This window comes from Furipterus horrens, unplaced genomic scaffold (genome assembly GCF_987537825.1).
Source record: "Furipterus horrens unplaced genomic scaffold, mFurHor1.1.pri manual_scaffold_1, whole genome shotgun sequence".
NCBI classification, from domain to species: domain Eukaryota; kingdom Metazoa; phylum Chordata; class Mammalia; order Chiroptera; family Furipteridae; genus Furipterus; species Furipterus horrens.
The window spans coordinates 189,484,931-189,557,019 of record NW_028327171.1 but is presented as its reverse complement, the minus strand read 5'-3'; the positions used below and the strand labels follow the sequence as shown (position 1 = coordinate 189,557,019).

General features: G+C 37.9%; 1 protein-coding gene across 1 annotated transcript; it reads left to right on the top strand.

Moving 5' to 3' along the window:
- The first annotated feature begins 32,918 nt into the window (after positions 1-32,918).
- On the top strand, positions 32,919-65,320 carry FTCDNL1 (formiminotransferase cyclodeaminase N-terminal like). Its single transcript, XM_090288031.1, is given in 11 exon segments — positions 32,919-33,047; positions 33,049-33,073; positions 35,717-35,812; positions 37,039-37,107; positions 37,110-37,190; positions 55,251-55,307; positions 55,310-55,417; positions 64,918-64,972; positions 64,974-65,053; positions 65,056-65,193; positions 65,196-65,320. Coding segments are annotated over 11 exon segments (963 nt in total).
- The last annotated feature ends 6,769 nt before the right edge of the window (positions 65,321-72,089 follow it).

Genomic DNA, 72,089 nt, shown 5'->3' with positions numbered 1-72,089 from the left:
AAGGCATTAAAGGATGGTTATCAAAATGGGTCTTGAAATATGAGTAAAATTTATTACTACTTGGCAAACAGAGAAAGGATAATGCAGAAGAAAACGAGTATAAAGATGCAGTTTGAGAAAGCATGGTGTGGATAGAAAAGGCCATGTAAATGGACATGGTGGGAAAACAAAGGGCTCAGTGGGTGTGAGTATAGCTAGCAGTGACCTTGGTTTCTGCAAAAGCCCAGGGAAAAGAAAATGAGATCCTCAACTAAGGATCTCAGTGACAGTGGGGAGAAGGGAGAGGGGAATAACTAGAGGAATATTTAGAAAGTAAGAGTCAGGATTTAGTACTTCCTGGGAAACCAAGTGAACACTTGCCTCAAAGCTTTATTATCACAAACTAAGACACTGGTACCTTAAAGTTAGAATCAAAGTCCCAACCCTCCTTTAAGAGAGAATAAGAAATAGTTCTATTATGTTTCACATCTCTGTTTACCTCTGTTTATTTCTATTTAGGCCAAGCTTCCCTAATATGCCCATCCTCTTATTGCTCTAATTACTACCTCCAGGGCCTCTGTGTTGCAAAACTCAGGGAATATTATTCACACTGCATTCTATGTAATAGTACACAGAGTACCAGGTGAATGATAATGCCCTGCTTATACCTTCCTTAACTGTGACCTCCAAAATGCGCCCTTACTGTGTGATCAGCAAACTGCCCTACAGCCTCAACATCTTACCAAAAGGTTCTTTGCGTTAACTGAAAGCTGCCTCTGCTCCCATGTTGTTCGCTGACACTGGAGGGATGAATGCATATGGACATAGTAAAGTTTGCCAGACAGTTGGAGAGGAAATTGAGAGCTCTTTGAGAAGAAGGAAGTAAGGCCATCAGTTGCGAATGTGAGAGTAGAGACTTTGAGGATACGGTAGAAGTATGTTAAAGGCTACTTGGAATGATAGGTGGGGTGAGAGTGGGAGTTTTCACCAAAGGGCAGTAAGAAGTTTGGCAAATAGTATTAAAGCTCTAGCTGAGACCAGGGTGAATCTTTGTCCAAAACTCAACTCTGGAGAAAATACTACATTATTTTTTAAAGGGAATTTAAATTTAACTCTGAGCCTTATGATAATAAAGCTGGATACTAAATTATTATTGGGGCTCCCTAACCTCCTTCTCTCCCAACTGTGTGGCCACTACTGCAGAGGCCTCTCAAGACACCTCAATTTAAGTTATTGGCTCATTCTGCTTACACTAAAATAACTACTGCCCCAGCTCATGGCCAGTCCTTTAGATCGGGTAACTCTGCTGTCAGCTTGGGGCATAGGCATTTTTTGCTAGTTAGTAGTTCCTGTGCCTTCAATCCAGTCTACTTGCATACCCTCTGATATCTTACATACCTGGTGCTGACACTCTGGGATCTGGCAACCTCTGACTTTTCCCAATAAAGGATATAATATGATGATTGTAAAATTATGACTGGAGAGGCAGATAAAAAGCAAAATTTAAATAAAGTATTACAAGCCAGATTGGGGATAGTGATGGAAAATAAAATTAAACTAACCCATCATTTACTCAGAGAAGAGCTTCAACCTGGGTGGGAAGTTTAGAATCTGATTTTCCCAAATCAGGTGATTAAATTTTGAAAACACAGTGAAAAGTTGGAAAATATGAAACTTGAAAGATGCCTAGGAACATAAGATTGGGAAAGTAAATTTTAGAGGATCCTCGTGAATAGCCTTGTCCGTTGACATAGCAAACGGAACTCAATTGTGGTGGGTTAAAGATGGATGCAAATTTTTTGATATTCCACTCATTGAGAAGTAGAGTCTAATTCCTCACTTCTTGAATCTAGACTGCACTTAGTGACTTGCCTGATTAATAGAATATGGTGGAAGTGACACTCTGGAACTTCTGAGACTAAGTCATTAAAAGCCTAGGGGCTTCTGTCTGGGCCTCTTGAAACATTCCTTTTGGAGCCCTGAGCAGCCATGTAAGAAGTTTGATTACTCTGCAGGACTGCATGGAGAGGGGCCCACCTAAGCCCAGCCTTCTAGACATCCACATTAAGACACAGATGAAGGAGTTACACTGTCTTTAACCCTCTAGCTCAGCTCAGCCATCAGCTGAGTACCACCAAATGGCTGCCTAGTTCAAGCCATATGGAGCAGAAGAATGTGCTAGCCATGAATTTATGACTTATAAAAATCATCAGATACAATAAAGTTATAGTTGTTTTAAGCCACTAACTTTTGGGAGAATTTGTATGCAGCAAATAGATAACCTGAACATCAACAGAGCAAGCAGAAGTCCCATAGTAACGTCTTGAGTATGGTCTTAAATCTTCAACAAGAGCCATATAGCAGTTTGGAATCTCTAATCTAGCCTGCCTGTGATTATAAATATATGCCCCCAAGTTAGGTAAGTCAATTGTAATGATGAATTGAGTCAAGTTTATAGCAATAATGAGTTATTGCTTTGTATTTGTAATTACTTTGTAATTATTACTGTTGTATTTGTTATTTTAAGTATTTGAGAAGGTAGAGAATTTGCTATATTAGTTTGTGATTTAAATTAGACAAGTTAAGATAATTTGGTGTTAGACTTAAGGTTTTCATTTGAAATGTATAAAAGAACCAGTAAATTTGTAAATAGTGCTTGAATGTTTAAGAGAACCCTGATTTAGCACATGGATGAGTTTGATTTATTAGACTTATAATAGTTATGAAGCTTAGATTTTGCTTGTTGAATTATTAGTCTGCCTTGTTACTCATGTAAAGTGGCTCAGATAATTAGACATCTTAAATAGTTTAAAAGGTTTTATTTTTTGTTAATAGGGAAGATAACTTCTTAAGGAATTTTAATCTCTTGAACTTATGAATTAGTTGGACATTCATCAAAGAATAAATGTAAATGATTTATAAAGGATTTTTATTCCCAAACACTTCGGTGATGTTACAAAAGCCAGATTACAGCAAGTGTTGGGGAGGAGGAAGACCACTTTACTTGAGGAAATATAAAGTGATGGAGCCTCTGGAACACAGTATGGCATACCTTACAACCCAGTGATTCAACTCCCAGGTGAATTTATCTCCCAGGGACTTATCCTAGAGAGTCCTGTATGTATACACTAAGAGATATGTTCAAGAACGTTCACATAAGCCTTGCTTGTAATAGTAAAAGGAAAGAAAATGCAAACTAAAAACAACCCAAATGTCGATCGATGGAAGGATGGATATATAAATTATTGTTTATTCAAATTATAAATTATTATACAGCAGAAAAAAAATGAGTGAACTATAACCAGATAGAATAACTTAGGTGAACATCAGAAATACAATGTTGAGTAAAAAAGCAAGTTGCAGACAAACCAACATGATATAAGTTCAAAGACATATAAAACTAAACAATATAATTTAGGAATATACACATTCATTTGTAAATAAAACTATTTTGGGAAGCAAGGGAACTGTAAATACAATAGTAGGTAGTTATTTCTGGAAAAGGTGGTGGGGAAGAGGATGTGATCAGGTAGAGGCTCGAAGGGCTTAAAAGGTAACATTCTTTTTTCTTAGTCTTATTTATTGGTTTTACAGAGAGTGAGGGAGAGAGAGGTAGAGAGAGAGAAACATTAATTTATTGTTCCACATATTTATGTATTCATTGGTTGATTCTTGTATGTGCCCTGACTGGGGATTCAACACACAACCTTGGTGTATCAGAAGGACACTCTAATCAACTGAGCTACCTGGCCAGGGCTTATGTTTGTTTTCTTAAGCTGGATGGTGACTCCATAAATGTTCACTTTATTATTCTTTGAACCATGCATATTATTTTTATGTATCATGCTATATGTATGTATGTATATATACACATACATATACATAATTCTTTTGTAAGCTTGAAATATTTCATAATTTTTAAAAATCCACAGTAAAATAAAATACAGTGGATTTATTAGATTTCCAAGTTGTTTCAAGGCTTAAGAAAAACCAGTTTCAGATATACAACTTGAATAAATGGGTGCTATTAAAAGCACAACTGTTGTTAAGCACTGCTGTACTTTTCACCCATGAAAGTCCTTTAGAACAGCCCCTTAAAACTCAGCTGGCATGGATGATACCTCTCTCTTTCTCTCTCTCTTCTTAAGGTTTTGTTTATTTATTTTTAGAGAGACGGGAAAGGAGGGAGAAAGAGAAGGAAAGCAACACTGATCATTGTCTCTCGAATGTGCCCCAACAGAACCCACTCCCCAGGCGTGTCCCCTGACAGGGAATCAAAGGGCTGACCTTCTGCTTTGGGGGACAACACCCACCCAGCTGAGCCACACTGGTGGTCAGGATGATGCCTGTCTTTCTGTTTTCCCTTTTTGCCCTTCCTAATTTGGTTCTTATATTATATCTTTGGAGAATTTTGGCTTTTACAAAAGGTAGAAATAGCTTGAATATATACAACTTGTGCTTTTGAACTAAACCAGCTACTAAACTTCCCTGACAAAGGGAATCCAGACCATGGCTCTGCTTGAAATGGAGAGAGAGAAAAAGGAGGAAAAGCACAAACTATTAACTTGAATTACCCTGCTATAGATGTTTTATTACACTTACATAATATTTCTTTCCATATTTAATATTTTCAGGACTTTTACCACCTCTATGGTATTTTCCTATTAGTTTACTATAAATAGCATGTTCATTTAAAAATCATAAAATGCCTTTGTATTCTATTTTAATAATATTAATAGCCAGATCTTTTTCTCTCCTCAAAAATGTTTTTTCAATGTATTTTATTTTAAGTTGGTCTGTTCCTGAAAGTCAGTCTTTCCTCTTGTCACCTGTCAACGAGAGAGCCTTAAATCATCCCTAGGCACTTTATAATCAAATTTCCATCAATAAAATCTTCATGTGGGTATTTGCTGGGTTAGCAGAAAAATATTCCAAACTTCAAATTGCTCTTTAGGTTCTGGGTTCTGTGCTCTTCCTTCAGAAATATGCTCAGTTCTTTTCCATCAGCAGAATTTTCTTTTTTCATAGATCTTAAGGGAATTAGGCAAGATACACATTCCGGAACCCCTTTGCCTTCCTTTTCTGTCAATTTTCCTTACCTGTGTTATCATTCCTTGTCTCCATGTACCTCTTGCTACTATTCCTTATAACTCCTTCCCTTTCCTGAGTGTGTAACTGTTCATTCCTGAATTCACAAAATAAACATGTGAGATTTAGTATTTGGTTGCTAATCAGACCTTTGTTTTGCACCTTTGCTTTGGGGGCCTTCAGTCCCTTTCAGTTTGTTTATTCATATCCCGCCTCATTCCAAACATAATTTATGCCTGTTACTGAACACATTTTCTCTTGGGTTTACTCCCTTTTCAATTTTAACCCTCTTTTTCTTGGTTATTATTTACAAAAGTTTCACCGGGACAAAAGCAGTATATTTGATCTTTAAATTCTCATTTAGCATTTTATGATAAAGAAGAAGTAGTTATTTTCCACATTTACAGTTGGCTAAAGGTGGTGTAGAAAGGAAACTGTCTTGCCTTAAACCATGTTAAATCTGTTAGAAAGGCAAACTAATCAGGGAAAAACTGCTCCCGCCATCTGGAGGCCTTATCACCTGCAACAGTTTTTCTCAGAAGGGGATCTAAGGACCATTCAAACAAAAGTCATTCTTGGTGCTTTTCTGCTCCAAACCCAAGGATTTACAGATTCAGAAGACAGTCTCCATTTTTAACAACTCCCAAGGTAATTCTCAGGCACAGTGAAGTTAGAAGGAAAAAAAAAAAAAGCTTGGGGTGTGGCCAGGGTGGTAGAGAGCAATGGGATAAAAATTGGGGCAACTGTAATAGAAGTTCAGTTAACATTCATCACCATATATAGTTACAAATTTTTTCTTGTGGTTAGAACTTTTAAGATCTACTCTCTCAGCATCCTTCAAATATACAGTACAGTGTTAACTATTGTCACAATGCTGTACATTGCATACCCAGGACTTATTTATTTTATAACTGGCAGTTTCTACCTTTTGACTACCTTCACCCACTTCACCCAACCCAATCCTTCATCTCTGTTAACCATGAATTTGTTCTCTGTATCTATGAGCTTGATTTAAAAAAATTTTTAAGGTTCCACATATAAGTGAGATATTTATCTTTCTCTGACTTATTTCACTTAGCATAATGCCCTCAAGGTCTATCCATGTTGTTGCAAATGGCAGGAGTTCCTTCTTTTCTTTTTGCTGGATAATATTCCTCTGTGTGTGTGTGTGTGTGTGTGTGTGTGTGTGTGTGTGTGTGTGTGTACATTTTGTTTATTCATCTATCAGTGGATACTTGGGTAGCTTCCATATCTTGGCTACTCTAAATAGTGCTGCATTGAACATGGGGGTGCAAATATTTTTTCAAGTTAATGTTTTCATTTCCTTTGGGTAAATACCAAGAAGTGTGGAATTACTGGATCATACAATAGTTTTAGTTTTAGTTCTCTCAGGAATCTCCATATTGTTTTCCATAGTTGCTGCACTAATTTACATTCCCACCAACAGTGCACAACAGTTCTCTTTTCTCCACAACCTCACCAGAACTTGCTATTTCTTATTTTTTTTTGATAATAGATGTAAGGTGACATTTCATTATGGTTTTGATTTACATTTTTCTTATAATTAGTGATGTTAATCCCTTTTCATGTATCCTTTGACCATCTGTGTCTTTCTTTTTGAAAAATGTCTATGCAGGTCTTCTGCCCATTTAAAAATTGGATTGTTTGCCCATTTTACAGTCCTTTGCAAAGCACACGAATAGACACTTCTCCAAGGAGAACATACAAATATGGCCAATAAACATATGAAAAAAATGCTCAACATCACTCACCATCAGAGAGATGTAAATTAAAACCACAATAAGATACTACCTCACATCAGTCAGAATGGCCATTATTAACAAATCAACAATCAACAAGTGCTGGTGAAGATGTGGAGAAAAGAGAATCCTAGTGCACTATTGGTGGGAATGCAGACTGGTGCAGCCACTGTGGAAAAGAGCATGGAGTGTCCTCAAAAAATTAAAAATGAAACTGCCTTATGACCCCATGATTCCACTGCTGGGAATATACCCTAAGAACCTAGAAACACCAATTCAAAATAACTTATGTACCCCTAAGTTCATAGCAGCACTATTTACAATAGTGAAGTGCTGGAAATAGCCTAAGCGCCCATCAGTAGATGAGTGCATAAAAAAGCTCTGGTACATTCACACAATGGAATACTATGCAGCAGGAAAAAAAAGAAGGAATTCTTACCTTTTGCAACAGTATGGATGGAACTGGACACTGTTATGCTAAGGGAAATAAGCCAGGCAATGAAAGACAAATACCATATGATCTCCCTTATAACTGGAATCTAAGGAGCAAAATACCCTAACGAGCAAAGTAGAATCAGAGAAATAGAAACAAGGAGCGGACTGACAGCTGTAAGAGGAGAGTGGGGAGGTTGGGACTGGTTGAAAGGTGAAGGGATTATACAAAGAACATATATGCATCATCCATGAACATGAACAATAATGTGGGGATTGACTATGGGAATGGGGAGCAGACTTGGGAGGAAGGGAGCAGAAGGGGAAAATTAGGACAATTGTAATAGCATAAACAACAGCAACAGTAATAATAAAATAAAATTGGATTGTTGGGGGGGTATAGCATAAACAACAGCAACAGTAATAATAAAATAAAATTGGATTGTTGGGGGGGTTGTTACTGAGATTTGTGAGTTATTTTTATATATTTGGATATTAACCCCTTATTATATATATGATTTGTTATTTTCTCTCATTTAGTAGGATACCTTTTCATTTTGTTGATTTTCTTGGCTATTCAGAAGCTTATAAGTTAGATATAGTCCCATTTGTTTACTTTTGCTTTTGTTTCCTTTGCTTGGGGTGTCAAGTCTAAAAAAAATCACTGTCAAGACTGATGTCAAGGAGCTTACTGCCTATGTTTTCTTCTAGGAGTTTTGTGGTTCACGTCTTACATTAAAGTTTTTAATCCATTTCGAGTTGATTTTTGTGTTTGGTGTAAGATAGTAGTTAAGTTTTATTCTTTTGTATGTGATGCGGCTGTCCAGTTTTCCAAGCACTGTTTATTGAAAAGACATTTATTTCCCTATTGTATATTCTTAGTTTCTTTGTCTTAAATTAATTAACCATATATCCATGGGTTAATTTCTGGGCTCTCTATTCTGTTCCATTTATCTATGTGTCTGTTTTTTTATGCCAGTGCCATACTGTTTTGATTACTATAGTTTTGTAATATAGTTAGAAATTAGAAAACATGCCTCCAGCTTTGTTCTTCTTTCCCAAGATTGCTTTGGCATGAGAGTCATGATTTTATCTTTTCCTGATACTATCTTTTAACATAGATAATGTATAATCAAACATTATGTTAGAAGATAATACAATAAAAGGATTGAAAATTATGAAGATGCTAACTATATCATAGAACCATGATCATATGCTGGTTGTAAAAATTACAATGAGGTGTTCTGAGTAGGATGTACCCCCGCCCCTCCCCCCTTTTTTTAACCTAGACTATGAATTCAAAAAGTTGGAGGTAGAGTAGCCACCGTGAATCATGAATTGGGACTCGTATATTAAGGATCGTGAGAAGAGCATGATCTGACTGTGAACCCATAATGCCAGTCCTGACCCACTTTCTGGATTTTATATGAGAAAAAAACAACTTTCTTATTTAAACACTGCTATTTGGGGTTTTCTACCACTCACAGTTGAACCTAATCATAACAGTAATTATTCTGGTTATATAATATTTTGACATAATAAACATTAATGATTGTGAGAGTTAATAAAGCCATATTTGTGTCGCTGGTTCGATCTTCCAGTCAGGGCACATCAGAGAAGGAAAACTCTGACTCCAAAAAACCTCCGCTGCCTTGCGGCATCCCTCTTCAGGGGAAAGGCTAAGGGAGTAAACCCCGACAGAAAATCCGGAGCCGGAGTCCCTAAGGCGGTTTGACGTTGTAGTCAACACCGGCAACTCCTGCGGCGCACCTGAAGCCAAGCTGTATTGACTCCGTCTTTCCCTTGGACCCTTCAGCTGCGAAGAGAGGGGGGGTCTGCTGCATGGGCAACAGCAGACCCTCCATATCACCCTGCCCAGGCTCTGTAGTTTCAGCTCCACTGGAGAGGACACTCCAGCGTCATCGCAAGATGTCGATTCAACACGGGAGGAGACAGATACCGTGTCACTCCCGAGTCGGACTGCACAGCCATTCTTGGCGGTGCAGATAGACTCTTAAGAAGCTACACCATCGTCTCTCGAGACGGACGGCTGCCAATATAGTAAAGAGAGTGTCATATTTTAATGCAATTAATACATGTGTTGCCATTTTTACAGCTTCTAAGTTACAATCATTGAAAGATTTTTTTTGGTGGGCAGGCCAACATAAAAGTTGTTTGTAGCACACTTCAAATTTAAAATAAACTCAAAATTAAAGTTACAGAAATCCATTGTTAAAAGAATTATTTCTGATATCATGTAACCTATTGAAGACAGCCTTGCTATCTCAAAAAAAAAAACAAAAAAACTGAGTTTTATTGGATGAGAAATACATTGAAGCAACAGGGGGACTCTCCTTTCCCAAAGTTTCCAACCAGGTTTCTTGCTCTATTGCACCAAGCTGAAAGTCCCATATCAGTGTAAAGAACTCTAGCAGGTTTAGGACTGGAATGCAAAATTTACATTGCAATCTTGATAAAACTGAGGCTAATGTTAAGAAATAAGATTTTTGGAGAAAGTTCAAGTATCAAGTAAATAAGTCAAGGAATTACAGTTTATCATTATGGTTAGTACTTAGAAAAATGTCTTCCAGTGAATGACGGTGAAAATCCTGCATTTTTTATTCTAAAAGTTGATCCAATGTTCCTAATTCTGCTATAGCAGAATTTATTCCCACGTCTTTTGTTTGTTTGTTTGTTTGTTTCACCTTGTCCTTCTCAGAAGGACAGCATCACATGTGTAGGAGGTGCTGTAGTTTTTTAAATATTTCTATAGTGTGTTTAGGAGGTAGGGAGGTAAAGTAGATTTGGATTTGGGAACCTATACAGAACATGAAGGATCTGAGTTTGATTTCAAAAGAGAAACTTTAATGTTTTATGACCAAGGTGACAAATTTTAGAAAATTCCTCTTTCTTGTTATTATTTTTGAATGCATGATGCATTGAACAGGCCTAAGCAGGAAATTGAGATGAACCTAATGCAGGATTAAATTCTCCATTTAGAATAGATGCTATTACTATTTTTCTAAATGTTCAGGTTTTAAAGAAAAATAACTTTAATTTTATGAACTTAATATTGTAAGTTGGATTTCCTCCTTTTTTATTTAACATAAATTCTTGGGAATCTGGAGACACTCTGAAGCTATTAAAGTTACTGCAAACCGTCCCACAAAGATTCCATTCTCTCCTCTAGAGCCCTGGTCACGTGGTTGGTTCAGTTGGTTGGAGCATTATCCCTTACACCAAAAGGCTGCAGGTTTGATTCCCAGTCAGGGCATGTACCTAGGTTGCTGGTTCAATCCTCTGTTGGGGAGCCTACGAAAGGCAACCAATCCATGTTCTCTTTCACTTTGGTATTTCTCCCCTTCCCCTTGCTTTCCTGTCTAAAAAGCAATAAAAAAAATGTCCCCAGGTGAGGATTAAAAATATATATTTATATATCTTCCCTAGAGGACAAATTTAATGAAAGCTCAATTCTAATTTTCCTCCTATCTAATCCTGAAAGACCAAACTGACCCTGTAGGGATTTGATCCTTTAACTCAGTGACTTCTCATGTGATATTTGGGCCATTTAATAGTGCTTGATGTACTTTTTCTTACAGTGCATTCCTAATCAGGGAAACATAAAACAAGACCTCTTCTTAAGCTGTTTTACTTTACCTTATAATGACCTCCATTTCCTTTCATGAGGCATTGTCTTGATTAATTGCTGTTTTTAAAGATCACTTTTTGCCTGGAAACTGTGCAATAGACCATGCACTAAAGTTTCTTGTTGTGGTTGAGATTTTGGCCACATGTATATCACCTCCTGCATGCTGTATTGATAGCCCCCCAATATTCCTGATTTTTCTCTTTGTTTCTAATTTGTATACTGACTATTTTAGCAAATTAGACTGGCTGGGTTCTCCCAACAACAAAGCACAGGAGCTAAATTAAGGACTAAAAAAGCATACAAAAATATTACCATACATAGAAAATCCATAGAGTACTGAAGCAGTTTAAGAATAAAGAAATAGAACAATCCTATAACTCAGGTCACATTTCTTGAATTCAAATGTTAATTATTCCCAGTGAAAATTACCTTGGTAATTGATTTATAGAGGTGCATTAGAATTTGAATCACTTACCTACATTCATCCCTAGAAATCTAGCAGTAGTTCAAAGAAAACTTACATGGTAATTTGTCTGTACTTATTACACTTGGAGGAACACTTAGAAAGCATTACACATAAACAAAATACAAAGCAGGCACATCACTGTGGAGCACAAGTTCCTTAGAGTGACAATAACAATTAGTATAAAAAGAGCAACGTCGGCTCCACTGAGGACTACCATTTCCTCAAAAGCAAAGGAGCAATTTAGAGGAAAGCTATTGGAATTAGTCACCATATCAGTGAGTTAATTGTTAAATGGTGCCCTGAACTGATTTTGAAATAACACATGGGTATAGTTTTGCTACTGGCTAATGTTACAAAAATATTTTGTAAATTCATTTACATTTATCTGATTTTTTTTTTTATCAAGTTGTTTTTTTTTTTTTTTTTACCGCCAAGAAGTCAAGAAAGCACCTGTCTTCTGTTAATTTTTATCGTATTAGATTTCTACTTCTAATAGAGGATTAAAAAGCTACTTTGTAATTATCAAGCACAAATCTCAAATTCATATTTAAAAATAAAGTTAATGTCATACTCAAAGTCATGGAAAAATTTAGAAGTGGTGTTTAAAATAGAAATTTAGACTACTGACTTGAAATCCCATGCTCTGACCACCAGACCACATGCCTGCCCAAGGATACTTACATTTTTTACTGAGTTATTCTTCTTTGTAATTAGATGCAATGATTAGAGTGTCTTTTGCATTACTCTGCATTTTTCTTTTAAGTCAGGGCTGTAAGCCACATAGGGCACTGTCCCTTACAAACTAAACAAGGATTTTCAGTCTTGCAATACAATCTCTTGATATTTGTTTATAGGTTTCACACATCAAAAAAACAATGAAATCTGTAATTTTTCAAATTACAATCTTTTCATTCTCTAAGTTATGTGTCTATGAGAATTTGCAAATCTTTTGAAGAGAATGTAATCTTTATGCTTACAAAATGTAGGCTTTCATATTTGGGTACAATTACAAATCAAGGCTTTTTTACCCCATAATAATCAGTTTCTCAAAGTTGTGGGTTTTCCTCATTTGAAAATAAATTAATGGGAATTTTAAAATATAATTCATCCAGCTATTAAATCTTTCAATCTTTAAAATTAAAAACCATTTCTATTCTCAATCTCCAAAGAAGCAATGGCAGAAAATGCCTTATAGCATATTACAATTATTTTTTTTGATTGAGAAAATAAAAATAAACAACTAAAATCAGTTTAAATTTTAAAAAGGATAAAACCTTTATGTGACTGCTTATTGTTATACTTTTTTCATGACATGTATATTTTCTGTGCTTAAATATTGAGTTTTTCTCTATCAAGTACCTTTCAAGAGAGAAGGTCAACTTTGGAACAGGAAAAAAAAAAATCAAATCAAAGTACTACAGATGGTTCTCTAAAGAAATTCGAATTAGATAGTATTTAATGTTGCAAAAAACAATGGTAATCTTTATAGATCTAAACATCAGTTTTTTAAATTAGAGATTGATATATAAAGAACTAATTTTGCATAATTATTCTTTTTAAAATAAAACAGCATAGTTACTAAATTATACAGTAATTTTGTGTAGAGACAAATATTTTCTGAATGCTATCATGTAATTAGAAATTTTATTCTCAAAACCATGAGTTTTGGACACAGGTTACTTTTCTTAAAATTAATACTTTATTTTAAGATGAAAATATGGTCATTCACATTTTTTCCAAACCTTCCTGGAGCAATCTGCTGGACAGGGAGTGGGAGGTGGGGGAATGAAGTGGCAGTAGACACATGTAAAACTTGTTAACCCTTATAGAAGAGGGAAAATAAAGTGGAATCAGAAACATACAAAGAGGTAGTCTTCCAAGTAGTGGTCGCTCTTTGTCAAAATTCTAGAAGAAAAGCTTGGAGAGCAGAGTCTTTGTCTAATTTACTTAATATACTTAATACTGTACCTGTGTTGTCTAGAACAGCAATTATTTGTCAAATGAATGAATGAATGAGTGAATGAATGAGTGATTATTTTGGATACCTTTTAAATCAAGTTCCAACATTAACACTAATAGTCATAGGTAAACTGAAGGTAATCTCACTGATCAGTGAGTGGTACAGGAAGTATACACATGGAAGATATTTGAGAGAACAGAACCATGGTTGGGTTCGGGCATTCCTGAGGGCAATGGCCGCTTGGTTAACCTGAACTTTTGCAAGGCAGATGAAAGTCCTGGAGAGACCAGTGATCTGTTAACATCAAAAACTTCCTCTTAAGTATATGGATGGACTTTCCTTTAAAATTATACTTTCAGGGGTAGGGTGGAGGAAACAGAAAAAACAGATAGGGTACCGATGGGGTATAAATGAAATAAAACTGGCTACATGTTGGTAGTTGTTGAAGCTAGGTACGTGGGATCCATTATACTCTTCTCTACATTTGTGTTTGAATTTTATATAAAAGTCAGCAAACACATACCTGTCCTCTTAAGAGTGTGACATGTTAAATATTTATACTGCCTGATATTTAAATATCAGTCTAATCTTAGATAGCCCTTCTTACAATATATAGATAAGGAAATTTTAAAAAATATATTTGTTTTCATGTTAAAAATTACTTTTAGCATTGGATGCAACAAATTATGGTAGAAGTCAGTACCATATCACTGATATCAGGTTTTTTATAATCTTAGAGAAACGCTAAGAAGGTATGACTAGACTTATCTTTACCTAAAGCCCAAGTTGTCCTCAGCATATCTTCACACTCACTTGGATGAGGGTTGAGGAAGTCAAGGAGATTATTGGAAAGGTAACCAAATAACCAAGGTAACCTTGATAACTCACCTACTGCTGGACATCAGCAGAAAAAACTTGGGGCAGCCCTTTCATCAAGGGCTGGAATTTACTACTTTATAGTGCTTTTATATGATTTTTATTCCTTGATCATGAACCAGATTTACTTATCAAATGAAATTAATGTTATATTCTGGCCTAAGAACAATCTTAGTCCAAATAGCTGGTGTAAAAGAATACCATAGACCAGGTAGCTTATAAACAACAGAAGGCTGGGAGCCTAAGATCCGAGTGCCAGTATGATTGGATTCTGGTGAAGGCTCTCTTCCAGGTTACAGATTGCAGACTTCTTTCTCTATGCCTTTATGAGGGCATTAATCTCATTTATGAAGGTTCCACCCTCATGACCTAATCACCTCCAGAGGCCCCACCATCTAATCACCTTGAGCATTGAGTTTCAACATATGAATTTGGAGGGGACTCAGACATTTGACCATAGCAAGCCCTTTAATGATTTTCCATTTCTCCTGAAGTCTAATTCCATAACAAGGCTGCATGTGTTCTCCTGCCTCTTGAGAGGACTTTTTCAGGTCTTTTTCAGCTCAGTGACTTGTGACTTCATAAATAAGCAGTCTAATATAAAGTGATTAAAGTACAATAAGTTTGATTTCTCAATTTATCTGTAGGAACCATCATGAGTGATATGATGCATTTAATTAAGAGTTGATGAGAGGTGATTATTCTAGCCCAGTCCGCATGCTTTCCTACTCAAAAGATATTTTCACTAACTTTGATTTGTGAATGTTTGGCATTGAAGCTTAAATTTTAAAAATCTATGTTACAGGGTCCTATCGATCAGAAATTATCTCTCTACAATACCTTTTTAATTTTCTCATAGCACCTAATAAACAATTCTGCTGTGTAGTAGAATTATTTACCAATACCTTTCTTTGCAACTATTACAATCACTGTCACCATGCAGCCTGTCATGAGAATAAATGACTCCAATCTTTAATAGTTTTAATCTCAAATTTTTAAAGGAAACCTTGTTACTGAATTAAGAAATTATACAATGGCATCAGTACTAAGACTGAAAATCATTACTGTAAAAGAACAAGGTCAAAATTAAGTGAGCTGTTCACTTCAAATTGTACCTGAAATCTAGCATTCATACATTATATTACAGTTTCCAGCTGACCTCTCAAATCTACTTACATAAAGAGAAGTTTATAATTCAAATATTATAGGAAGAGGAAATCTAATTTTGACCCTGAGTCAAATTGATGCTAAATAGAGTTTATGGTTTTCTTTACTTTATAAGCTGTAATTGCAAATACAGTTTTCTTCATCTAAAAAGCTACTCCACCCTGAAATTTTCAAACAAAAATAGTTTGCAGAAACATTGGCAGAAGACATGTTCAGAAGAAACAGGTTTCAATTAGAAGGAGATGGTGGATATTTTTAAAGGGATTATGTGTTCAATATTTTGGGCATTTGATGTCTAATTCCTGTTGCTTTTTAAAAAATGTATTTTTCATTTAAGATTTTAAAGTATATTAGTAATTTAAATGTGCTTAATCTGTAAATAAGATAAAAATAACATGAATGTTTATAAGATAACTCTTAAGAGAAAAACACAATGTCAATATTATTAAATATAAACAAAATTATCAGCAGCAAATACCATAAATTTCTAAAATATGTGGGTCCATATTATGACATTAAAATATAGAAATTAATTAAATTAATTTAACAAAAATATTTTGAATGCTTTTTTTTAGGAGAATATTTGATAATATAACTTTGTTTAATGCCAATAAATAAATTATATTGGTTTCCCCAAACACTGTTTGTTATGGTGTGTCTGTAGGTTAAATTTAAAACCATGCTTAACTTTGAGATTAACTGACTCATCACCTTTGCCACAACAATTGCCTCGTGTTCAACATAAGACACTTCGTGATTCTGGTTTTACAAAGTTACTATATTATTTCAGTAAATGAGAGGCTGGTATAGAGTAAAAAGTTCACATTAAGTAGAAACGTTATCCCTTCTTACTTCTTACTGATGCAGGTTCCGGGTCCTTACATTGATCTTCTCAGTTCTTGTAAATAGATGACTCTTGTGTATATGTATATACATGTGTGTGTGTGTGTGTGTGTGTGTGTGTGTATTCTCACACTCAAGTTCTTTTGATTCCAGTGAATATTGAACATGGTCTTTCATTACCATGTTTGACCATGTTTTGTCTTTTTTTTCTGAGGTGTCACTGTATTAGAAAATTTCCAAATTATTAATGAGAACCTACAAAGGCTTGTTTGGAGATGTGGGAGGTGAGGACAGTATCATACTGTGGCCATAGCACTTCAAAGGACAATGGCTGTGATGTCTCAGTAGCTGAGTTCAAGAGTTCACAGATTTTAAGGAGCCAACAATCAATCCCACGACTTCATACATTCACCAGAAATAAAACCAGAGCAGTATCAACTGACAGGAGATTGGAATCACACTGATGTTTCTTTGTCAAAGTATTTCAAATACCATCAATATATGTTATATATTCTGAGTAATTATACACATCCATACATGCATCCCTTTGACATTGTGAAGCACACTAAAAAGTACTGAACTATGTTTTAAATTTTGGATGATTTTCTATAGTAAGTATTCTAATTTAGAGCAATATTTGAAAACTATTCTTAACATTTCACCAAATTCTTTGTAATTTTGAAATTGTTTCAATTACATAAATTCCTAAATTTTTTATATTTCTAATGCCAATTTCAGGCATAAATTCTTTGAAGTCTGTGAACTTATATTTTGGACAAAAGTGGATCATTCTTTAATATGAACATAGAATTCCACCCCAGTTCTGTATCCCATGATATATAATTCAACTGTAGGACCAGCTATACGATTTCCTACAATCTCCTTCTTTTAGTTTTTTTGTCTACTACAAATGATCACATGTGAAACAATCTGTGAACATTGAAAAAGCAGTTTTCAACATTCTTCATTAGTATTGTTTCTCTTTAAAATAAATTCTAATGTTGAGTAAGGTTTGCAAATGGGTAGAGCTTCACCTTTTTAAAAATTTACTTCGTTCACTCCAGTATCAATTACGACATTTCTTTTAAAAAAAAATTATTTATTTGTTTTGTTTATTTATTTATTTATTTATTTTTAGAGAGAGGGGAAAGGAGAAAGAGAGGGAGAGAAATATCACTGTGTGGTTGCCTCTCACTTGCGCCCCCAAATGGGGACCTGACGTGCAACCTAGTCATGTACCCTGACTGGGAATCGAACCAGCAACACTTGGCTAATTACAACATTTCTATAGAGAAATGAATGAGGATTGAAAACTTTACCAAATTGGTTAAATTTCAAGACTTCTCTTGAATATAAATGGTCTGATGTTGAATGGGGATTGAAAATGTTTATAGATTTTGTTCAATTCTTCACATTTTTTGTTCCCCTCTAGCATGAATAATACAATGTTGATGAAATTTTGAGCACAGATTAAAAGCTTTGCCACATTCTTTACATTTGAACTGTTTACCTCCAGAGTGAATACTCTCATGATGGATATGACAATATTGCTGACTCAAAGATTGTGTATTTACAATATATTTATATGAATTGTCACCAGTATGACTTGATGTGGCCTAAGTTTTGTGGAGAAAATAAAGGCTTTGCAACATAGTCCACATTTATAAGACTTCTCTAAAGTAAGATGACTCTGATGTTAAAGGCTGAGGACTGCATAAAGGCTTTGCCACACTCCCAACATTTACATGGCTTTTTACCATCTCAATGACTTCTCCAAAATTGAGTAAGGTTTCAGGAATCCCTAAAGGATTTGCCACATTCTATACACTATGAAGCTTATCTCCAGTGTGAATTTTTTTCTTTTTTCTCACCTTTTTTTCATCACTGTGGGGTTACCTCTCACTCGTGCCCCCAACTGGGGGCCTGACGTGCAACCTAGTCATGTGCCCCTGACTGGGAATCGAACCAGCAACACTTGGCTTGCAGGCCGACGCTCAATCCACTGAGCCACAGCAGCCAGGGCTTCCACTGTGAATTTTTTTATGTTAATAAAAGGTTCTGGACTGGCAAAAAGCTTTACCACATTCACCACATTTATAAGGATTCTCTCTAATGTGAATATTCTGATGATCACTAAGTGTTTTGTACTGGCGAAAGGCTTTGCCACATTCTCTACATTTATAAGGCTTCTCCCTAGTATGAATTTTCTGGTGTTGCATAAGGTTTGAAGACTGGCTAAAAGCTTTACCACATTCCCTACATTCATAAGGTTTCTCTCCAGTATGAATTTTCTGATGTTCAGTAAGCTTTGAGGAGTCCCTAAAGGCTTTACCACATTCTCTATATTCATAAGGCTTCTCTCCAGTCTCAAATGTTTTTAGTTTACCTTTGAATTAAACTTACCAAATATTGAAGTGATAGTTGCAGCAATGAAAACAGGAGATAACTAAATCACTGAAAGTAGCTACATATTGGACTAAGGTAGTTCATTTATCCGTTAAGTGGCCATCCCCATGTTAAAGAGAAAGGTCAGAGGTTATTATTTGTTTTAGGAAGAAATTAAATACAAAAAACATAGGAACGTGAAAAGATCCAGAGAAGCATTACACCTTCCCAGAATGGTTTCTGTGTCTGGTCAGGTTAAAATAATAGGTTTAGAAAGGTAAAGCCATATCCCAAAGTGATATCCCCCCATCCCTCCAAAGACCCTGCCAGAGTGACAAAACCAGAATCAAGTGAACTAAAAAAAATCAGAAAATAAGATAAAAATGAATTTTATAATCATTAAAATTATAACAGCCATTGTAAGTCTCCAAGAAGACAATATACCTAGTGGGGGACCCAAATTTATTTTGATTGTGGAAAACTTAGCACCTCAAGGAGTGAATGTCCCACAGGCCCTCTTCAGAAAAAGTCTTTAAAGGATATATGATCTGGTCTGTAAAATATGAAAGATTCAGAGAATTGCAACCCAGATTTTAGAATTAGGAGCTATCTTCTGAAATTTGAGGGAAATATTTACAAGTAAAAATCTTCCTGCAGAGGTGGCATATATAGAAAATGAATGGGATCAAGAAAAGTTAAAACACTTAACATATAGTACTTCTACTTTTGATCACTAGGAAAAATTAGAGATGATCTTGTTAGATCCCTAGACTGTGCAGAGTGACCCGTAGTCAAATCATCTCTTGGAATATGAAAAGTGAACATGGAAGTTGGATAGTGCTCCTACCCAAGAGGACAATTCATAGACTCTTAACCTAGTAAGCTGAAAAGGACATTATAGAATACCTTGTCCAGCTCCCTCATATTACAGACACAGGAACTGAGGCACAGAGAGCCTGAGTCATTTATCTGAATATTATCCACTTGGTGACAGGCTGGAGTAAAAATATGGCTTCTTGATCTCTGAAACAAAGTTCTTTCCAGGGACATCTTTAGATCCACTCAAAGCCAAAAATGTGTTATTCATAGCATTGATTGCCTCCTTACAGAGATGAGGTAGATTAAAGAGAGTTAAATGCTTTACAGTTATTGTCGTCATGGTTATTAGATTTGACTGCTCTGACCCACCTGCTGGGGGTCTATTTTAAGCCACACAGGCTGCAAAAGTACTCCACTGTCCTGTAACATAAAATAGTTACTTTGGGGTCAAAACAATCACATGATAGTTCCTGCATGAAAATTCTCTTTTTAACAATCTTGCCTTCTCCCATTTCCCAAAGTAAAGGTACCTTTATCTTAGAGAAGAATGGAGCTTGGATACCCAGCTGCCCTAGGTAATTCAATTCTTGGTGTTTTCATTTGAAGAAATGAACAAAGGGGGTGATTGAGAAACAAAATCTTTTAATATATGTTTATGCAAAGTTTATCTCATGGAGAAGGAGATTGTGTACTGGGATGGGAAAAACAAAAAAATATGTAGCCAATGAAACATTTTGTCTATAAATTTAATTTTAATTACCTTTGTTAGTAGAAATGCTTTTTCCATATCTGTAATCCCATGTAAGCCTCTCGTACTGCCCTTAGCATTTGATGCTCTTGGTAGTTTGTGCTGAATATCTTCTTTCAAGTAAAAAGCAAAAACAAACAAACCCTCACATGGTTAAAAAAGAGAAAGAAACTTCAAACTTATTATATTTTACATTATTTCCTTTCCATTTTACCGTCCTTTTAGATTTAGAATAGAGGTATATAAATACACATTTCAGCTGAATGCCAAACAGTATAGTACTATATGAACAATTTTCAGAGGCTGGAGCTACATATCATCACAGAATGAACTTCTTGGATGTAAGAAATATGAAATATAATTGCAATTACACTTTTACAATAAAAAATCTCAGTACTTAAAATTTTAAAAGTTTGATATCGTGGTACAGAAACAAATATTCAACTTATTATCAATTTCCCTATTTCTCAATTTAACAACCTAAAGATTCTTATTTGTTTTTTTTTTTTTTTTTATATAAGATTATCAGCTTTCATAGTCTTCCCTACGCAACGAAGAACACCGTAACAGACACTGCTCTTAACGCCATCCCAGACCTACCAGTCATGGAGGAGCTAGACACCCCACCTACTGCGGCAGAGCTCAGCAAAGCCATCGACCGCCTCGCTTGCGGGAAAGCACCAGGAAGCGACGGAATCCCTCCAGAAATCCTAAAGAGCGGGAAACCAGTCCTGCTACAGCCGCTCCACCATCTACTCTGTCTCTGCTGGAAGGAGGGTTACATCCCCCAGGATATGAGAGACGCGAACATTATCACCATGTACAAGAACAAAGGAGACCGCAGCGACTGCAACAACTACCGGGGCATCTCTCTCCTCAGCGTCGTCGGCAAAGTATTCGCCCGGGTCGCTCTTGCCCGCCTGCAGACCCTTGCTTCCCGCGTCTACCCAGAGTCCCAGTGTGGCTTCAGAGCTGGCTGCTCAACAGTGGACATGATCTTCTCCCTACGCCAGCTGCAGGAGAAGTGTCACGAGCAGCATAAACCACTCTACCTCGCCTTTATTGACCTCACGAAGGCGTTTGATCTGGTCAGTCGAAGCGGACTCTTCAGCTTGCTACGGAAGATTGGCTGTCCACCACATCTGCTTGCCGTGGTCATGTCCTTTCACGACAACATGCACAGCACGGTGTCCTACAACGGCGCAACCTCTGAGGCCTTCCCAGTCAGCAGTGGAGTAAAGCAGGGCTGCGTCCTCGCGCCTACGCTGTTCGGAATCTTCTTCTCCATGCTCCTCCAATACGCCTTTAAGGACTGCAGCGAGGGTGTCTTCATTCACACCAGATCCGATGGCAAGCTCTACAACCTGGCCCGTCTACGAGCCAAGACCAAAGTCAAAGAGGTGCTCATCCGTGAGATGCTCTTCGCCGACGACGCAGCTTTGACATCACACTCCGAAGAGGGACTCCAGCAGCTAGTCACTTGTCTTTCCCACGCATGCAAGGAGTTCGGACTAGCCATCAGCCTGACGAAGACGAATGTTATGGCTCAAGGCACGGGGACTCCCCCATGCATCACCATCGACGGATACACCCTGGAGGTTGTCAACGACTTCACTTACCTCGGGTCCACCATCTCGAGCTCTCTGTCAGTCGACTTGGAGGTCAACCGGAGAATCGCCAGGGCAGCCACAGTTATGGCCAGACTGAACCGGCGAGCGTGGAACAATTCCAGCCTCACTGAGAAAACCAGACTGCGCATCTACCAAGCCTGCGTACTCAGCACTCTCCTCTATGGCAGCGAGACGTGGACCACCTACGCAAGGCACGAAAGGAAACTCAACAGCTTCCACATGAGGTGCCTGCGACGCGTCCTGCATGTCGCCTGGCAGGATAAGGTCCCCAACACCGAGGTGCTGAAGCGAGCCAATATGAGCAGTTTGCATGCAGTTCTTAGCGAGAGACGCCTCAGGTGGCTCGGCCATGTCAAAAGAATGGATGCAGGCCGTATCCCCAAAGACCTCCTCTACGGCGAGCTAGCAGAAGGCAAGAGGATGACAGGGCGCCCAAAACTGCGGTTCAAAGACATCTGCAAAAAGGACATGACACAATGCTCCATCAATCTCAACACATGGGAAGTTCAAGCAGACGACCGCCTAGCCTGGAGGCTCGCGGTCAGGCAAGGTACGTCACGCGCAGAGGCTGCGCGCAACGAGGAGGCGGCCCAGAAAAGATCGAGGCGGAAGCAGCGTCAGCAGCAGCAACAACAGCCATCTGCCTTCACCTGTACCAAGTGCGGCAGGGATTGTCACTCCCGAATCGGACTGCACAGCCATTCTCGGCGGTGCAGATAGACTCTCAAGAAGCTACGCCATCGTCTCTCGAGACGGACGGCTGCCGACGACGATAGTCTTCCCTAATTTTGCTACACTTTGCTCTTCCAATACCTTTAGTACATAAGGAAATTTTCATTCCAAGTTATATCTGTACAAAGTGAATACTCAAGTGTTAAGCAATTCATTGAGATGGCCTTCTTTGTTGACATTATGTCCCTACTTTGCTGACTGTACATGATGCAGAAATTATGACAACCAAGTAGGTGTGTGACTATTTGATTTTCTAAAGGCTGAAGAGGAGTTTGTAGTTGAAGCCAGATAGAAATCTTGACCACATACTAAAATCAAAGTCAAACTTCACTAAGTTCGAATTCGGAGTGTGATAGGACATTTAAATGAGTGAAGAATGTCCTAAATTTTAATAGTTTCTATATTTTCATTTCATCGTTTTCTGGAGACATAACTAGAGATTTTAAACTGAAATCAATGAATTCCTCTAAAATCCACAAGATGGTGCTATGAAGTGGTGTTTAAATTTTTTTAAAGACAATATGCCTTCTAGGACCTATTTTAGGCAGGACCAAGTAAATACCATTTAATAACATTGACTGCAGAATAATGTTATTAAAAAAAAAAAAAAAAGAAAGCAATGTAAACCAGATTAGTTGAGTAAGGAAGGTTTCCCTTTACTTCTAATGTTTTTTAATACTTTATCCCATAAATTATACTTCTGTTAACTGTGTTACTGATCTCAGGTTTTAAGACTATTTTCTGAGAAGACTAAGAATTGAACTCGGATCTCAGCAGGGCTAAGTCATAATGTAAAAAGTATTGAACTGAAACAGAGATCAGAGTTCTAATCTCTAAACTCCACCCACACTGCTACATCCAGCTGTTCTCAACCAAGGGAGATTTTGCCCCTGGAGGACATTTAGCAATGTCTGAAGACATTTTGATTGTCATGCCTGGGAGTGTGGTAGGGGAGACTGTTAATGGCATCTCATGGGGAGAGGTCAGGGGTCAGGGATGCTGCTAATGCACAGGACAGCCTCCACAACAAAGAATTATCCTGCCCAAGATATCAATAATGCTGAGGTTGAAAAACTTGACCTATTTATTCTCTCCTTTTTTGGTTTGTCTGTTCATTTACTAATTAGTTCGCACAATCATTTATTTATACACTATCCACCCAATAGTCTATCAATTTATTCCTTCAATAGATTTTTGCAAAGTGTCTGCTATGACTCAAGACTTGACTAAGGTCTAGAGATTGCATAGACAAAAATTATCCTATTCTTATTCAGTCTAACTGGGGAGAGAGACACTTATGAAATAATATCACAATCATTTGTGATCAGTGTTTCAGTGGTAAGTGTAAGATGTTATGAGAACACAAGAGTATGATGAATTCTGAATAATGTGACAGTATTCAGGAAGGCTTCAGAGAGGTGGCGTTTGTTTATTGAATGGGTGAGCGGTAGGGATAGAATGAAATCTTGAGCAAAGCACAAAGCCAGAGACATGGAGTAGTCCAAAGTGTGTTTGGCTGAGCAGTATACTGTTGTGTCATAAGACTAGAGTGAGGATGAAGGTTGGGAAAAGAAGAAGAGAAAATCTTTAAAAAGTAGAGTGGGGCCACCCACTATAGTTAGGGACTTGGGACTTTATCCTTCAGGCAATTAAAATTTAAAATAGAAGCATTATGTTAGACATATGGCAATCCCTTAACCTCTTTAAGCCTGAGTTTCACACCCTTAAAGTATTTGGTGAGCTATATTTTAGGTTTCCTTTTAAAACTTCTAAAACTATATTTTGTCATTATAAAGTCAATCTATTAGATATGTTAAATACTGTATATTCCTAGATTTATATTACAACTATCAATAAAGATCACAATATATATAAAGAAAATAACTTTTTATACACAAAAATTGTGTTGTCACAGAGATTTATTTTCATTATAATGAATAAAATGTATATTCCTATTAACATATTTGGTGTTTGTTTTAAAGCTAGAAATACTTAGGAAGATCAAGTTATTCTGCAGAATATACAATCTTTCTGTTGGTTTATTCCTCTGTCAATAATTACTTTAAGTTACACTCAGGATACAGTTTTGAAATATTTTTTCAACTTTCTCTACTATTTGTACTTTTATCAATAAATTTTAGACAATATAATTAGATCTAAGTAGTTTAACATGTTTATAATTTTAATAATTACTTCATAAATATTAGATTTAAGAGAAATAAAACAATGGAGTCTTTTATGTCTTGCATTAATAAATGAAGAAAACCCAAAGATTAACAACTGTTTGGATTTTATTTGAATAAAATTAGTAACTATCAAGTGAATATTTGATATAATTTGATTATGATTTACAAAATATATTCGTGCTATATATTTTTCATTTAGTATGTTTATACTTATAATTTAAATTCACTTTAAAATATAGGTAGCTGAAACCACTGTGGCAGACCAGTTCATTTGTTATTCATAGTTTAAGCCCAGAGATAAAATAGCATAACATGAAATTTTTTTAAAAAATTGGACAGCGAGGGTGCATAAAAGAAAAATGGGCTCCATATCTAAATTAAAGAACTGAAATGTCCTATGAGGGAAACTGCCATTCTTTTGCCCCAAATAGAGAAGTGAAAATACTGATGTTAAAAGTGACAGAGGCCCTGGGAAGCGCAGGGCCGTCTTACAGTCTTCTGAACTGGTTCATGACACTGTGACTAAGCCACTTTCATCCTTGCCTGTTGTCTGACTATAATTGTCTACTCTATTTGATTGCATCTTTTTGAATCTTTTTTTCTCCTTCCCCCAAATTTTTATCCTTATGGTTTCTGTGCTACATTTCCTCAGGTATTAATTAAAGCCTTTGGTGGATTGTTTCAGATATGAATACCCATTTATATTTATTTTTCCTTTACAAAAATTGTTATTAAAACCCACCTCATAACTTAAAAAGTAGTATGGATTTTCCACAGTGCTTACATTTTGAGACAGAGTCATGGACTCATTTCAAGATAGAGGGTTAACCTTTAAAAGATGATGACTTTGTACAATGCTATAAAAAGTTTCAAGGCCTGGAAGAGTGGTTGAGCTAGTTGGTGGTTTAAAGATTCACAGAGGGGCCACAGAAGAAGCAGAAGCAGGGGTTAAAGTATAGGATGCAGGACATGGCCACCACCCCTGCCCACCCCTGCCCACCCCTCCCCAGCTTTATCACAAACCCTGCTTCCACTTGTTGCTTATCTATTCCAGCTCAGACATGGTTTGAGCAAAGGTTCCAAGGAGGTGCCAGATGATTGCTAAGGTCCCTTCTGACCTGAGCTTCTATACACTTTTACTTCCAAATTCTTTCCAAAAATAAAGAACTTTAAGCTAAAAAAGGTTGCATAATAACTGAAAGGCACAAGGTAGGGTAAAGAAAATGTTAAAAACAACAGCACCAAAAAATTAATCTTTTCCCACCTCTTCATAAGCAATTAGACATTTTCTTTTTAAAGAAATAATATTCATATTATTTATTAATAGCTACAATTTATTGGTGCCTACAGTATGCTGAATATATTATAGTTCTGGATACTTAAAAAGATACTTCATTTATTTATTTTTAGAGAGAAGGGAAAGAAGGGGGAAAGAGAGGGAGAGGAACATTGATCTGTGGTTGCTTCTCATGGGCCCCCAACGGGCGACCTGGCCTGCAACCCAGGCACGTGCCCTGACTGGGAATTGTACCAGTGACCCTTTGATTTGCAGGCCGGCGTACAATCCACTGAGCCACACCAGCCAGGGCAGACACTTTCTATTTAAATGTCACTAAAGTACATTTTAAACGTTAAATCTTTTCAAACACTGAGATCTACAGTAAAAGATAAAGAAATCAACAGGAAAACCTTCACCCAAACCTACAATTTGAATGTCCTGCAGTGATAGCTTGGAGATCTGCCCAAGAGCAGAAGAAGTGGTTCTCTTTAGAAGGGCTCCTTTTCAAAGGAAGGGATAGCTCTCAACACATGAGTGACTTAGGACATGTTGATGTCACAGGAATGCTTCTGTTCAGGGTCTCTGATAACTGCTCCCACGAAATTACCCTCTGGTGTCAATAAGAATTCCCATTCACTTGCACATACATAGGACATTAGATAACAATACAGAAGTTCCCACAAGTGCACTGAGCGCACTGAGCATGACTGGATATTATTGCACCATCACAATGTGTCATTTTTCTTGCAACTTTGCAGGTATTACTCACTGGTTAAAATTTGCAATTATTTATTGATAAGAACCTTATAGCCCAACAAAAATTCATGTTACTTAGGGGAAAATGTTTCCAAACATTCCATTCCCAATATTCTTTCTGGATATAACAAGATATATTTTGTGAATTATAATAGTTTTAGAAATAATCTTAATATAATCCTGTAAGTTAAAACAAATTTTCAGCAAAGAGTCAAACTCTGCTTTAGGAATTGCTTTTCATCTGCAATATAATTAGTAGCTATAAAAAATCAGCTTTGGAGAGCTCTAGGACACACTTCATTCCATTCCGTGCTGAGGTCCAATAATAAGGGAATGCACACTGTATGACCACATGGAAGGCATAAAAAAAAACAAGGAATGAAATAAGGGGTGGGTAAGTCGTAGACTTTTAACTTTTGGCTAGTTACATGAGATATTTCAAGTGTGAATGAATAGAATGCATGGCAAATGATCTCAATTTAAGCTAACAACTATGCTTATATTCTAGACAACTGGTATTTCATGATAAAGAGATCACTGACTACAGAGGAAGAATCCAGTCTATGTCGTGTAAAGGAAAAGACATTTTCCAAATTTTAAGGTGAGGAAAAGTTAATTCTGTGGAAATTTTGTGGGTGTTTTTCCTTCTTCATTTAGACAAAAATTGCTTAGAGTTCATTTCCCATAGTTAAGGCGGAGATAAATGGAGAGTGGAGGTATTTCTGTTAGTTGCTATAACTTTTTTTCTGGACATCAAGCTGCTTTTCTTCATTTAAAATAAATGAATACCATTTCCCAGTTCCAAACTAAAAATGACAGCAGTGAAACTCATTTCCTATTTTAGAAAATGACTAATAAAACACATATTTCATAGTATCATGTGATTCAAATAACTTAATAGAAGTAATTTAAATCAATTCTGTACTTAGCTTATCCTAAAAAGACAGCCAAAGTCACTTTTAAAAATCTTTCATTTATCAGGCCACTTTTACATGAAAGAAATAAAATATTTTCATTTTTCACAAGGAGGGAATAAGGCAGAATTAAATCTGACAGTGCAAAAATATGGTGAAAATGGAATTTTCAATGGAAAAAAAATGCATTAAGAATTGGAATTCTGTCTTTCTAAGGGAAATTCTCTACTCGTGTTTTCCAGAACACAAGTAGACGCTAGAATATGAAAATAGCAAATAGCCATAGCATTAATTAAAATGTTCTTTAAAATATTATTTCAAAATTGAAATGTACCAAATACATAGGTAATGAAATGTATTAGGTTAGTAAGAATTGATTGTTTTGCTTGTTTTAATAAGGGTTTGCCTTCTTGTAAGATAAGTTGGCCAAATCACATATATATGGAAGTCTAAGAAACTCTTGAACGTACTATAAATTATATGTATCCACTGGCCTGGAAATTTCCGCCCTTGACATTTCTGGTTTTGTTGCCCATTTGGGGGCCCGAAGGGAGGATGCAGGCAGAGCCTGGAGGAGCAGTTTTCTCTCTACCCTCTAATCAGAAACAGGCTGGCACAAAGTGGACTGCCACCACCAGGCAGGGATCAGAGTGAGGCGAGTGAGAATAAGTCAGCAAATGCAGGGTAGGAGCCTGTCTTTATTTAAAATTTTGCTATTACATTCACCATGGATTTCTAATTTTCCATTAATTTTGATATTTTAAGGTATTGTGTTATTGAGTTCTTTTGGTACCCGAGTAAATTTTGCTCCGAAGGTGAGTATCTCACTCACTCATCCTAGTCTCCGCTCTACTCAAGCAGCACCTGGGCTCTGGGTTCCAGCAGATCCTTGGAGCCACACGGGAACACAACCTTTCCCTTCTACCGCCTCAGCTCTGATGGGCCATAGCAGGCCCCTGCAAGAACAATGTTCTCCTTGCTTGCAAAAATAAAATGAACAATACAGAAATGTGTCCTTTTTGTCTCCAGGGAACTGATGGGAGTGTCAGGAAATAATGGTCATTGATAGAACTGACCCTGGACTTTTAGCTGTGCTCTCTTCTAGTGCTTCTGCTTCTGGACAGGAACCACGATGAACAAAGGAATTAACACCCTGAACAAGGACTTAGAGGAGGAAACGAGGAGTCAGTGTAACACATTCACCCAAAAAGTATGCAAAATCCCTCCAAAGCATGCTAAGTAAAGTAAAAATGAGAGGCTTGATGTACATACAATGTTAATGTGGAATACAGCTCTTTTAAATCATGAAATGGACAGGATTACAATGTGGTAGAGCTAAACTAACACCAAGGGTACCTTTCTGTTCTTGAAGGGAACAAAATAATACTTTCAATCTTATTGCTAAACTTCTCATCATACTTGTTGATATGTATCTCCTTGTCTTATCCCAAAGGACATGTGGACAGTCCTTAGGCAGGGCCAGCGTATCCCTTCATAAAGAATACTGGGGCCCTGCTTTCTCTCCACTTGTGTTTGATGAGAGGAGAGTGGAGAAAGGGGCTAAGGTTTACTAACTCTCGGTGTTTATGCTTTCAGAAATGTTGTCTTACTTGATGCCCCGTCAGCTCTGTATTCTCACAGAGAGGGTTAGGAGAAGTGGGGAAGAAGCTTTAGTTCTGGCACCCGCTACAGCTAGAACCATGAAGCCCCGAGTTGTCACACTTTTTTTTTTTCAGGGATACGATAATACCAGATGTAATGCTACTACTCTGTCTTTCATTTTAGCAAGTAGTCTCATCATAGGATTGTTTGCAAAGGTGAATACAGAGGCTTCAGTTCCATCATCCTTCATGGAAGTCAACTTTGGACACTGGAGTACTTTTTGGAAATTGAAAGCTCAAGCCACAGGTAATTAAAGCTCTCAAAGGAAAAGAAAATTAGAACATCAATCTGGTTAAAAAGCTCTCAAGATTATTTGCTGACATTAGATGGCTATTGGTTTTTAGATATTAACATGGCTATATATCTGACAATTTCTAGATAATTTGCAGATTCAGTAGAAAAAAAAACACTTAAATATATATTTAATTCCATAGGATCCCAAAGCACTTGAGGATTTAAACTGATAAGCCAACCTCAAAGGGACTGATTCTTGCAACTTAAACACAGACACCTCTGGGGTGAAATGTGGCAACAGTTTGACAGGCATAGCAGTAGCTTAGGCCAGAAAGGATTTATCCAATTAAAATTATGGGATGAATTTTGGCTGGCAGAATGTAATTACCAGCCTTGGAATGGATCCAGGATCCTGAGGTTAACACCCCTACTCTTGCCAACAACCCTCCTACCTGCCAACACTCTGAGATGGGGAAGGCTGGATCTGACACAATCGCACATAATATTGTTGTGACATCTAAGTACAATGATGATGATGTGAGAAGCATCATGAACCTGATTTTTTTTAACACTCATTATGTTACTTATTTTTATGCCACATTAGGCTAGAAACCAAATGTCCACATAAATGTTAATTTCCTCAAATCTGTGTTTAAAAAGTATAATTAGAAAATAAAAAATAGATTTAAAAATTAATTTATTCTGTCAAAGTACTTATTTAGTGATTATTTCAGTTTAGGAATGAAACTCAAGAGAGTGACATTTAATCGTTGCTATATTTAAAAAAAAAATGTAGGTCCTGATTTTTTGGAAGAGAAATGTATTCTTGAAGTTCACTGGCCTAGAAAAAGGGGAAATGCTTAATGCTTGGTTCATGTTGGTTGCAGCTTTGATTAAATGATCATGTACAAGGACTGCTTTTGTCCTGGGGTGGGTCCTGTTCATATTCCTCCGGAGGGATTTTACCAAAGGGGTGCGTCTGCACGTGCGTGTGTAAACCAGAGAGAAGAGCCCCCTGCTGGTGTGTGATCATCATTGGATTCTAATGCCCTTTTAGAAAGTCATTCAGTTACAAGAGAGAACTGTGGAAAGTTCCAAGATGAAAGCAGAGGCGAAGAGGCAACTCGAAAAAGAACGTTAAACTTTTCCAGACGGGCAGGCAGTGTAAGGGCCGGCGCTAGAGCCAGGGTCAGGGGCAAGGAGAGAACGCCTGGGAGAGCGTGCCCAGGGCGCCCGGGAGGCGGGGCTGGCGACGGAAACCACCGGGGGACCCTCAAGCGCGGTGACTCCAGCGCAGTGCCCTCCTAGCGCGGCGCCCCTCCGTGCGCGCACGTCGGTTCTCCTAAATCGCGGAGAGGCCCCACAGCCACAGGTTCGAGCCTGGCGGGGCTGCGCCTCTCGTGGACCGTGCTCCCCGCGGACCCCGTGGGGTGGGCCAGGGAATCCTTCCGGCCCCAGGCGAGTCCCTCGGATTACTGTTTGGCTCACTTGGCCCCGGGACACACTCCATACCGGAACCGAGGCGGGGCTGCTCAGAGTAGGCTCAGCCGCAGTTCCCAGCCCCAGCACGCGCTTCCGACTGATGGGCGAGCCTCTTCCTGACCTTAAGAGTGCTAATTGTGGTGTGTGCGCAGGAGGCTGGCGATTTGGCAAAGCGGCTTCGAACTGCTCCACTCTGCTCTGGCCCAGCTGGTAGCTCCCGGGGCCAGGCAGGTTTTTGGTCTGTCGCCGGAAGTCACCGAATGGTGCTTGAAGGGATGGGCTGTCGAGGATCCCACTCTCCCAAAGGCGTTCGGAGGGCTTGCTCTGGGTCACTTTGTCAGAGGGGGGAGAGAAATTCTTACCTTTTTGACTAACAAGACGGATTGCTCTCCAAAAGCCTGGTACTGCTGCTAACTTTTTTTTCGCTGTGAAGGTAGATTTTCCTAACACCATCTTTGTATGATTTAGCTGTCTACAGGGAATCAAAATGTGGAATGAGAAGATGAAACTAATCCTTTCTTTTGCATTGTTAGGGGTTGCCATAAACACCATTTGTTAAAAAGCGTAATTATGTTGGGAAAGTGCCTGATGAGACAATTAAGCTACATAAACACACCGAAAACAAATGAAAGCCAGAAAGACGCCCACGCCCCTTGCAAGTTTTTGTTTACATAAAAATCCGAGGTCTGAGCTGCTTTATTGCAATGTTATTAATGTCTAGGAAAACCTAATGACCATATTTTTATGAATGTTCAATGCTATGATAGTCACAATATAAAAACCTGAACTAACCATGAACCCCACACTCCCTCTAGATTAAGATGATTAGGCCAATAATCCTAGTGAACAGAAGCCAGTGGGTTTATGCATGGAGAGCACTATTATTTGCCCCCAGCACATTTAGCTTAAACTTATAAGCTTAATGTTTGTCTCAAGTTGGGCACCACTCACTGAAGTATACCCCACACGGAGATCATTACCTGACACAAAATGACCTTTGTCAATTAGTTGTTGAACAAATTCAGGAATGCTACACTGATTTTTAGGTATGAGATTTAAAAGGCCAAAACATGATGGCCTGATCTTGAAAAGGAGAATTCTTTTATTATTTTGAGTTAAGTTTGTTCAATTCATATCATTTGAGGTAAGGAAAGATGATGAGGTGAAAAATGCCTTTCTAGAGTACTAAAGAGAATCAAAGCAATCTCCAAAATGTGTGCAATTAATCCATTTTCAGTGAAAGAATCAGTCACATTTTTGGCTTAGTACCAGAGCACATGTCAGCTTTCAGTTCAAGGCACAGAGTCCTGTGAAAAGATTTTAAAATGATCTAGAAACTTTGGAGATCAAAGTGCAAGAAGAGGAACTCAGTCAAATAGTTGTCCCTTAAAACCCTCAAATGAGTCCCTTTATTTCTTTTTGCTCAAGGAATAGTTTTTATAAGAATCAGCATGTTAAATAATCTCTCATCACCCCCCCCCCCCATTTCTTTTGGCATTTCCCCAGTAAGTCTCATTTAACCGAAGAATCATGCTCATTTGTTACATAGAAAAGACGTGGAAAACAGAGATCAGCTAAGGAAGACGATGCTTAAAAGGGAATAACATACTTTAATGAAAAAGTTTCACTTACACCACAGAATTCAGGCTGAATAACTGGAAGGATATTTTCTAGTGTTGTTAATATGTTCATATGTGCATGGCACATGCACATAGTTTCCTAGTGAGTCAATCTGGGGATTTTATCACTTAGGTGTTCCCTAGGAATGAAGAGTGATGTGTTAATATTATGACTAACTGGTTTCTAAAGAGCTATGATTTTTTTTATGGTTAATAAACATGAAAATATGAATGAACTGTTAGAGACCGAAATGAAGATTCCTTTTTCTCCTATTCTAGAAAAAATCAGCATGTCTTCCTCCAGATTGGGGCTCCGTTTGGCTGCCTGTTTACTAAACATTTCAGAAGCCAGAAGAAAACACATTGTTGAGAACATAGCAAAAAGCAGCTTTTCTTGGAAAAAATGGTAGGAACAACAGATATGTACTGTTTTGATAATACTGCAATTTTTGTATTCTGCAGACAGTATCCATGGAACACTTTTCTTTGTAGATTTAACCCCCTTGTTCTTGGGTTGTTACAGCTTCTGCAGGACTCCGGGATACTGAGGTAGAGCAGTTACACAGATGTGCACATATAGTTTTTTTCCAAATGCCTACATGTATTCAGCAGTGCAGTTCTTGACATTGGAGAGTGATTGTTTGAAATATCCACTGTTCAGTATATTGGCAGTCTCCTGAGGAAGGTATAGTTACATAAATGTTAAAGATTCCCCTCACAGGCTGTTTATTTGGTTATTAATAGAATAAGCATAATTGGGCATTATGCTTTTTATTCAGCAGGTTACATAAAAAATAAACTTGCCAAATACCAACTACTTCTCAAAACACTATGCTGCCAACAAAGCCCATGCTGTCATTACAGCATTATTATTTCTGCTACATTTTCTCTGTATAAAGACTCTTAGGCAACTGCATTTAAGTGATGTGGGTAAGATCACTTAGCAATTCAGAGGACTGGAACTCAAGCCTCTTTACTCCCTAGGCCAGTATTTACTATGACAGGTAGTCCTTTTTTTTTAACCCTTGTTGAAATGTTCATGTAATGAAACAGTTCTAGACATCATTTGTTTTTACACACACAAAACACAGTGTAAATTACAGACTTAAAATTGTTTAAATAGCCTTGTTATTAAATGAAGGTGTATTTTTTTTTGGGGGGGGGGGTGGGCGGCGGCAGGTGCAACAGATAGGTAAGCATTGGAACCGTAGTCCCAAAGCATTTTGGACAGTAGATTTTAATTTCTGATTGTCATTTTTTATTTAGTTATTGCTTTTCATGAGAAAGAAGTGTTTCCTTCAGCCCATTGCTAACGATGGAGCACATTTAAATTACTGTCTTGCGACTTCACAGGATCTGGAAATGCCTATGAAAATTCCTGATAAGCTGATAAGAAAAATGCTCTGAAGTCAGTATACAGCTGTGCTTTTGCATTCTTTTTGTGGGAATAGCCCATTTGGGCCCCTCATTGTCATACACAGTACATGCAATGGGATTGGGTTACCTGTCTCTGTGATCAAATGAATATGCAGAGACATTTGGGGAAGCCACACACTGATGGACGTCTGGGTCTCAACTCACAGTTTTTATCAGCTTATTAGTGGCAGCAGCTCAAATGGAATTATAGCTATTATACTCCATTACAAATACCAAACAATTTACTTCTGCTGAGATTCAGACTGACAGCTCCTCCTGCCTGCAGTCATTTTTTGCTATATGCGTGCTTTAGAAATTGCAGGAGAAAGTGTTTCATTCTTTCAACATTTGATTCAAATTGGGTCATATGAAACTGAGAATAAAAGCTTTTCAGAAGAAATTTAGGATGAAAAAAATAAAATCATCTCTTTTTTTCTAGGAGCCAGATAGAGTATGTTGAAAAATATTTTTAAAAGGAGGTTGTATGATCTTGTTCTTGTTTTATTTTTCATAATTATGAAAATGCAGGGAAGGTAGCACTAGTTAAGAAAATGACCTACTGTTTTACAAATACTTAAAAGGCATTTATTTTTAAGTGAGTGGAATAAAATTGTGTTACCTATAATTTTTCTAATTAAGTAATGTAAAAACATTTAAATGGCCCCCCCAAAAAGGTAAAGAAACCTGAGTTATAAATTTTAGACCTACATCAGAGCAGGGCTGTATAGGTGCTCATTTGGCTATGAGCGAGTGACATTGTTTATCCTTTCATATTATTAAAGTTAATAACATAGGGCTGCTGTAAGCTCTGTCATTCCTGCATGTAACTTATTTTTCCTCTCTTCTGAAAAGATTAATTGTTAAGCTGCCAGGGGACAAGGCGACAAAGGTATAATGGCACAGAGAAAGGTTTAATTACTGCCTGAAAACTTTTGTCCTTCACTTTGAATTTGCTTTTGCAGGCTTAAGGGGAACTTTTAAGGGGCCTGAACCAGGCTTGTAAACTTCAAAAATAACTTTGGGGTTATGTGTGACTGCCATATAGGGTACGGCAGCTTTCTCCTCAAGGTTACACATTCAAGTGAGTCACACGCCACTGAAAGCTGGAAGTCATTAACATCTGAAGGCTGTTGGTGGCCCCTGAAAAGGAGATGGTGGATTCAGAACAGTTTCTAATAGACAGGTGCATGCATCCCAGAAGCCTCTGCGTCAGGTACTAATTGGCCTATCCTACTTTCTCCAGATGGCAGATTTTCATCCAGACAGTTTGATTTCTGGGTTTGGGAAGGACAAATTGATAAGGCCTAGAAAATGAGATTGTTAAGGAACAGAATTTAGAGTGATATGATGTGCCAGTTGAAAGAAGATGCTACCATCTAAGACTGAGTTAAGAGATATCAAAGGCTAGCGTCTGAGCTGAGCCATCTGGTTATATAGAAAGATGACATTACTACCCATGAACTTCATGATTAGCCAATGCTACTTCAAAGGTCACACCCCAGAGTTTTTGTATTGAACTAAATTTAATTGTATCAGACAAAATAAAGTATTAAGGCTTCATTACAGAAAAACAATTCATATATATATATATATATATATATATATATATATGTATGTATGTATTTTTTTACAGGGAAGAAACATTCTGAAGTATCAGTGCTCAACATATTTTCTGATCAAGACTATAACAAATCAGTCATTACAATAGCAGCTCCTGTTGATGAATTAGGTGAGATTTCAGTTTCTTTCTTTACATATATGTCTATGAAGAAGGGTAGGTTTCAGATAGACCTGAATGCTCTTTAATTATTGATTTCCTGTGCAAATATGAATAATCCATTACAAGGAAAGTCTACCTCAAAACTACATTTCATCATTTATTTGAACATATGCATCTCAAACATTTCTCATTTCCTCTTCATTAAAAGAACTTTGGGGTCCAAGAGTTAATACCATTCTTTCCCTGAAGATGATCATATATCCTTTGTCGTTAAGAAAAACATCTTCAAGTTTTAACCTGTGGAGTAATAGTGTTGAAGTTAGCCTTGATTTCAGTTACAACTTGGCAGAGAATGAATCATGCTAAGCAGTTGTGTTTTGTGTTGGGAGCCAGAAATCTTGAGTTGGTTCATGGGTTGAAATAAAATGGGCTCCCTCTCATGTTGTAAAGACTTAGTGGGACAACTTGAATATGAAGGATCATAATTGTTTAAACAAAAACCTGTATTAATATTGTTTAGTAAAGGGTTCAAAATATTTTAATATAAACTTTATTTCAACTCAGCAGATTGTCTTTTTTCAAAAGGTATGTTTGTTTGAAGAACAACGATGACTGATAGTTTCCAGCAAAGAGAGGACAAATTATCTTGAATAGTAATCGTAAGATGTAAAATTGGCTTCCTTGCTGTTTATCTCTCTTGCTAAAATGTTCATACTGTACTGCTAATAAATACTCAGAGTAATAACATAAAACTCTTAGGTGTCTATAATATGTATTTAGATAAAACAATTTAATGAAAAATCTACTGGACAAGAGCAAAGTTAAAATACTTATGCGTTTAAAACTTTATTTTTGTGTTTATATTTTAATATAAATTCGTAACATTCTGAAAATAACAAGGGATTTTATCTAATTAATTTTATAAAATTTAAAGTAACCAATTGTAAAAAACATGCAAAGGTGTTTAAGACTGGTAAACATTGCATAATTTCTCCACTTTGGAGAATAAAAAGCTGGAAGAAATGTGAAACTTCGGGACAGTAGAGAGGTGGGGCAAGACAACTGGAAAGTGGGGCAAGGGGAAATGTTAGATCTTTTATTTTTCTTTATTATGGCTGAAAAAAGTCTATACAGATTACGAAAGAAAAACAACTAGTGGGACAATAAAATGTAGTTGCTTCTTGAGATGTGTTTGAAAGTTTAATGATTGTGTTTTACAATTTTACTGTTTTAAGGCAATTCTGTTCTGGCTGCCTGCGTGGAGGCCTTCCAGTCTTCCGATACGGAGGTTCAAGAGGAAATCCACCTTGTTTGGGAGCAGTGGACCTGATTCCCATTTACCCCCTCACTAATGTGGGAGTGGAAGCATGCGGAGCTGTGGCCAGAAGTAAGAGAAAGTTTGGGGTGGTGTGTTATCTCTTAATGGAAACCATTTTTACAAATCAGAACAGCTTGTGACAATATAATCATTCCTCACCTCCATGGGAAAAGTCGACCCAGAAGACTTGTATCAACAATAAGCTTTCGCGTATGGCAGTGGCACATTGTGTCTTTGTGACTCATTCTTCCGCTTGCCATGCCATGACACCTTGGGATACTGACTGCTGTGGGATGCAGCAAATCAATCATTTTGTCCTTTACAAATTCATGATGGATCACGAGGAAACAACAGTAGTTCCTAATGAATTCCTTAGCCTCTTCAGGGCAGAAGGATGGTGTGTTTTGTCCATCTGTGTTTTATTTTCTTGAGCAGAGGTAATGATGAGGTTGAAAAACCACTTAAACGTTCACTCCCAACCCTTTTTGCTCTGACTTTTTTTTCCCCTTGTTTCCCTACGCACGACTCTCTTAAAGGTTTTCTTTAGAACTGAACTGTCACATGCTTGATTTCAGCCCCAGGGGTAAGTTTAATTTGGAAAATTTGAGCTATGTCACTGGAGGTGTTTTTGAATTAGGCAAATTGGGAGAAAAGAAAGACCTTTCGCCTGGACTGTCTAGCTGCACCACGGTTAATTACGACATGCAGAGGCCCATAACCTTCGGGGAAAAGTCCGCCTTAGGATAATTGCATTCTTCTCTGTATGACCTCAGAAATCCCTCTGTGATGTTGCCTCATTTTTATTTAATAGTGAATTGTCTAACATTTGGGATGTAGATTTGGACTCTAGCTGAACTACATCAAGCACTAGGAATAGGAAATGAGACTTCTTTCCAAAGGAGAACCTCACTGTTGTGCTGCGTTTTAACATGACCTGACACTCTAAGGATTGTTTCCCAGGAAAATCTTGCCCAATATTCGCTTTACTTTTTATCCAAGAAAGAGTTAAAATTCAACATGAGGGAAAATATGTTTCACACGAAAAAGAAGAGTTCAGAACTGTTCAGACCAGAATAATGATTTTAATTGTCTTCAAAACAATTACGTTCAATTACATTAAATCTCAAATTAGCTAGTACATGAAGTTCTTCATTACGTCAGGACTAGTCCACCCCAGATGTTCATCCTGCATAAGAGACAGTTGACAATCGCAGGGTCTGGACACAGTATTTCTCCCTTCCCTTGCCCTTTTGCTTCATTGGCAGCTACTGTACCTCATGATTTAAACATGGACATTTCTAATTAAATGAGAGCTCAGCTGCATTCTTGAACTAATTTATAACATTTGATTTGAAATGTAATAGCTTCAATCTTCATCTGATTAAAAACAGTCATGTACTGTACATGGTTACTATTTTGATGCTCCAACATGCAGTTTTTATTTTTACATTCCCCTTTCTGCACAGCTGTTCATCTAATATCATCCAATTTTTTTTTTTTTTTTTTTTTTTTTTTGGTAACAACATGCTCAGACATTCTTATAAGGCAAAAGTATTCAAATTCTAGGATCTGGCTGTTCTCCAGTGGAGGGGTGCTCTTCACTAGGGTAACCTCTTCTCAGGGACACCAAACTTAAGTTAATAATTCAGCTAACTTTTTTTGGGAAGAAGGGCAATGGAGAACAGTCTAGTAACATAAAAGGTAGTTGGTATTGATAATTAATATTGAATACTATATTGATAATTCATATATACTTTATGTACAAAAACTGAATAATACATTTCATAACTTTTTGATGTCAGCTATAAACTTTCTTATACCTTAAGGAAGAGGTTCTTAGAGTGGGGTCCAAAATTGGTGTTCAGAGGACTTACAAATACTGTCAAAATCATTTGCAAATTTTTATGCATGTGCTTTCTGATATGCATACATAGACACATACACTCACACATAATTTTGCATATAATTTTCATTTAAGAATTTTTAGAGTAAAGGACACAGAAAGCAGGGGCTCAGAGGTGAGAGCAGCCTGGGCTTCAATAAAGTCAAAGGACACCAGTGTGACTGGCCAGAACTTGGAGACGGAGTGGGATGGGAAAGACATTCCTGGGAATGTTATGAAATGACGTTCAAGACGTAATTAGAGGCCAGATCATGAAGTCTTACATGCCAGGTGAAGGAATTCAAAGTCTATTATAAAGTGATGTGCACCATTGAAGAGCTTTGAGCAAGAAGGTAATCTGATTGGCTTTGAATTTTAGAAAGACCACTCTGCCTCCATGACAGAGAATGAACAGGAAGCAGGCAGATCAGTTTGGAAAGTTGATGGTGGCCCAAGATATAGAGAATGGAGAGACTGCATAGGATGTTGGGGGTGGGGAACAAAACAGTGGTATGTAAATGTCATCACTTACAAATGATGGAAGGAAGGAGATTTAGGGGGAAAAAGCATGAGTACTTTTTTTTTACATGCTGCTGTTTAGAAATTGAATATACAGTTGGGAGCTAGGAGACACATAAACCTATTCAATATTTATTTAAGTCTTATAGTTTTTTTTTAATGTTTTGGACTTTACTTTTTTGTTTTCTATAAAAACCACATTTGATCAGTTAGGCTACATCTCATTTTTATCTCTGCTGTGCCTCTAATTTTTAACTCTTTTCCCTTTTCCCCTTCCTCCTTCCTTCCCTCTCTCCCTTCTTTCATTCTTTCTTCTTTTTGTTGTTATCAAAATGATACATACATGTGGCTGAAAGCCAAATGTTCTACTGGGTTTGTCCCCCAAACTTTAACTTCCTATGCAGCCCACCTTCCCCCCTCACCACACACAAACTTTAATTTCTTTCTCCTCCAAGCGGAGTACTTTCAGCTCTTTCATTTTTTTTTTTAGTATCCATACTAGATACCTAAATATCAATGGTACGTCTTAGTTTTTGAGTTTTAGGCATTATCTGTTGACTTCTTATTGCAGAAGATGAGAACTGAGCTTTCTCTCATTGCACCCCTTATCCCCAACACAAACACACACACTCACACTTACACACACACACACACACACTCACACACTCTTTACTTCCCCATTCTTCCTTCTCTCAGTATATTGAGTTGGCCAAAAAGTTCTTTTAATTTTTTTCAATATGATAGCTCTAGTAGTACTTAGTTGTCTTTAACTTCATTTGAAGCAATTTTTTAGATTGTATTGTGACAGCTGTCATATCAACATGCATTTAAAAAAACTTATCAAAACTGGTGAATTTTTATGCAGCCATTTTAATATTGAAGATGGAAGAAAATTGCAACATTTTTGGCATATTATGCTTTGTTATTTGAAAAAAGGTAAAAATGCAACTGAAACACAAGAAAAGATCTGTGCAGTGTATGAAGAAGGTGCTGCGACTGATCGAACATGTCAGAAGTGGTTTGGGAAGTTTCTTGGTACTATTGAAATTTTGGCCAAATAATTCTTTGCTGTGAGGCTGTCTTACGCATTGGAAGATGTTTAGCAGCATCCGTGGCCTCTGGCCACAGGAAGCCAATAATGGGAGACAGCCAACATACTCAAAATATCCAAATCAGTAAAGTTATTGGTGAAAATAAGAGTGTCTTTTATTTTATGGAAAAAGTAAGTGTACTTTTTGGCCAAATCAATAGTTATATCAAAATTTGGGTCATTTCTTAGTGGTTATATTATTATGACTGTTTACACAGTCATAATAAATTATTTAGAATGTTATTATTATTTTACCCTTTCTGCAAATCTTTTTTGCTTTTTGAAGATGATCATTATCTTTTTGATTGATTACTTAGTTTTTTATCTATGTATCACTGGTTTAACCCCAAACTCTCTGTTAACATTTTGCCATGCATTCAGATACAACATCCCACGTGCTGAGTGTTCTATCAATTTTGTCTTCATGAAGAAATATCTTCTAAAACTCTCTAAACTATTCTAATTATGACTGTTGAGTATAACTGTCATCCTGGGATCTCCTAGGTGTTCCCTTTGTCTTGCTCCATGTTGGATTCTCTGGTTCCAGAATATCCATCCTGGTTTCTGTCTCTTCATATTTCTCTCTCTCTCTCTCTCTCTCTCTCTCTCTCTCTCTCTCTCTCTCTCTCTCCCTCAAATTTATGCCCTTGTTTTCGTGGAGCCCATCCTCTGGTGGCTTTCAAAAAAAGGGGGAAGTACATTTTTGACATCTTACATGTCTAAAAATGCCATTACTCTACCTTCACATTTAATTGTTAGCTTGGCTAGGTATAGAATTCTAGGTTAGAAATAACTTACCTTTATTTTGAAGACATTGTGTCATTGAATTCTTATTTTCATGTTGCTATTGAGACTTATGAAACCATTTTGATTCCTGATATTTGTATATGAGCTGTCATTTTTCTCTGGAATCTTGTAAGATCTTCATTTTGTTCCCACAGTTCTGAAATTCCTGTGATATTCCTCTGTATGGGTCTGTTTTCACTCATTATGCTGGAGTCTTGGTAGGCCCCCCTTTGAATCCTTGAAACTATTGTTCTTCAGTGCTGGACAATTCTCTTGAATTATTCCATTGATGATTTCTTTCATTTGTGCAGTTTTATTTTATTTTTCCAGAAGCCCCATTATTTCGATATTGGAACTCTTGTACTGCTTCTTTACATTTATTTTCTCTCTCTTTTTCTATCACTTTATATTTTTATATTACTTTCTCACAAATTTTCTCTACTTTATATCCCAAGCCTTCAGTAAGTTTTCCATTTCTTCTGTATTAGTTTCCAAGTGCTTTTAATTTACTCTCTAAATGTTCCTTTTATTTTATTATTTTAAATAACATCCTGGCCTTGTCTCATGTATGTAGTATCAATGGATAAGTTTTTACATTTTCTTCTTCCTGCACAGTGTTCCCCAGCCCCTAACCCCAGGCTGCTTTTTTGTGTTTAGAAGGCTTTCCTCAAATGTCTGATGATCCATGGTTGGCAGCTTATTCTAAGAGCGAACACTAAAAGACTGAATGGATACTCTGAGTATGTAGATGGGGTTTGTTAGCTATAGGCCGATCTGACTGGGTTGTTTATTTGGAGACCTCTTATGTCTGTGTTTTTTTTTTATCTTTCCTCTTGGGTTGTTCAGGTTCCCCAGAGAAGGATCTTCTAGTCTTCAGCCTGGAGTATACACATAGCTGTGTTTTAGGAGCTCAGCTGTGGAAGAAAGCTGAAAAGATCTCAGCATTTAGTTTGTAAACATTCTCTTAATGCCTTTCTTTTCATTAACCACCATGCCCTCAGCTGTGCCCCATATCCCTCAGCCCCAGATCCCTTGGGTTTTACCTCTTGTTCTTCTGTCACCATCAGGGCAGGGCAGTTTCCTGTCTGTGTGGAGGAGGAGGGGCTCCAACTGCTGTTCAAAGAGACTTCCCACCAGTCTCCCTGTTTTGATCTGTGCCTTTACCTTCTCTCCCAAAGTGAGGCTGCCAGTTCTTGGGACTTTCAGGTACCTGTGGTATAAGTCAGATTGCTGCTGTGTGTCTTGCTGTCTTGAGTCTGTTAAGTAACCACCACTCTTACATCTGCTCTTCAGGTTCCAATGCTCTTTCTTTTCTATTTGTTTGAATTAGTCAATGCTTTAAAAAATGTATCTCTTTACCATCTTTTTTCCTGGGGTTCTTGGAATAAATGAAAATAAATATAGGCATCCACACTCCTATCTTTACTTCGAAGTTCCCCCTTCTCTAATTCTTCCTAATGATTTTTAATTATCTTGACTCCTTCAAGAACAATGAATTCACATAATTTGGAATCAGTGGTAAATTCACAGGGCCATTATTCTTTAGTCTAATATCTAATTCAATTTTGAAGATATTTAGTCTTGTTTTCTGGACTTGTATACATCTTTTACAGACAATTTCTCTGAAGCATTCATGTGGGCCATAGTGCTTCCTGTGTGTTTTCCACTCCTTCCTCACTCCATGTTTTCACATGCAGGAACTAGTGTTTCTGAAACATGGCCTTGCTTCCCATTCACATAGAAACCTTCATAGAAGGATGGCGTGAAAATGAAGGGGAGGGGTCAGGGCAGAAGGTTTTTAATTATTCTCCCAATGATTTACCAGTGAAAATGGGCTTACCTATCGTGTAAGTTCATAATATTCAGCTTTAAAAGGCTGGACCATAGCTGTAATTTTTTTAAATGTATGGAAACTTGATTTTTGTTTTATGTCATTAATCAAATGAAATAATATTTGTACAGTGCTACATAAATAGACAATATTTACAAAGATAAAGTGCTAGCTAAGGTAGTTATATGTATAAAGAAATATCTTCTGCCTGATTGATTTTTATTTTTTGATTTATCTTAAAATATATAAAGCATTAATGAATTTTATTAGAATTATCAGCCTTGTTAGAATTTTTTTGAGTATTTTTATGACTTGGAGGACATGTGCCATGACAAATTCACACTATGTCAACACTTGTGTGATGGTCTTGAGACCCTTTGATTACTTTATTACACTCTGTCAAAACATCGGCTGATCTGGCAAATCAGGAACAACTTTTCATTCAAGAATTTCTCCTCTGATTCTCCGGTTGCTATGGAGATTGTCTCATAAAACAGACTTGGATTTGGTTGAGAGTAGTCAATTTAGATGCTGGGTTCTGATCCAGTTCTTTCCAGCATCAGTGCTGTCCTCATTGCCACAGCACCAGCATAATGGCTGATTTTACAAGCATATGTTAACATAGTCTTAGGACCTAGCATTTAGTTGGAGAGTTACATGCTACTGCCACCATACAGACAGCAGAAAAAACAAGGGATGGTGCATTGGGAGAGTACTTAAAATACTAAGATTGATTTCTAGTGGTTTTAGTACATTTTATCTATAAAGGAGAGTTACCAGCTGTTCATAAATGCACATTGCTACTGGCTTAGTAAATGAACAGGATTACGTCCATCACTGTAAGTCAGAGGTACTAATGAGGAAGGAAAGGCCAAATGGGAAAACTGGAATACACGTACTTATTCTTCTGGCAATTATAGATGAACCCAATCATACTTGAAAAAGCTGCACTCTTTTATTTTGGCTCTGCAGTAATCTGAAGTCCAAGCAAATTAAAACACCACAGGGCAGCTCTTGACCAGAGCTGATATATAAATGCTCTTGCCTTTTGTCCCTGAGATGGGTAATTCTAAGGCCCGTTCTAGCAAGGTCAAACCCCAGTTGCTCATAACAATGATTAGCTTGATAACACACCCTTGTATTAGTTTGCCCTCCTTCCCTATTTCACTCTTGATGTATATTGAATAGGGTTTATTGAAAATATTGACAAGGATAAATGTACTATATGAATCTTTTCATTGGAACGAGTAAGTGAAGTGCATGAAATCTTGCTGCCTGGGTGTATACTTTCTGTAATTCTTTCCTAGTTTAGAAGTCACTTATAAGATTTAGAGTTAAAAACTGGGAGGCCCATCTCCCTACTACCACTTCACCTAGGGAAAGGGTCTGTTAGAATATTTAGGATTAAGCCAGCGGGTTATTGTGGGAGACATTAATTAACATTCACCCCTTATTGGCAAGGGAGCCTCTTGGGGGCACTTGAAATTTAGGGGCTATAGGTTTTCTGATTTTGAGTATTTACCTACAGCCCCAAGAGGTTGGTTTTATATGATGACAGATGGTGTTTTAGAGAATGTAGACCTAATAGGGGATTTATAACAGGTGATTGATACCACGCTAACTTTTCCAGCCCAGGCACCCTGACCTTGGTGATATTTCTCTTGAATTCCTTTTCCTTTTTATCCCTGCTTTCTAGCATTTGTTGTGACTTTCAGTGTCAAGGCCACGAGAATTAGAAAATTCTGAAGAAGTGACATAATGATCCTTAGATGGGCCTATAAGATTAAGTGGATCATTCCAAGTCATTTCACACCCTCAGGCACCCACCAGCCCGTCTGCCAGGTCTCCATTGGTCAGGGTGTGCTTCTTCAGGAGCCCAGAGCTTGTGACTAGAGGAATGGTGACAAAATATGCTTATGACACCATTGTTAATTAGATTAATTACCATTTATTTTTGACCCTTAAAATTACATGACCAATTTTAATTAAACAAAAATATTTAGTAAGATGATTATCTTAAGATATTAATTGTTGTGTGTTTCTTTCCACAATGGCTATGTGTCACATTTTCTTGGACAGTCTGTGTTATCTACTACCTTGAGAGGTATAGAATTGCTATAGTGAGAATGAGGGAGTAACAGTGTTTATGTTTGAATTTTTGACAACTGAATGGAGAGGCCTTGGGAAAGCAGGGGACAACATTTATTCAGAGCAGTGGAATAGAGAAGGAAGGAGGCCACCTCACTGCCTGCCCCATGGAAGATGAGGACTGGGGCATGAAAAATAGCACACGTCCTCCTCCAAATTTTCATCCAAGTCAACAGTGGAAAAAGGTAGATGATAAATGGAGATATTTACGAGGGGAGGGAACCCCCTAGGTAACTCCCCCAAATGGAATTATCTTCTAGAGGATGGCCCCTTGTAGTACAGGCTTCCCCGACTAGGTGAGTGTTCTAGGAACCCACCTGTACCAGTGTACCAGCTGGCATTGTTGTGAGAGGCTGTGTTCAGTTTCAGTGAACTTTTTTTGAAGACTCTTTCAATGTGTTTGTCTGTTTCATGAAGGGTGATTTACGAGTGCACCTACCCACACTGTGCTAAATGTTCAGCAGTGTTTGACCAAAAATGGCATGACCTCCATGCCCCACCCTCCTTATTCACCCGATCTTTCCCCAATGAAGAAAAGTCCTCAACGAGAAATGTTTTGCTGATATGAAAGAAGTAAAACAGAAAATGGCAGAGGTACTAAAAGGTATTGAAATTGATGAGTTCAAACTGTTTTGAGCAGTGGAGAAAACATCTCGATAGGTGTATGGCATCAAACGGAGAGTACTTTAAAGGTGACTGAAGTTTAAACATGTAAGAATAAATACACAATTTTTTATAAATAAATTCCAGGTTTTCGGGCCCCCCCTTAGACTAACTGTATTACTGATAAAACAGATACCGACAGCTGAGCTTCTCTAACCGGACAGTGAGACAGGCTGACCCCACCAGTCGCAAGCAGCACTGGACAGCGCCGGCCTGGCTGGAAGAGCTTCTGGCAGGAGGAGGAGAACGGACTGTGTTTCCCGCCGGCAGGTAGCTCCTGAGGAGCAAGAGAGAGAGGGCCTGCACAAACCCAGCTTCTCTCCCAAAGTTCCCGTCACGGAATGAATGTGGGGAGGGAGCAAGGCCAGTGTTCTAATGTCCCGAGGCTGCCATAACCAAATGCCACAGACTGGGTGCTTTAAACAAGAGAAATTTATATACAAACACAGCTCTGGAGACTAGAAGTCCAAGATCAGGGTGTCAGCAGTGTTGGTTCCCTCTGAAGGCTGTGAGGGAAGGATCTGTTCTGTTTTGGCTTTTTATGAAAGTCATTCTGTTCACTTGGCATTCTCCCTGTATATTGTCTATGTCCAAATTTCCCCTTTTATGAGGACATCAGTCAAATTGGGTTAGCGCCCCACCTTACTCTGGTTTGACCTTATGTTAACTAATTAATCTGCAATGACCCTGTTCCCCCCAAAAGTCACATTATGAAGTCCTCCAGTGGAGACTGAGTGCACAAATAGCCTGGGGGCTATGACTTCAACAAATGAATTAGGTGGAAGGGAGGAGGGGAGGGAGGAGAGAAGGGGACGCAATTTAACCCAAAACTGCCGGCAAGACCAGCAGAACTCCTTCCATGTGGGAGGAATGTCAGTAGTGGCAACAAACATTTTTTCTGCAAAAGGAAATTTAAAGAGATGGGCATGGGCTGTGTGTACATCCACTGAGAGGTGGCAAAGAGGAGAGGGACTATGGGAAGAGGCATGGGAGGACTTTTTGGGCGGGGGGGACATGGCAAGAGTTTGGGCAAGGCTTGAGACTATTGAGAGGTTGTTGAGTGTCGTCTGTAGCCAGCGGCTGGGAAGATGTGTCATTGCCGAACACAGACAAGGATACCAAACTAACTGAGGCACATTATCTGTGTGCCATTTGGGGAGCACTGGTTGGAGGGAAGGGCTAAGTTAACTTCATTGCTGTGGAGAGTGGACTTATATTGAAGGCTATTTATACATTGCTGGTACATTGGTCAGCAGAAAGATTTTTGACTATTCCCAACGCTTTGCTACATCCCATCTGAACTACCCTTTGGGGCCGCCCCAGCTTCCCAAAAGCCCCCCCCCAAAAGAGAATGAGAGGTCCTTACAAAGGGGGGGCACTGTATGGAAGTGACAGGCCCAATCCTAATCCCACCCACCCATTACATATGTGTGTATGTATGCTCATTCGTTACTGATCAGCATGAACTAAACAATTGCATCACGTTGATTGGCTAGTAGGGAAGCCAGATGGTAAGTGGGCAAAATAAACATTTTGGAGGTAAATAAACGTGAGTTCAGATTCCATATCTGCTACTTAATTTCCAGCTGACTTTAAGGAAAAACCTTAGTCTCTTTTACAGCCTTTCTTGTTTTTGTGTCTATACAGTGGGGAATGATTGCCATCCTGTGAAGATGGTTATGAGAAATAATGCCTGTGTGTAGAGCCCTGGTTCTCTGCCTCCCACCAGAGAATAGCTGTCACTATTTTTAGTGATTCTCTGTGGCCTTATAGAGAAGGGTGCTGAGGCAGGGGGTGAGGGGTGGGGCTATTTCCCTCCACCATAATGAGAGTGGATCACTCTGCTTTGTTTTCTGTTGGAAAGATTCTCAATAAGGTGCTTTTTAAGAAAAGCATTCCATGACAGGCTGTTTGAAAACCACCTGCACAGGAGATCTCTGGAGTGCTTTCAGCTCTAAAATTCTAAGTTCCATAGCAGACAGCTCCTCCCTTATTGCTTCTTGATTTGCAAAATAATGCTTAGTATGTCAGTATGTGTTTCAGAGAAATATTTGGAGGATAAAAGAAGAGGCGTTTGTGTGTGTTTCCATATAGTAGATGCTATTGTGGCTATCAGAGAAGCATAACAGAGTACCTTCCCGCTGGAGAGCCGGGGCCATGATATCTGCACTTGAAACAATTAGCACCATAGGACAGAATGAAACAAGTGACTGAACACAATGTGTTGTATGTACTAGGTCCCCAGGAAAGTATAATTCTCAAAAAGAACAATATCAGGTCTGCACAAAGTGGTATTTTTATCAGCATATGCTCTATAAAGGCATAACAAGCTCTTTGTATATACATTTCTATGAAGTATATGTTATATACTACGAGGCCTATCCAGAAGGTATCCAGCCATGTAATATGAAAATAGAGGCATTTACTGAAGAAGATACAAGTTACAAGAAGCACTGTACACAGGACAAAGACGCCTCAGTCCCCTTCAAAGTAGGCACCTTGGGACCTCACACAGTTCTCCCAGTTACCATCAGTTGCCCCATCATATTTCCTTGGGACCTCACACAGTTCTCCCAGTTACCATCAGTTGCCCCGTCATATTTTCCTGAATCTCATTGGTGGTCTGAAATCTATTTCCCTTCAAAGGTGATGTTAGTTTTGGGAAAATCCAGAAATCACAGGGCACCAGATCTGGGCTGTAGCAGGGCTGAGTCACCTGGGTGATTTGATGTTTCGCTATAAAATTCTGTACAAGGTGTGATGTGTGAGTGGGCGCATTGTTGTGATGAGGCTGCCAGTCACTAGTTGCCCAAAGCTGAGGCCTTCTGGATCATTTGTATAGTTTTCATGGAGGAATGTTCAAGCTTAATGCAAACTCTGATGCAGATATGTTGCTCAACTCACTCATTTTGAAGGCGACGGCCACACAGTACACATGCTCACTCAATGGTGTCTACCACCCCCACTGACCAGTACAGTGAAGTTGTCATTGTTCACACATGTGCATTCCAGTCCGCTCCCCTTGGCTGCCAGGTTACATTGATGTCGTGCAAACCATTCTTGTTATATTAACAATAATTGGACTTTTTAAAAATTTTTCTTTTTTTATTGTTGTTCTATTAAGTGCTCCCAGTTTCCCCCGTTGCTCTCCACTACTCCCCCGCCTGCTCACACAGTCAGTCTCCACACTGTTGTCCATGTCCATGGTCATTTATACTAGTTTCTTGACTGGACCCTTCCCCTTCTTTCGTCCCTTCTTCCCATCCACCCACCCCTCTGGTCATTGTCAGTCTGTTCCTTGTTTCCATGCCTCTGGTTCTATTTTGCTCATTTGTTTGTTTTGTTCATTAGATTCCTGCGTTAGGTAAGATCATATGGTATTTGTCTTTCATCTCTTGGCTTATTTCACTAAGCATAATACTCTCCAGTTCTATCTATACTGTTGCAAAAGGTAGGAGTTTCTACTTTGTTTCTGCAGGGTAGTATTCACAATGGTTGGACTTTTCCTGGACATACCTTGTACAAGGAAATAGGATTATTGGCTATGAAGATTATATATGTATATATAAATTAAATGTTATAAATATATATAGTATATGCCCCAAATTACTAATTTACCACATATTTTCATGGATTTCTGTATCTCCAAGAAACTACATGGTATATTAAGTATTTGGGGGCACATAATTCTTATATTTATATGAGAGTGGATAGGTGAATTTTTTTGTTCCTTAACTGGAAACCAGACCTAGAAACATTAAGAAATGTACTCATTGTTTTCCATCAAGACAGCAGTAGAACAAAGAATCCTCACAATTGTTTATTTATTGCACCTTACCTGGAATTTTTATTCTCTCTCTCTCTCTATTTTTTTTTTTTTAATTTCAAGCATTACAGGAAAGGATAAAGTTAACTTGTACTATTTCCCCCATTCATGGTTTCCTGAACCAACCCATGCCAAGTTATGGTATGAGTATAATAGTTTCATACTGAATTTAGATTTTTCTCCATGATTTTATTTATATGTATAAGGCTGGCTAAAATTTTTTTTTTTCTGTAAGATGGCTGTAGTAGCACTTAGTTGTCTTTAAGTTCATTCAAAAACAATTTTGTTAGATTGTATCATGCAGCTATCATATCAGTGTGTATTTAAAAAAAATCAAAATTGGTGAATTTTTGTATAGTCATTTTAATATTGAAGATAGAAGAAAATATACTATGACTGACTGAATGTGTCAAAAGTGGTGTGTGAAGTTTTGTGCTGAAGATTTCTTGCTGGATAATGCTCCATCGTCAGGTAGACCGGGTGAAATTGATAGCTATCAAATTGAGACATTAGCTATCAAATTGAGACATTAACTGAGAACAATCAATGTTCTACCATGTGGGAGATAGCCAACATACTCAAATATCCAAATCAATAAAGTTATTGGTAAAACTGAAAAATATGTCTTTTATTTTATGGAAAAAAACCATACAGACTTTTTGGCCAGCCCAGTATATGTATATGTTGATAAATGCAAAGTACTATTGCTTGTATGCGTTTATAATATAAATGCTACAATACTATAACTTTTTGATTCAGCAAGATATCTTGGAAATCTGTTCATGATATTGCATCTAGTTCTAGTTCATTTCTTGTAACTGCTGTGTAGTTATCATAGTATGACTATATTGCATTTTCTCTAGTCCCTTATTTGTGGATGTTTAGTAGTTTCTCCTTTTTCTTACTACAAATAATGCAGCAGTGAACATTCTTGAATAACCTTTCTTGTGCACAAATACAAGAACTTCCCCAGAATGGATTAATTTAGTGCTTATCCTCATTTCCTCATGACCTTGCTTTCATAATATGTAACACGTTTTTCCTTTGCATTTTATTTTTCACTGCTCTGCTGATGCTAAATTGACAACTCAGTGACACAAGTGAAATTACTTCTTTTTTTTTAGCAAGTCCTGTTATTTTGAATCGTAGGGGCTGTTGTCAGCATATCATTATTTGTAAGCTTATTTGTCCTTTAGAAATGAAACGTGACAGAGTGAACAGTAGCGTCCAGTGATGTGCCGTAGAGCTTGGTCCCCTCCCCCCCCACCCCCCATTAAACTGTCTTCTGCTATCTCAAGAAAAAACAGGCCACAGAATGTGTGAGGAGAAGTGCAATTTAGGAAGTGCACTTGATCTCGTTTCTTGGCCCAACATTTCTGTTCTTTCATCATAAAGATCAGCTGCATTTTATTTTTCTTCCAGTCCCTTAGAATAACATCCAGTTCTAGTCAGCATGTTTAGTGTACTTCTCAATGTTCTAGCACAATAAATTTTCGTATCTCGTGCATGAGTACATATGGTAAAAATTTCTTCAAGTTCTAGCCATGTGGGGGAGGAACACTGCGGTCGCTTTGTTAATGCAGTGTTTGTGTTGGAGCGGTTAGGGCCCGGTGCTCTAGCTCTCAGCACTGGGCGTAATGAGATGGCTTTGATGGTGGCTTAAGAGACTAGTGGGATGGTCACAGCTTCACACTTCAAAGCTGAGCATATGGGGTGAATACTGGGTAGCTTTTTGCTCCTCGGGGATGGTTGGGAGACAATTCTTAACAACTCTGTTTAATGAAGACATTGGAAAAGAAATGCTCTATCTTTAAAATAATTTTGAATTGCAAAGAGAGAAATTTCCACCACCACCCCCTTCCATAGACTAAACTAAGAATAATTTTTCCCAGTCTGCACTTAATTAGAGGCAGTACAGCATCACAGTACTATACTGTATTTTCACATGTCTTATTTTTCAAAGTACTGTAGCGAGATTAATCGGCCAGCTTTATTTTAGGGATATGTATGAATTTAGGCAAAAACTTTTAGGCCTATATGTTTTACCATCTGAGAGATTTTTGTAGCTTCTGGTAGATCTTTTCCCCCCTTCTCATTAAAAAATACTAAATAAAAAATCAAGTAAACAAAAATCTTGGCTATATTATGAGAGCTGTACTAAAACTAGAGAATGCTTATAAGATTTCAAGTCTAGCACCCAGTTTAATTTTTATATTCTGTGCTTTTTTACCTCTACTTGTTAATGAGTATGAGGTGATGGGTTTGAAAATACTCTTTTGATTGCTATGTACTTATGAAAAGATATGATACTCCTTGGGGTATTATTAGAGTTCTGCTTTAAAATAAATGAAACACACATTTATACTGTATGTGGGCAAGAGGAAAGAGGATTTATCTGTTGTAGAGGAAAGGGAATGACAGGTTTGAGGTTTTTTCCTAGCTGTGCATTTTGGCTGCCATAGAAAAATGTAACAAAAGTTAGCTTATCAGTTATGTTCCTTGAGCTGCTGCAATGCAATTCTGTTTAACAGCTGAATTTCAACTCTGTTTATGTCAGTGGTCCTAAATTGCTCCTGCAAGAACAAAAGCAGAAGGGAAAAGGATATTAAATACCACTATAGACACGGAGTGTGTTAGTGTAAGGCAGATTCCTAAATACTGTCTTCACAGACTACTTTAACTTGTATATTCTCAATAATATACTGTATTTCGGCTACATTTGTGTCTGTTCTAGGCTCAGAGAAAAACATTTAGTTAAAAATATGAAGCTTAAACTTCTTATCATGCAGAGAAATGTCTCATTGCTTTGATCCTCCTTTTGCAAAGAGGAATAACGAAACTCATAGAAGTCTCTAAAATTAAGACAGAAAATTATGACTATACTTGCATAGAAATAGCCAAAAATAATTTTTGAGCAAATAAGGTCAGCCAATCATGAAGGTTAAAATATATTTTAAAAATATTGTCATCAAATCAGCCTTTTCAGAATATGTCTTGTGAAAATGGAAAGATCAGAACTATTACTAATAGTGGTGGGAAAAACTTGTCAAAAATGAAAGAAAAACTAAAAAAAGTATTGTTCTTTTAATAAAGAGAAATTTAGGAAGCTGCAGAGTTTTGCTTTGCCTATTTTAAGGTGGCATGGCAGCATCATACTCTTCCAGCACAAGGTAACTCAGATGTTTGTCATATCTGACAGTACTGACTGGCTCAGGTAGTCACCGATACAGGTGGCTTTGATGGCTGTGCCTGGGACTTCTGTTCTGAGGACAGCTCATAAAACATGATGATGATGGTGGAAGATTGATCCCGTGGTTTCTCGCCGTGGTACATTGTAATTCCACTGGTGTGAAACCCAGTTTGCATTTTGTTAGCACAGTGACCCCCTTGCTCTCATTTGTAGGTTTTGGAGGGACACGGCTCTTCCAGGTTTGCGGTGTCCAACATCTGCAAAATGCTCAGGAACCAAATTCAATTTACTCAGTCTAACAAACCTTAATTGTTCAGGGAGCTTGAAACCTAGATGGAGACACAGAAGTCCACAGTTAACTATGTAATGCAAGTGGATTAGATTTGATGTTCTAGTCAATAAAAGCTGTAAAATACCACACAAAAGAGAATGAAGAATGAATTTCAGTGGATGGAGAGCACGATTATAAAGCAGGGATTAGCTCGGTAGTTCTACTTTCCGGGTAATCGTTGAAAACGCCAGAAGTCCCCGCTCGGGAAATGCTTGACTCCACTATAGAAGGGAAAAATGGTTTTACAGGAAATGAACACAGAACTGTTGCTTTAAATGATAATGCTGCTCACCTAAAAATGATGGGACTTCATTTCCCACAGGCTTGAGCTTGAAGTATGCAGAATTTCTGTCTTCTTTGAGAGGCCTATTTGTTTGCATGATGTGAGCATTTGAAATTACTTGGAATGATTGTTGCATGGATTAATTATGAAAATAAAATGATAAAATTAAAACAAGCTTTTTTGAATATAGAATTTATATCACAAATAAAATAGCTTGCTAGTAAGTATTCTTCTGACTAAATCTGAGACATGGAATTACATCAATTAAATGCTCATTCTTTGGTACCTTCTAACACCCAGTATATGATCCAGGCAAATGTCTTTCTGTGATGGGCTTATGTAGTCTGGATCTGCATATGGTTCACACAGCACATTGATTGTTTTTCTTTTTCTTTATTATTTAATTGTTTTTTGTTGTTATTCTATTACAGTTGTCCCAATTTTTCCCCCTTCGCCCTCCTCCACCCAGCCCACCCCCTGTTCCCACAGTCGATTCTCACACTGTTTCCATGTCTGTGGGTCATACATACATGTTCTTTGTCTAGTCCCTTCCCCTTGTTTCCACCATTATCCCCCCTTCCTCTCCCCTCTGGTCACTGTCAGTCTGTTCCATGTTTCCATGCCTGTAGTTCTACGTATTTTGTTCGTTAGTTTATTTTGTTCTTTATCTCTGTCTCTTTAGATCTGTACCTGTTCCCTGCCCCACACCCTTTTTTCCCCTCCATTCACTAGTTTCAGAGACTGCTTCAAAATACTTTAGTAAAACCAAAGGAAATAAGAGGAAGATAAAAAGAGAGAAATAGAGAGAAAAATAAAGGAAGTAAAGAAAAAAAGAAAAGATACTAACCCATAGAATAGCTGGAGAGATTAAGATTAGATAAACTAAGGAAAGCATCTGGCATGACCTCTGGTCCACAGTACTCAGTCAATGCTAGCTTCCTGCCCCCTTTGCAAGCCTACACCACTGTTCTGAATTCTGAAGTGTTTGAAATACCTTCCTGGACTGGTATGTCCCTACTTTCTAGACATTCATGTATATTTTAACAACACTCCTCTCCCATTATCTCTTTTACACAAACTGATGGTGGAAGGAATCAAACTTAATTTTTGTTCTCTAATTAATCAAGAAAATAAAATATTTTTCATTATTCTCATACAACAAAAAGACAACCAAAACCAAATTGATATTTAGTAATAGTGACAGTATACTATACCCTTCAGACTCAAGGGAATAACATTTCAGGTAGGTATTGATAATTTCCCTTGGGAAATTAGATTTGTAATAGCTTAGAAATTCTAGCCTCCTTGTACAAAGATAAACCTTTATTAGGAGACTGACTTCATAGGAAAATATATTATGCTCAAACCTTGATTCTTAAAATGAGTATAAATTATATTCTTTCGTGGTGATGGTTACCCAGTGATGGGAATGTACTTAATGCCACTGTTTACCCTTAGAATTGTTAAAATGGTAAATTTTGTGTGAAATATATTTTACCACAGTAAAAAATTATATGATTTATTTTGTTATATTGGGCTGATTTTAATGTAATTTTATTAAAATCCCCCACTGCCAGCAGTCCTTGCTGAGAATCTGGTCCTGCACGTTCCAGGCAGCAGCGTGTTCCTTTTTGGTGAGCCGACCTGCCTGAGCAGCACAGTCTTGCCCAGAGAAGGAAGCAGGGGGGCTGGTTCACAAGGAGGGATGTCAGTGCTCTTGAACCTGACCTGGAAGCCATACCTGCCTGAAGATGTAACAGGTTCTTACTATAGTTTTATTCTGCTTTTGTTTTTAAACTTGATAATAGAATCCTGAGACCCCTTTAAGTTGGCCCCTCCTGTGTAAAGTAGGTTACAGTTGGGGTCCCGTATTGAATTGAGTGAAGGTCTCTTAGCTCTTACTCTCACCTGTGTCTTCATAAGCTGACCAGAGAGGTTAGAAGCCTTCCTCAGATATTCAGTGCAAGTCCCTTGGAGTGATATTCAAGATACATAATGAGCCCTGCAGTATGGCCATTGATGATAAGAATGGTTTTAACTCCAGACACGGGTAGAATCCTGGAGGCCTGCTGCTGTGCCTGGTGTGAGGTTGTATCTGGGATGTGATGGGGACACTTGAGGGGTAGAGGTTACTTTTAGCTGGTAGGAAAGTTTCTCAGAACTTGATCATCCAGTGTGGCCAAGTTGATGCCCATGACTGGAAATCAGTACTAGAGGCAGCTGGGGAAAAGCTTGTCTAGACAACAGACTACAGAGGGGACATACACCTGGAATGGGCTCCTCCCTTCCCCTGGATCTCACCAGCCCTTGCCTCCCTGCTACTCCAGCCTCCCCGCAGATGGGGGGCTTACGACAGGAAAAGGCAGCAGCACCCCTCTCCAAAGCTCCTTCCCCGCTTTCTGCACTTTGCCATCCCGCTGCCATTTATTTGAGCTTTAATTCTTTCATCTTCAAATATCTTCTGTTGGGGTCACAGATTCAGCTATGTTCAGTAACATTTTGGTAGTCAGTTAATAAGTTAATACCTTAGCAGTTACAAAAATACTGGGTACTCAAGCGGTGGGTAGGCACGAGAAACACTTTTGCTCCCAGCACAGCTTGGCTGCAATTGTGCCAAGGCCTTCGGTTAATAACCCTGGTGCAGAATTCTGCCCCCAAACAAACAGTGTCTGTAGTGGAGAAGAGCAATGCAATGGGAAAAACCACAGGCTGGGAGGCTGTGCTCGAATCCTGGCCTTGCCGTTGTTGGCTGTGTGACCTCCAAGAATTCTTTAATTTCAAGACTCAGTTCCCATATCTATAATAATGGTACCTCCCTCATGAGACTGTGAAGTTGAAATAATGTCTATTAAGTGCCAAATGCAGTACTGAAAGGCCATTTTTTCTCCTCTGTAGAAAGGAGGTATATAAAAAGTGGTTATAAATGTGTCTCTATGTAGTTATGGAAAAAAGAAAGAAACGGACTGCTCCCTGCCAATTTGAACCTAACATATTTTCCCATGATTTGTCTCGCAAGTGCAGAAGTGTAAGTTTTGTGACTAAATTCTCAGAAATCTAGCTCCTGGTTTCTAATTTGAGCCTCACTGAAGCCTGAAGAGATTATACTGCAAACCTAGTCAGCGCAGTGCCAGGTGACTGAGATTACAGTCAGTGGACGGGGATTAGAAACAGGGATGGATACTGGCATTCGGATACAGCAGAGCCGGCTTCAGCGTTAGGTTAGGCAAGCCCTTGGAAAAACCCAGTTCTTATTTCTGCAGTGCTGTGGGAATGAATGGGTCAGCGTTTGGGAGGAACTTGAACCTGACATAAAAAGCATATCTCAGTTAAAGACCAAATGTTCAAAATTGGCACAAAAATGTTTAAAGATGGACTTTTAAAAGCAATGTATGATACAGGTAAAGATGTAGTTACAGGCACTCATACTGGTAATGGTGCTATCAGTTGGTTTAAAGCCTTCAGAGGTGAGTTGGTGATATGTACCAGGAGCTCTAAAAACGTATGTAGCTGCCTGGCAGGGGTTCTATTTCTAGTGATATATTCTAAGGAAATAATAAAAGGTATATGCACTTGTGTACAAGTATATTTATTCAGAGCATGATTGATAATAGCAAATACTGGAAACATTATAAACGTTCAGTATTTGAGAATGACTAAATAAGCTATGGTATACCTAAGTGAGAGACCATTATGCAAGTAATTAAGCATGATGTTGTGGAAGAATTTTTAGAGACATGGAAAATATGATACAGTCTAGAGAGAATTTATAGTTAATTAATGTAACAAATATTTGTTAAGCACTTAGTATGTATTAGGCATTATCATTAGTGGGCAAAATAGGATTTATATGTCTTCAAAGAATTTATATTCCATTGGGCAGAGGGGTGAGGAGAAAGACAATAAATAACAAACCTAATAAATAATGAATTACATAGCATGTTAGAAAATGGTAAGTGCTACAGTCAAAAAAAAAAAAATCATGAGTTCTGAGATGGGGGTGAATTTTGATTTTTAAATGGTATAATCCGAAGCAGGAAGGTCTCATTGTGAAGGTGGCTTTGGAGCAAAGATGAGGAGTGATGCCATTAGCCATGTGGAGATGTGGGCAAGTGTTGAAGACAGAAGGAGTAGCCAGTGTCAAGGCCAGAGGGTATGAAGTAGTATAAACAGTATTATCTCAATATTGTAAAATACATATACATATATTTACAAGAAAAACATTTTAAGATTTGTAATGCTGCCAACATATTTTCACAGTTCCTCTAAATTGATCTTGGGATGATTTTCCATTGTCTTTTGTGAAGAAGGATGGTTATTTTTTTAAAGATTTTATTTATTTATTTTAGAGAGAGGGGAAGGAAGGGATAAAGGGAGAGAAACACTGATGTGTAACAGAAACGTTGATCAGTTGCTTCTCGCACTCCACCTCCCTTCTCCCAACCACCGACCGTGTATCTGGCCTGCAACCCAGGCATGTACCCTGACCCAGAATCAAACTAGCAACCTTTCAGTTTGCAGGCCAGCACTCAAGCCACTGAGCAACAACAGCCAGGGCTTGTGAAGGATAATTTTTAATGTTTATCAGCGGTCAGTTTTATAAAAGCTGTGTTTCAACGTATTTGCTCAGATTGGATTGCATGCAAGATTTAAGATAAGAAAAAAGTAGCACAATTTTTTTCTGCATGTGTCTTTTTGGATAGTATCTCCTGACAAGTGGTAGAAGCCTTAGTTTGTGCAAAAACATAAAAATTATGAGTTGCTAAGGTTAGGCAATCATTCATCCAGAGCCCCTTCATTTAATAGGCTCAAAGCAGGTGCTAATAGCAGAAAAGTAAAATGTTTCAAGATGGAACAGTGAACAAGGGATGTGGATAAACAACTCGTTTCTAGTATTTCACAAACCATATTGGAATTCAAGTTTAAGACACACAATCAGCCCAAATCGTAGATTACCTTATTCATAAAAATTCTCCCTTAAAAATGCTTTCATTTTTTTAAAGTTCTATCTACTGAGGTAGAATTTATAACACCTCTGTCATTAGGATATAAATGTTATTCACCTAATTTTTATTGCATTTAGTTTCCAACAATGGTGAATTCCCTTATTTTAAAATTTAATGACTTTATATATTTTTCTAACTTTTTTCAGTTATATCAGTGTTTCTCAACATTTTTTTTCCATTTCTCCCATCAAAACAGAAAAGCCCGAACACATTGTTGCTGTTTATTTCTTTTCCTAAAAAAAATTAAATAGAAATCATTGGTGCTATCAACTGAACACTTACAGTTAACTTTCCAGTGACAAATTAATCTACACAGTGCCCGAGAGGAAGCAGATTTATAAGGGAACAGGTTTCTGTTTTGAAGTTCCCTACGAATATTATAAACAGAAGAGAAAAAAAAAGTGAGCTCAGAAATGACTAACACTCTTAGTCAGTGCCAAACAGACAAAATCTTTTAAACCAAATTCCTTTTAAAAGTTGTAGTTGGCCAGCTCGTGGGGAGCATAAATTAGGGCAAAGCAGTAATAGTTGATACTTTTAGACCTATAAATAAATACTTTATACATATATATTTAAAAACCCTAAACATTTATGGGATAATTTAAACACTGCTGGCTGATATGTTATATGAATGGTCTGCATATACTATATGCATCATTGTTTAAAAATACAGGGACAATTCTTTGAACTACATAGTTTCATATGGTGCTTTAGGAATCATAGATGGAGGTAATTGGTACATCTTGGAATCAGGGACTTCTGTTTAGTTACTTAAATAAATGGGTTACTGAGAGCTGCCCCCTACTACTTCTCTCTCTGTAAATAAGAAGTGTAGCATCATCAGGCACTTTTTCTTGACATTGAATAATACAATTTACTCCACATCAAAACTTTTACTTAAGTCTTTGAAAAATAATTGCCTACTTTAGAATGAGTCTGTTACATTTTAAGGAACCTATTTTCATAATTTTCTGTTTGATTGTAAATCCAGTTGGGATGATGGAAGATGAAAGTCTTAATGTGTAATTAAATATGTAATCAATAATGGACACATGAAGGATTTAGGTGTTGAACTGGTGAAGGGCACTCTTTTACTATTGAAAATTTGGGGGCAGTCAAGTTATCTGAGGCTCCCTTTACCTGGACTAGCTTCATCCCATGGCAATGTTAATGTGTGCCTACTTCAGTAATTTTCTCTCTTAATAAATTATAGTTATTCTGAAATATTTTTAAAGTTGAGAAATTGAGGCTCACAATTTCTTGCAGAGCAGGAAAACATAGCCATTTTGCAGAAGAACAGCTGAGCAAAGGCAGTGTCCCAAAGAGGTAGAACTTGAATTCAGGTTGCTGGGGTGCCACTCCTAGTCCTGGGCCACATGGTTCTCACTTAACTTTCCTTTCTGTAGACCTGGCCACATGCATAAGTGTCCTGCATTCTTCTTTGGCAGCATGGGACTTAGCAATTTTGTTTGAGTTTTACGGCTTTAGTCATCAAATGCCCTGTTCAGCTGTGGTTTCTTTTTAGTACGTGTTCTAAAAGGACTTAAAGTACCAATATGTAATGATGACTAATTGCTTTTGGTATAATAACTGTTTATATTTTTGAACCTGAATGCCAAGTCTGTTTCCTTGCTGTCTTTGTTACTCTGAAGCAAAGACCACCTGTAGGCTAGGTTTTATCTTATTTTTAACTTTCTTCATGTTTTTATACCCAGCAACCTACATGGTTCCTGACACTCAGCAGGTTTTCAGGAAAAACATGTTTACTGAGGGAGTTGCACATTGGTCTGTGCGAACCTCTATTTATTCAAACTGTAATGTAATCCACAAATTTGAAGTTCTCTCATTAGATATAAAAGTGCCAAATATCCCCAAACACCCCCTCAGCTCTCTGCTCACGCACATTTTAATACTAGCCACCAAAGAGGAGCTTAATATGACAAGTAGCACTTCTAAAGACATCCCTAAGCAATTTCTGACCTTCTAAAAATGAAACTCTTTATATGAAGGAAAATATATAGAATCTTTTCACCTTTAATTGATTGAAGATGATGGTACCTGGAAATATTTTTGAGAATAATTTTTATCTAAAGAGAGAAAAGGACATGTGTTTCTTCTGAGTGCTGTTGTTTCATTGTTCTAATGGGCTCTTCACTGTTGTTTTGTCTGAATGCAGTTTTTTATTTGTGTTATTCCAGACGTGGTCCTACCACAAGCATCTTTAAACCAGACATTAATAGCATAGTTCACAGTCATTACTGCCAGTGCTCAAACACAAATATTGCATTTGTGTTTGCAAAAGCTACACATCAGATGTTAATTAAGTGCATTTGATTTTTTTTTTCTGCTTAAACAATCTGGCATAAAGAGTTTACATCTATATCAGTTCACCATAAGGTCTCTACAATATCTGAACCACCAGCCATACAGTATATGATAAATACAGTGTTTCCATACAAGAAAATAACAGAATTGTCAGGAAAACATCAGGCCTGTTATATTTCCCTGTGAAATAATAGCAACTGGATCTCAGTTTCTTTTTCTTTTTGATAAAAAAAGTATTTAACTAGGAGTAAACACCAATATTTAGAATGATAAAATTTTCATTAAGGAACACTTGGAAAGTGAAATCATACCAAAGACTTTTTTCCTTGTTTTTAGCTTGCTTCAGGGCGTTGTGACAGTTGCGTTGGAGTAAAATTGGAACTTGAGCTTTGCAGAGAGGAGATTCTGCTGCCGCCAGAGCAGCGAGTGCCAATCTGCGGGAGGCAGGAGCGGGTGGAACTGCAAACTGAGAAACAAACTTTCACATCAGGTTTCTAATTTTAGAGCAAAAAAAGGAATTACTTTCATTATATGACATTTACCTAGAAATAGGATTTGCTGGGATTAATTATCTTCCTTATTTAAAAATTCTTACTAAGTTTAAATTAGCATAAAGAATCAAATTCAGCATTTGAATAAGGTCAGTGAAACTGCTGGATTTGAAAGCAGAATTTGATTCATTAGACTTGGATCGCCATATTGGTGTTGGAATTAGAAAAGATTAAATGGAGGAAGTTGGGAAAGCATGCATGTAGGCACAAAGTACTTTTCTTTTCCTCCCTTCCTTCCTACCTCTCTTTCTTCCTTTCTCTCTACTCCCCTCCCTTCTTTTCTTCTAAGGGAGAAATGGGTCATGGCCTCATAACCCCTCTGGAAGGAAACTATCACCTGATTTGGTCAGAAAACTAATTAGTTTTATTGATTGTCTCTGTTTATTCACTAATTACATAAAATATAGTGATAAACAAAGTAAATTATTGTGTAAAGCTTAATAGAAGAATTTAAAATACATATAACAATGGCATATATGAAAATGATCATTCTGTGTTAAGTGGTTATCTCTTATTTTATTTTAAAGAGAATATAAAAGTTATTTCTAATGTTTTATTTTTCTAAGAAATAATTAACTTTTAAGTATGCTTTTGAAGACATTTTAATAATAGGATTTTTTTTTAAATTAAGTAAATCAGTGTTGCGACAAGTGTATTCTTTATCAAACTCTTGTGCTCTGGGTTTAACATCTAAACTTTGTCTATCCTTCAACATTTTAGCTTAGGCAATAAATTCATTAACAAGAGTTATCACCTTTGGAAATTTTACTTAAAAAGGGACAATTATTGTGCATATGGTGGTCAAAGATGCCTCAGAATTTGCTGGGTGTGTGAGTCAGGAAAAGTCCTGTGTTTGTAGGGTTGGAATGGTCCATGCCACCGTAGTGTGGGGAGGAGGAGCCCTCAATCCATTTGATTTGCTCCCTCAAGCTGATCAATTGCATGTAAATATCTGAATGTTGATTAGGCAAATCAAAGTTCTGAAATAGCAAAGTACAATAGGCCCAACAAATATTTTGAATAGTTGTAGTTACTGTAACCCAGTATATATTCATACTCTTCAGCAAAACATGAGTGAGATTGTTGAAGTGATGGTAAAGATGAGGTCACTTTTTGAATCAGAATAGCATATGTATTCAGATTTGAGGAAATGGAACTATCCATAACATTACCTGTTGAGGGACGGAGGAGAGAGAAAAACCATGCTTGGATGTTTTCCGTTAATGAATGACATTAGTATTGACAAAAAATTTTTTCCAATGTACTCTGTGAAATGTTAAAACTGATACACTTCTCAAAGATATTTAGAGTAAGTGATTGGTGTATGAGATTATGAGAGAGAGATGTATTGACTGTTAGGAAATTTAATTTTTATGAAATCAGCATTATGGAGAAATACTGTAATCTGATTCATTTCTGCAGAATTCCCAGTAGGAAGAGGCCCAGCCTCAGGAGTTGAAATGTTTCATTATGTGTACATGTGTGGGAACAAATGAAATGTGGTTTTCATGTGGTGATTTTCCTTACAACGTCTATTAGTATGAGAGTGCCGAGGCTAAGGCAGCAAAGCCCCCAAACCATGGCTGTCTAGGGGAAAGTGAGCCCAGAAGGATCGCTCTGATGGATACTGACATCATGAGCAATAAGCTTGAGAGTAGCAAGAAAAAGCTATGACAGTAACATAATGTTGAAATAGTAGCTAAGGAATTGTCATATGCTGAAGATGAGGTCAGCCTTTTGTCTCCCATCAATCCCTAATCAACTTTGCTTTTAGAAATGTAAGGTTCCCCCAAATGAAGAAACTGCAAACCTAAGCTTTTTATACCAATGCTAATTTAACCAAGTTGTTCATCTTATAATGTAAACTATAATTAGAGCAGGGCTATTTATGTAACATGAGCTGCACCATTTTTGAGGCAAGAAAAAGAGGGACATTTGACCCTGGGCTCTGAAGTAGCAGAGCTCTAGAGTGACTTTGGCAGTCCCAGGCCCCAGGGAAGCTGGGGGTGGTAGAAAGAGGTGCCTCCGACAGGTTGTGCCAAAGAAGGTATACATAGTGCTCCAAGCCCTGCCAAATCCACATTCTCATGAGACACAAAGGTCTTTTCCCTTCCTAACTCCAAGGCTGTTTGTCACTTTTTAGTGATCTCCATCCCTATCCAAGGCTCTTGTTGAGATTCACTTCATTTGGGTGTTAACCTGACCCAGTGATAACAGGTGTGTGTTGGGAGAGGAAGGGATGGCTACAGAGTGTGGGTTACTCCTGTTTCCTACACCCTTACACCTGATGCTGAATTCCAACCCTTGTGGAAATATCCTAGGAAATGAATGAAAGGCCAAGGCTTTTTGCTGCTGTTGATATTTAATACTAAAGTGTGCTTTCCTTTTCCTGTTGCTGTTTTGGAAAATCTGGACTCTTTTCAACTATTCTAGAAAGAAAACTTTCAGATACTTTCAGACTAGATAGAAGTTTCTGCTTGTAACTCAAATAGCTCTGTTATAAAACATATACGTATATGAGGTCTATCTGGAAAAAGCCCAACCATTGTTAATATAATAAGAACAGTTTGTGCAACATTGATGTAACCTGGGAGCCCAGGAGAGAGGACTGGAATGTGCATCAGTGAACAATGACAACTTCACTGTACTAGTCAGTGGGGGTGGTAGACACCGCTGCATGAGCATGTGTACTGTGTGGCTGTCACATTCAAAATGACTGAGTGAGTAGAGCAACAAATCTGCATCAGATTTTGCATTAAGCTTGAACATTCCTCCGTGGAAACTATTTGGAAGATTTGGAAGGCCACAGCTATGGGCAGCTGGTGATTGGCAGCCTCATCATGACAGTGCAGTTGCTCAAGCATCACATCTGGTGCAGAGTCTTTTGGTGAAACATGAACTTACTCAGGTGTCTCAGCTCCGCTGCAGCCCAGATTTGATAACCTGTGACTTTTGGCTTTTCCCCAAACTAAAATCACCTTTGAAGGGTAAGAGATTTCAGACCATCAATGAGATTCAGAAAAATATGTCGGGGCAACTGATGGCGACAGGGAGAACGATGTGAGGCCCCAAGGTGCCTACTCTGGAGGGGGCTGAGGCATCATTGTCCTGTGTACAATGTTTCTTGTATCTTGTATCTTCTTCAATAAACATATCTCTATTTTTCATATTACATGGCTGGATACCTTCTGGACAAACCTTGTATATAAAATCTTTATAAAATTCTGGAGTTGATAATGAATGATATCTGTATTATTTTAAAATAAATCCAAGTATAGGTAACTCCTTTGATTAACATTGGCTAAAGACTAGAAATTCAGAAGGAAGTTTTTGCTTTGGTTGGTTAACATACATTTTTAATGATTTAGGCATTGGCACCAGCTCATATGTGATTAACTGCAATGTCACCGTAGACTCTCAAGATTGCTAGTACCATTCGGGGCTCAAATGCAAATAGATTGAAGGGTGTCCAAGAGATGGCTTCTCCCTATAAAGGGAAAATTGAGATGTAGAGAATTTTGAAGACCAAGAAGCTGTAGAAACCTCAGAAGACTATTGATATGTAGCTTACAGTGTCCTTGGCAACCATTTTTCCTATGTATCTCCTCATTACACAGAAGCTCAAGTTAAAAAGTTGGTGAGTGATCAGGAATTGGTACTATCGGAAGAGCATTAATTGGATTTACACCCCAAGAGTGCAAGAATGATGCTGACTGTGCTATAAAGGAAATTATTGGGGAATTCTGGAGGATACAAGGTGTTTTCATGTGATCCAGTTTAAGGCTTCATGGAAATTTTAAGGAAAAACAGCAATCATTATGTCAGAACATGGTGACAGCTGGACTGCCCGCCTAGACTTTTGACATATGCAAATAAATCATATGCAAATTTACCTGGTCCTAGCTCCTCCCATAGGAAATGAAAATGGACTTTGCTTCTTCCCAGAAGAAATGTTGATGGATTTAGCGTGACATGTTGACTGGCCTGGTGGGGGAAAAGCAGGGACATGTAAATAACCTGCTGAATGTGTTAATGGGTAAACTCACCCTAACCAAAATGTATGTTTGGAAAGGTGTGGAGACGGCACCTGCAGGTGCACAGGCAGGCGATTCTCACGGGCCCGCATTACCAGGAGTCTCCACTCCCCCTTCCTTTTTCTCTCCCCTTCTCCTTTTCCCCTTTTCCCCTTTTCCCTTTTTCCCTTTTTCCCTTTTTCCCCTTTTCCCCTTTTCCCCTTTTCCCCTTCCCCATTCCCCATTCCCCATTCGCCTTGCTCCTATGGGCCCTCAAGTTGGTCTGGGAATTTGCTCTAACCTCTAACCCCTTTTCCTCCCTTCCTTCAATAAACCTATAAAATCCTAGGTGGTTCTCTGGGTGATTTCTCAGAGCAAGGCTACTTGACACATTATGAAGTTATTTTTTGGCCAGTAAAGGTAAAGGGAAGATACAAAGAGCTTGGTTAGAGCTTTGTATTGGAAATTAGAAGCATTCTTTGTTCAACAACCAATCTTTATAGATTATTTATAATTGCTCTGTGATATTTCTAGTTGTCATTAAAAGTTAGAAGAACATACTCTGCATGAAGTTTATGCGCTTGTGTGCATTAGAAGCCTTCCTAAATCAGCTGAGTAATATGGCCATGGTTGCTGAACCACCTTTAATTATTGTGAACAAAAGCAAAAATGGACTTGATTTACTTAGTTTCCCTGAAGTCTTTATTCCCAAGTTCTGTATTCAACTTTCATTTTTCAAGTAATAATTTTTTAATGTGTACTTTAAAAAATAAAATACTAAGTGACTAAAAAGTAAAGAGAATTATAAAATAAAATAATTCTTTCAAAGCATGATTTTTTTTTTTGCCTTCCCATTTTTAAGAGGACCTGTTATTTATTCCAGAGATAACTCCAACAACCCAATTTGTCTGATTTTTTAATGTTTATTTAGGGTGATAGAATGTCAGTATTGAGCATAACTTATCCTTTTTTGAATTTAAATGGAAAGCCTGAAAATTTAAGGAATATATTGCTTTTGAGCAAAGAGAAGAGTATCGATGGAAGAATTTTATTTGAAAGAAATCAAAATATGTAGTCATTTTGTGAACTAAAGGAAGCCACTTGTTGATTCTGGCAATTTTATGTAAATCTTTAGTCCTTAAATTGCTTTAATACAAGGTGCTTTCTATCCATAAAGCACAAAGAAATGGATTTTTTTCATTGATTTTTGTTTCCAAATAAGAGCACATAATGTGAATTTATTTTAAGGAATTAAAAATAATAGAAGAGATTGAACTCAATCTTTTTATAGGACCCAGTAATCTATTCTAATATTATTCACTTGCATTTGACTCTTGAATCTGATTGTATTAATTTTGTTCCAGAATTATGCTTCTTTGGTGTTTTCTTTTTGCAGTCAATATAAATACCAAAAAGATGTAGAAATGATGGACTAGGTTTGGTTTACAGGCATAAGGAAGTTTAGTTGCTGTGGTAAAGAGAGCCAAAGCTGTCCAGTTAGTTAGACCTGATGGGCCAGTTTCTTAGTTTGTGAGAGCTGAGAAGCAGTAGCACCTACTTCTTTGGTTCTTTGGCAGAGGCCACGTTGCCTAGTGGAATGAGCACTGGACAGTGGATTGGAGGGCTTGGGTTCTAGTCCTTGCTCTTACCTTCCTTGTAGCCGTAATTCCATCACCTATAAAATAGGGGAAAGATCTCTCACCTTAACCAAGGGCTGTATTCGAGGAAACTAGAGGGAAGTGCTTTGTAAACTGAAATATAAAAAGGAAACATGTTGTTAATACTCTTTCCATATCTATTCTAGAGTTACGGGCATCACTATTCAACAGATGAGAGAGGTAAAAGCACATGGTGCCACTGAGTTATTTGACGTTGTACAAGGATTTGATTCATTTGCCAGGTAGCTGAATTAACCTCTCCAGGGTCCTGTCGCTGCATTCCAGACTTCTGGCTTTGTGTGAGGCCTATTTGAAACCAAACATCTATTTAATGGGTACAGGGTTTCAGTTTTGAAAGATAAAAAATATCCTGGAGATGGTGGTGATGGTTGTACAACCATGTGAATGAATACTTAATGCCATTGAACTATATATTTAAAAATGGTTTAAATGGTAAATTTTATATTATGTATATTGACCACAATTAATTATTCAAAAGTATATATTAATTCTACAGAAGTTAAAAAAAATCTGGATATGATAATTTCACCAAACCCATACTTCCTAAATAAAGTTTGGGAAATTTCTCATATTGATTAAATATACAAACATATAAGACCTGTTTTTCCCTTTTTAATCTATTATGATGGAGTTTGGAACTATATAGGAGATTTAGTTAATGGTTTAAAATAGAGTTGCTTAAATTTGGCCTTTGATTAAAAAATAATTCACTATTTTTGTTATAAAGAATTTTCAAAACGAGTATGATCATGTCTTACCTCTTGCTTATACTCTAATTTCCCTATTCTTTTCTATTGTCTTTTTCTCTTCCCCTCCTCCCTTGCTCCAACATGGTTCTTTAGAAAATCTGAACTAGCAGTAAGTTGCTGTATGTTTAACCCATGGACGGATACCATATCATTAGCATTTTCTATGCCTGAGCTGGCAGAAGGAGCTGGGATAGATTGGTAACAACTAGGGATTATCAAATTAGGTTGAGAAAATCTGACAAAATGAACTTAAGAAATACCCTGACTCATACTGCCCTTTTCGCATATTGGCCTCTTGGAAGCAAACCGACAGTTTGTACACATGTTTCTGCAGTGTTTTTTTCTATGGGACCACAAAGTGGACATTGTATGGAACATGGCTTCATAGCTCGTTTAACCTCCATCTCCTGCCAGATGACTCTGCCCATGACTTGTGTGGGTTGTGAATAAGGCAAATGGATGTGGGCAAGAGAGTTTACATTTGACCAGTGCTTCTGTGTTTCTGCTCTGCCTCACTTTACGCTTTACCTTTTAGTTTCTTAGAAGAGGGACAAGGAGTTAGGCTATGAGGGTGATAGGAACTTTTGTTATTGTGCTTGTTGGGGGGGGTTGTCATTTGTTTCCAGCCTGAATTTGGACTTGACTCAACAGTAAATTAAAACTACTTAAAACTACTTCAACCTAAGGGAGTGGGGCAGGCTAAGGAAAATAGAACTGCAAAATAAAACAGAATGGGGGGTAATATTTTCATTCCTCAACATAATGAAAAGGCTTGCTCTGTAATTGGTTTGTACTGTCTTGGAAGTGGCGTCCGCGGCCCACAAAGGACCACTCTGTGAGAGATCTGCGAGGAATTTATCATTCCCTCTGGCTGAGCCAACGCAGGCTTGATATACAGTTTTGTTTAGTATAAATATTCTCATGTTACTGTTTACTCTGTGGGGATCCGAGGATCTCACTGACAGGGTACGTGCTCCACTGCCTTGCTTTTAAAAGGCATTTATTTGACTCTGTTGTTTGTACTTGCCCAGAAACTTCAGAGAACAGCCCAGGAACTTGTTTGATAAGCATCCAGACCATGCTCCCGGAGTATGTCGTGCTCGGGGGTTAGAAAAGCTTATTGTTTTAAGCAGGCCTGCACATGGCCTCGAAGGAGCCCATTTTTCATAGGTAAGAACAATTCAGACACTAACAGCAGTCTCTTAGATTGCGCCTCTAAGCTGTAAGAAAAGATCCTGCTAAGTGTGGCTCTGGTGGACCTCAGCCTGATGTTGGATTACTCCGCCATTTCCTTTGTCCCTATTTGAAATATTTGGAGGCGATTCAGTTTGTTGTGAATTAAGATGTGAGCCAGAGACCTAAACATGGGAGGAGCTTCCTTTTGTAACTGCGTAGCGTTGTCCAGCTATGGTCTCTCAGCCCCAAACCCACCCTTTCACACACTGCTTTATGCCACTGGGACTCTGCAAACTACAGTACATTTCTTCATTGCCAGCTGGTTCTCCATTAGGCTCTGCCAGTATGGTGCCGGGTGGGGAGGCTGCGGGGCTGGAGGAAGAGAAGGGCTTGCTCCTTCCTGTTTGCTGCCCGTATGTGGCAGCCCCACCTGGGCAATGGCTTTTAACCTGGTGGTGGATCTTGGTTCCAGGCTCCCGTGTTTTTCAGAAGATTTTTATTTTTTATTTTTTGACTCTTTCAGAACTAGCCTCATCGTGCCTCTCAGAAGCACCAGCTTGGCAGTTTTGCCACCTCAGAGGTCTGAGCCCCTGCCTGCCAGGCCTCTCCTCTAAGCTTCTAGGCTCTGAGAACCCATCCTCCTCCCTTTGTTCCTTCAGCGTCTGGCATGGTGCTTCCTGCAGTTACATCTCTGAGGCACCATGTTCTCTCCTTGCTCTTTTAGTTCTCCAACAACTGTTAGCCAATTTTTAAAAATGCTATCTCTTTTGAAATTCTGTGTGATTTCTGTTGACCCCCCTGGATCCCGTCAGAAGTAAACCTGTCAGCAGACTAAACTGAAGGGAACGAATAAGGCAGAAAATTTTCAGTGTGGATGTAGTTACTAATGGAAACAGCCTGTGGGTGATCCCTTGCCTTTTCTTCTCACTAGCATTTTATTCACTTCATTTCATTGTTTTCTTATTCTGTGTTCCCTTTCACAGCCTTGCTCTTCTTTAAGTTGGTAGGGAGTCTGAGTGTTGACTTGGGGTAAGATTGGGAAATATAGTAAGCCATTGGCTGGAGTTTTCACTATTTAAAATGTCAACTAATGTAATTGTAGAATTAAAAGGATTACAGTCTTTTCAGTCTTATTATAGTTACTTGTCTTTCCTTTTGTACCCATCGTTACCTGCCAGATGGATGATGCTATTTAACTGGTGGCAGGCTCCCAGACTACAAAACCTTCTTTCCTAAACCTTCCTTCTGAAACCTTCCATGGATCATCCTATTACCTTTTTCTCAGGAAACCCCATCTGCAACCAATTACTCTTTCCTAACTTCTTACGTACCTGTATCTTCATGAAGACAAACTGCTTTGGAAAAAGTAATCATTATCATTGATGTAGTCTAGCAATGACCCCTTGTTGTAAAACCATTTTGTTTCTGGTACATGTAAATAATTTTTGGCAATTGATAAAAATATTTTCTGCCTACCCGCAAATTATTAATAGTAGCTTATCTTTCCTTGTGATACCTGCTCCTATATTTCACAAGGTTAAAAAGATAAAATAGCAAGATATAAGAAAAGAAGTCTTCCGTAAACCCTTTCATCATCATTAATTGTAGCTGAATTAATTGTTGAATTCTAACTGTCAGGTACTAGTATGTGATTTTCACAACAACCCAGTGACTATAAAGTAATAAAATTCCCCAAGTTCTTTTAGCCCCCTGGGTCAGCCAGGAGCTTCCTAATCCCATATTCCACATCCTGTAGATTTCTACCACCACCCTAACCTTAAACATCCCTTGGACCCACACTCTCAGGACGCCAGGCCTCTCCTCCTAGGCCCAGTTGGCTTTTGTCTCTAGTTTCTTGTCATCCAGTTAGAAACTGGACAGCCAATTGGTTGACCCTCCCCTTCTATGGAGGATGGCCCACTTCAGAATCCTGAAACTTTTTCTAGACCTTAGACCTCTCCAATACTTCTGTAACCGTTCCTCACTAAAAATGTCTTCTTGATCTTTTACATAACTGTCATTTACTGAGTTATTGCCCATTTATTCTTTCCTGTACCTGGAAGGTCCATCGGCTTCAGCACTTCCTCCTCTGGACTATCGGTGTTTCCTCTGCAGGATAGTGTATTTTGTTCTGTTTGACACAACCCTGTTTCATCAAGTGAGTAAGTGGAGGATGAATCCCCACATCTCCAAATTTCTCCCAGATGAACTTTTCTGGGTTGAGCCACAAAACTCACTGCAACTAATTGGAAGATTCCTGGAATCACTCCCACTGTCTTGAAAGAGCGAAGTCAGCCATAGGACTCAAAATGGTCCCCATCAGTATTTAAGTCAGCAAGGAAAATTGCCACCAGATGGTGCCAAAACTGCAGCCAGGACCAGGATAGATTTGGATTGTGCAAGCCAGTACCCCAGTACTTTGGCTGGTGGAGTGTATAGGGTCACTTGCGTTATTTCTTTTATTTTGAATTGACATCTCCACATTTTATGTAATTGTGTTTTTTGGATTTGACACATTGAGTTGTGGCAGGGTTTTAATGATCTCTTATTTGTATTGCTGGCTAGACTGTAAAGTCCCTGAGGATAAAGCTTTAGTCATAAGTATTAATTGAGCACCTACTGTATTTCAGTGGGACAGATTTACCATGATGCTAATGAAATGTAAGCTGCAGGCACCCTCACTTGCATGAAACCTGTGACACACCCTTGTAATAATCTCATATCATCATATGATTTGTAAAACCTGCAAATGTAAGATATTTTAGCTGCAGTTTGTTGAAAATGCTGTCTCTTCCCACCTATACCTCTTCATTTTAGTTCCCTTCATGATTGGTGGTACCAGAGTGGCCAGGATCAGCCTCATGGGCTTGCAACCTGTGCAACAACACAGGGTCCTGCAATTGGTTCAGTGTCCTGCTGCCAC